This window comes from Lepidochelys olivacea (assembly GCF_965140295.1).
Source record: "Lepidochelys olivacea isolate rLepOli2 genome assembly, chromosome: 19".
Classification (NCBI taxonomy): domain Eukaryota; kingdom Metazoa; phylum Chordata; order Testudines; family Cheloniidae; genus Lepidochelys; species Lepidochelys olivacea.
The window spans coordinates 5491584-5543091 of NC_140429.1; the positions used below are offsets into that span (position 1 = coordinate 5491584).

Genomic DNA, 51508 nt, shown 5'->3' on the forward strand with positions numbered 1-51508 from the left:
TTGACACACTGAATTTGCAAAATTTGTCTTATATTTTTGCTGGTAAGTCATTGTAGATTCGTGGATAATGCATGTACTCCTATTGTGGCAAAATGTTCCAGAGCAAGGACCTCTTGTAGGAAAACATCCTGCACTAATATTTTTAATAAACTTGTAGATGGCAGGGTGTCAAATTCTCTGCACCGAGGAAGTGGCAGGTGGAGAATGTGATGTGAAATCATCCACTTTGGTCAGCAGTTGCTGCTTCTGTATTTAGTCAACTGCACATATATACAGTAGAAATGAAGAATAGCCTAAATTTCAGGGTGTTTCTACAAGGCTGGTGCAGGGGCTGGTGCAGAGCCTGTTGTGCTGATGGCATAAGGTTTGTGGAAAATGAGAAACAGCATCAGAAAACACACAATGTAGTGAAGGCAAACTCTTGAAACTTCCTTTATCCTGTAGTACAAGAACCAAAGGGTCACCTAACCTAAACGATGACACAGATATGAAAGGAAATACTTTTCTGGGACTGGATAATAAAGGCAAATACCTTGGTAGGAATATGCAGTTATTCTAGATGAGAACTTGAGTGCTTTCAGTTCTCATGCCTTAGGGTGCTACCTGAACAATGGCTGGGTGAGGAAGAAATCTACCTCACTGTACAGTGTTCAGTCACTTGCATATGGTTCTTTTTCCCAATCCACTAAAGTATTCTCTGCCATCACTGTTGGGAGGTGAATGGTATACCACATCCAGCATTGCATTGCATTTCCTTTTCCTCTGAACTGTGGCCATTAAGTTTGTGCATCAAACAATAGTGACCATTTCAAAAACAGCAGAAGTAAATCCATACTCTGGTATCAAGAGTCTTCCAGAATTCAGCTCACTTTTGAATCTAGCAAACAGCCTCAAACATGTAGTTGGAAGTCAAAGGTTAAGGGAGTTTCCTATATGAAAGGTTCTGCAGCCCAAATGTAGGTGAAGCAAACAGTTTTCAAACTGGCTTTAATCATCTTTACTTGCTGCCCAAATACTGTACATGCAGGTACAAGCCAATGAAGAATATGAACATTTCATTTTTGTTTCTTCTTGGCAAATTGGCTAAGAATATTTTACAAAATAACGTGCACCCTCAAATCCATCAGTCCTGCTGCATATAAACCACAAAAATACAAGAGTTTTACATTAGGAAAGACCACACACATATAAAACATTACATAGCACAGGTATAAAATTGCCATTTGCTTTTTTTAATCTATTACCTTTCTTGAGGGCCCATCCCCTTGTCTTAAACAATGGAATTGGGGTTAAAATCAGTAATTCACCCCCTACTGTGAATTTATTTCAATACAAAGTTGCTGTTAGTTATGAATCTGTCATTAAGACACAGCTTATTTCAAAACTATAAAACCAATAAGAGACCGATTAATTTAGTAAGGAATCCCCAAACCTGATGCCAATTTATCTGATTTTAGCAAATTAGTTCTTCCCTGTTAAAATAAAACTATCCCAGCACTGAAGAGGGGCAGTAGGTTCTGTTACAGACTGCATACCTGTTCTGACTTTCAGATGAAAAATAGGGGTTTGCTAAATATGGTGTATGTCCTTTGTGCCATCTGCCACTTAATCAAGATGCCTGTAGATTTTAAAAAGCTTCTGTACAGTTCTTAAATCATGGTTAATAGGCATTTGAGGCATGCATAACCTTTTAAACCATGGAGTGCCAATTGCAAGTGGACCACTAACTCCTATTACTGTACTGAGTTCAGGAGACGGTGTTTGGGCTTTCCGTACATAATGCTCATATTGGTGTGCGTGATCCAAACCATCTGTTACAACTGGTGCAGTACAGGTTTAGATAATCTGAATGTAAGGTGGTACTGATTCACCCTATACCTCTCTAAACCAACTAATAATGCTGCACTTACCTAAACAACAAAAGCTTGTTTTCTTTTCAACTTTCTAAAGCAATGACTAGCTGTACAGGCAGGGCTCTTGGGCATTAGGAAGGGCTCTAAAATACCACCTGGTCTGCTTAAGAGAGTGTTTAATTTTGGACCCCCTCAATGAAAACTCTCTCCTTGTTGCCAGTGTGTGCTACTGGCCCTTTGAATCTCTATCCTATGCTTGCTTTTTAAATTAAGAGCCCAGCCCAGATTTAAATGGATGGCCTATATGGCTACAAGTTGAAAACATTGTAGGAGCTGAAAGTGAACATCGGCTTTTCCAAAAGACCTTGGCAACTTAGAAATATAAATTCCGTTGACTTTTGAGGGGATTGGCGCTCCTATGTGAAGTAGGCCCCAATCCTCAAAAGTACCTATGTGCCTAATGCCCATTAACTTCAATAGGAGCTAGATGCCTGAATACCTTTTGGGGGATCTGGGCCTTGGGTCCTTCTGAAAACTCCACCCTCTTTCGTAATTGCTGTAGCTTTAAAATAGCCAAATGTCAAAGACTGACTTTAATTCTGCACCAGGGCTGCTCGAGCAATTCTTCCCCCCCCCGGAGGCAGGTTTTTATAGTCAAGCTATAAACTCTGGCCATTAATGACAGACTCAGTGGGTGCTGGACACTGCTGTAGTGCTTGTTAGAGTCAATATTTTGTTTGAAGTGGGGAGTGGGACAACACGATGGGGGAAATTTATTTAGCTTTAACTGCATGAAAAGATCAAGCCCTTTTCTAAGAAAAACAAGGCCACCAACATCAAAGTGCTAACGTCCGAGAGGCATTCGATGCCAGAACACCTGGCCGGTCGGTTACAGATGAGGGTAGTGCAGCTACAACCCGAGGAAAATAAGATGCCATCTCTGGCATCAGAAAACATTGCATCAAGTTCCTTGCAATAAACATAAGACAAAAATCCACCTTTCTCACAAGTGCTAGGAAGTCTTGTCAATATCCAGTAATCGACAATAATCCCTTTAGAAACAACCAAGTCATTTACTAACACACGCTCTTCAGATCTCAATAAAACCCCTTTTTGCATGGTTCTGAGGCATCCTTCTTCCATCTGAACTAAATGCAAATGCTGCAGTGAGGGAGCAAGATCCCAACAAAACCCTCACTTCTCAATGGCTACTTAAGTGCCTTCATTTTCACATCTGAGACATACTGACTTCACGGCTGGCTTTTTTTATTTTAAAAAAAAGGGGGGTGGACCTCATTAGGCAGGGAAGCAGTATTCCTCTAACATCATTGTGTGCCAAGTTAAGTAGCAGCCTTCTGGATAAGATGCAGGGTTAGCTACACCTTTTAGAGATGCCCGGGTAGATGAAAGGAAGAGAAATTAAAACCAGCTTTGCAGTGATGGTGTACTACCTAGCTGAATTCTAACAGTCCCGAAAACCTTCCTGCTTCTTGCATCATTTCCCATTTAGCTCAGCAATCACTAGTTTGATAATCAAAGCAAGGACCAGACCTACTACAAGCAAGCATTTGGCGCCGATGTGTTAATGACTGCCCTTCGTCACCAACATTTAAAATAAAAAACCCATCCAGAATACAAGACTGTGTGCTAAACTCTGATTATAAAAACATGAGGTATACCAATGATCTGAGTTCTGAAAGGGTAGAGAGAGCCTGCACCAGTCATTGGGTCTTGTGCTTGCAGCCAAACTGTGAGTTGCTTTTCTGGGGGGTGGTCTACGCTGGCAGCTTACATCGGCATAGACGCATCTCTTGGATGTGAAAAATCCACACTCCTGAGAGATGTAGCTATGCCAACCTAACTCCTGGTGTAGACGGTGCCAGATTGACGGAGGAAGTCCTCTGTTGACCTAGCTACCCACCTCTTAGGGAAGTGGATTGACTGCAGCAATGGGAGAACCCCTCCCATCGGCATAGATAGTGTACATACTGAAGATCTACAGCTTTGTGATGCTACTGTGTTACCTTCCAGGATCCAGGGAAATACACGAGACAAGATCTAGGATTTTTTTTTCTTTTTTTTTTTTTAAAGACACGACCGCTTTACTCTAACAGTGAGACAAGCATTTACAAAACTTTTCCTCAGTTCTCAGATCTCGCCTTAAGAACCTGCTTTTCCAAGTCTTCGGCCCAGGCTGATGCTGATTGGTGTAATCGATTTCACAGAGAACAGTTGTTATAGGTGTGACCGCCTAAGATTCTATTTTACATAATTTTCTTTCTACACTGTGGTGGTGAAGGTTCTAGTTTCAGGTCTTTACCACACCTGTTTCATTTCCTAGCTGCCACACACGCTTCCAAATTACATGTAAAGCAGATTCCCACCCCCCCTCCCCTCTGGGCAGGCTTTTCTACAATCTGTCAAACTTTCCTAGCACACCATGACCCTCTAACAACTGGTTTAGCCCCTGCTGCTGCTTCCTATGCTCGCCCTTGTGAACCCTGCTTTTACGAAAGCCTTTGGAAGGCAGGGGATGTCTTTCTGCCCTCTGGGATGCAGAAGGAGTCCTTCCTGTGCTTCCAATGCAACCACCAAGCACCATGGTGGCTGAAAGCTCTTGTTTAACCCTTCAAATGCTGGTATGTTCTAGCACAGTTAAACACATTCCTCAGAGGAAGCATACGGGTGCGTATGCCACAAACTGCCCCACCGATCCGAAAAAGTTTTACGCGGGGTTTGTAAGAGTCGAGCGGAGGTGGATTATTTAAGCCTGAAACAGTAAAGCCAGTGCTGTTTGTATAGATGGCTTTGTACCGTTCAAGGCCCTCCTCTGCTCCAGGCTATGCCAACACCCTTTTCAGTAATACAAAGGTATTTATAAGTGCATTAGAAAAACACACATGCTGTGGCTTTCAGTCATGTCAACTCAATGTTTACAAGTTTCCAAGACACTCAACAGAACAGGATTCCTCGTATCAGCAAAGGTAACCCAGACCCAACTCCTTTGACCAAAGGCTTCGTTCCAGGCTTTGAAAACCAATCAGCTTCATCTATAGAAGTGGGCCCCGGGTGACACATTTGTTTCTGATGTCAGAGAGGGGGGCTGAGAGCTGGGGTAGATACCTGTACAGGAAGCACTTATTCTAATCTCAGCTGCCCATGGCTTTTTCTGGTACAGCTTCACGGACTTAGAAACCCAGCTGCAGAACAGCTGGATGCCCCTCCCCCCCCCACACACCCCCAATTCTTCATTCCCTTTCAACATACCATGAAGCTGACAGAACAGTGATGGTTGTCAGGCCATTCCTCCCTGTTTGCTACTGCCTTACGTACCAGCTATGTGGGACAGAAATCATCTGCTACACTGGCCCATGCACTGAGTATATGTTTTTGGACATACCAGTGTTTTAAAGAATCTTCACAGCATCTTCCAGCAGCAGTGGGGTGAGTCAGTGCTTGTCGTCACATCTGGGCATGCTTTCTTTCTCACGGTTACAGGTGCCTTCAGAGCCATAGCACGGGCTCTTGCCTTTTCAGTGTAATAATGCCCTCGGCTCGCAAGAAGGCCACATGAAAAATGTGCAACAAAAGCTGAAGCTGCATGAAAAGATTCATGTTTTATTACAAGCTTGGAGCAAGTCTCAGCAATTGTGGGAATGCTTCAGGCTAAGCTGGGGCTAATTTCCAGATGAGAAGAGCCTGAGCCAGTTTCCTGGACTCTGGGAAAGTTTCGGTCCCTATCTAAATTTGCTAGATCAGGCCTGTCTCTAGCTTCCAGCAATTTAGTTATACATAGAGATGATGCAGTGCTCCCGCCATGTTACATGGCTATAACTGGTTTTGCTTGGACTTCATTGCAGGTTTTTAGCACCGGACCTCAAGGGGAAACACTCTGGGCCACGCTCATCCTTTTAACTCCACCAGGATGCCTGGGGTTGGATTCTGATCTCACTTGCACTAATGTAACCCTGCTGACTTCTGCCAACTCATTCCTGGTGTACGTGAGCTCAGAAATAAGCCCTAAGTATTTATTATCCTCACATCTGGCTTCCCTTTTTGGGGGGGGGCATGGGCACTGGTTAGGTCCAGACTAAAACAGACAGTCTGCAAATGCCCTCATCAGCAGTGCCCCTGGGCAGTAGAGGCATGCGGGTGGGTTTGAGGTTCCTTTCCTGACCAAAGAAATGATGGGGAGAGGGCGCAATGAGTAACTGATGAGTAATGCTCGCAGCCAGCCATCACAAACCACGTAACAGACAAGAAATGCCCTTTTGCAATAGAACATTTCCTCCTGCCCCCCTCAGCTGAAGCCTTGTTCTCCATTAGGTCTGTGGGGACTTTCATGTAGCATGTAGAAAAGCAGCTCGGACTGAGGGTTTTTTTGTCTGAGTGAGGGAAATGTCTGACACTGGATCTCATGCATAAGAAAATAAAAAGGAGCTGACGTCACAGTGTAAACACGATACTTGAGTATTGTCTTTTTTTTTTTGCAACCCAAAATAAAACTTGCCCTGTCCCCCTACAAGTCCCCCAATGTGAATGGGGTCAAGTGGGCTGGGCTGGCCAGGCAGCGCTGAGAGTGAAGCAACAAAAGCTTTGATGAGGCTACAGTTTGTGTAGAGGACGACGGCAGCCATCTGAAGTCCTCAGCGTGGTGGCTTTGCCATGCCAACCCGTCTTGGGGAGCAGAAAGAATCACTCCCTCGAATCCATGTGCTTTGCTTTTCGGAGTTACTGCCTAGCAGCAAGACTCCAGTTTATACTGAAAAGGAATCCGGGGTGGAATTTGTTCTGATTCTAGTTACATTGTTATTCTCCAAAGCATAGAATGTTTATTAATAATAATAGTAATAATAATAATAATAAAAAAAAACCCAAACACTCAGGAGTGTCCAGGTTGTTCCCTGGAGAATCTGAGCATGTCCTTCAGATTACAGTTCTTTTGTTCTGGCACTGGATTTTCCACACATCAACATGAGTAGATTTTTCCAGCTACTGCTCACATGAGAGCGGCGGACCGTATTGGAAACCATAGGATTTGTACGTGGTTGTGGATATACAACCCCAATTGTCTTTGTTCTAGGTGGCCTTAGAGTGCTATCCTTGAAAAAGTCTCTGCAGATGTCCCCACTTTATCTTCAGCAAAGTATTATGCTAAGAGTTGGTTGGGGTTGAAGTTGCCATATCCCTTCCATTGGTTCTGAAAATAATGGGTTGTTTGTTTGTTTGTAAAGCTACGGTACTAACTCAGATATTTAGAGACCGCATGATGTGTGTTGGAGGAAAGGGAAAGAACCTGCTTACTTCAGTCCAAGTTAATGAGAAAGACATCTACCAAACTTTCATACTTTGTCCAAGCTGGCCTCTCAGGGCTCAGCTCAACTTCCAACTCAAATCAGACCTGCTAATTTGTCCAGCAAAGTAAGGCTGGGTTGTCCTTTTCTTTCCTTCTAAAACTTGAGTGGCCAAAGCAAAAGCAGAGATGATGTTCATCTGAAGGAGAAGATCACTCCCTTGAAAGCTTGTCCTCTTCAGACACCTGCCCTCCTATATATTCAAAAATCCAGCACTCAGGAGCAAAGAAACCAAGTCCAGCCAGCCAAGGTGGACATCAGGTAACAGGATCATGCTCTGGAAGGAACCTAAATTCATGTCATCACCTTCTTCCAGTTCCAATAAGCCGGGCACAAAATGGGCTTCCTCAGATAACCCACTCTGGCTCTAAGGTAAAACCGTACAGTGGACCAGCAGGGCCACCGTTAAGTCTGAACTTGGAAATCAGTGTATATTGCTTGTACTGAACAGTCACTCCTCCACCATAGCAGACCAGGCTCTGGTTCCTTGGAAGAAAAACATGAGATCCTGGGGACTGGGGAGCAAACAGACCTATCTCCATCTGTAGTCAGCAGAATCCAGTCTGGTCCCCACTCAGCGATCCCAAGATATTTTGGTTTGGTGAAGTTGCAAATTCAATGTACATTTATAGCAGCTGAAATTCCTTGACACAAAGTTGCTGAAATCTTGATGGTGGTTGTGTGTCATAAGACCGCCACCAAAGAGTAAGTACATTGCCGACTGGCAGTTTCCATTTTGTGGAGGGGATGGTTTCATAGCAAAGTTCTTACCCTTCAGGTTTACTTTTTTGTTTCTTTGCGGCAATAAGTTCTTGTTGGCTCATCCTTGCTAGCAATGCAGGAGGAACCATAGGATGTTCCTTGTGCTCTGTGCATTGTGAAATTCTCTTTTTGCCAATCAATACTAATAAAAACAAACCCTCAACCTTGATTTTGGTTAGTTGGTATTAAAGACTGAAGGTCAGAGATATCTGCTAGGTAGAAATACCCCATTAATCTCATGTCCTTTTCCAGTCTGACCACTCTTGGTTTTGGAAACTGATCCTTCAGGACAGTCGTGTAATTTTTATTTATTTTTAATGAAGAAACCGCAGTTTCTAGTGGTGTCTCCCCTGAGTATTTTCAGCAAATTTCATTAGGCACCTTCATAAAAAGCTTCCATAATTCTCGGTTTTGCTACAAGAACTGGTCCTCTTTGGGAACCAGAATGCTGCTTTAAAAACAGAACAAAACAAAAAAAACACTCATCATAATAAATTCAAAACATCTAGTTTGTTTTGTGTAACCTATCCGTCACCCTTACGCCAGATCCACAGTGAGTACAACTGAGATGTTTCCCTGCAGCATACCAATGAATCGAGGGTTGGAAAAAGGTGCATTCAGCCCTTCTTTCTGATTAAGGGCGGTATATGTTCTGACAAACCCTCTGTTTGCTCCCTGAAATGCAGTAATGGAGCATGGAAACCTTTCAGCTACAAGTTGGACCTCGCCTGGGGGTGAATGAGCAAAGGTGAGACTGACTAGGAGTTCAATTCAACCATCATTGCAATCTTCCCATTGCATCACCTCCTCCTAGTTGGAACTGTTGTATGAGGCATGGTGTCCATTACATTTTGGGGGTGGAACATCAAGTCAGAACCATAATACACTTAAATAACAGTCAGGTCAAATGCACCTCTTTCTTCCCCTACTGCTTTGGCAGAGTCACTTGTCACAGGCTACATGCTACCAAGAAAAAAAGTGATCCACAGATTGCTTGCTCAACCTTGCAAGATTTGTGTTAGGAATCTACCAAAACAGCAAGTGACTGGCGGATGGTTCCTGTTGGTAGGGAGAGTGTCCCTCCTAGATATTGCAGAGAGAGAGAATGTGTTTTAAATTAGCGCACGGCAGGCTACATAATATCATAAGATGCTACATTCCGTTACAAAAAGTAGCAGTGCTAAATATATTCATTTTTCTTTGTTTTAAAAAAAGCTATTTTTCCCTCAATGATCAGGAAAACAGAACGGAGGCAAAACAAAATAGAGTTAACATGCTACTTGCAGTGGGATTGAATGAATCGGATCCAAGACGCTCCCGCCAGCTGTTCAGATGAGAAATATGGTCCACAGTTTGACTGCTTTCCGAATATGACTCGATGAGATGCGGTAACAGTCTTGGGATCAGTTGTCAGTCAGTCACGTCCCTTGTTCTGTGTCACAAGTTTGTTCTTGTTTCTCCTTCCTGCCCCCTTCCCCTCTCCTTTAAAGTCCCCTGCCTGCGCGGTGGAACATTGCAGCTGGCGAGGAACATGTCGAGAGCAGCTTGTTTCAGGGAGGGAAAAAACCAAAACAAAACCAGACACAGAATATTTACAGCCGTGCCACCAAACGTTTTGGTAGGCCAGCTTGTTTCCTTCCCTCCCTCCCACCCCCGCCCTGAGCCCTGCCCCTTAGGGGCAAGAAGGACTAGTGGAGCTCTCTAGAGAGGACTGGGAGAGGCGACGCGTCAGAGGGCCGATGGTGGAGTCCGCCAACGAGGAAGTGGGGAAGAGTTTGTACCAGCCTGTGACCATGTTGGAGAGATCCAGTTCTTCCAGGACAATCTGTGCCATTCCCATGAAGCACTTGTGGTCCATGCGGCCATAATCTCCCCAGACGATCACCTACAGGGAAGAACCCTCATTAGCTAAACTGAACCTGTCCCAGACGGGGCTCCGTGCATCATATAAACCTTGGGACTCTTCTCCCGTCCCCCAGCACTTACCTGGGGGAAGCCAGGTGTGTCACACCAGAAATAAGGCATCTTGTCTTATTCTGAGGGGGGATCTGAGCTAAGGGCATGAGCAATGAATTTCAAAATCAAGACAATGGGGGTGCTATATTCCCATCTCTGACACTGATTCCTTGTATTGTGCAGCCATGACCAAGTCTCTCAGCCTCTCTCTGCCTCAAGTTACCGAACTGCAAAATGGGGCATTATAGCCTTAATGTCACAGGGATGTTGTGAAGATGTTACCCCACTGAGAAATGATTGTAAAATGATATGAGATCTTGGCTGCAAGGTGCTGCCTGCCATTTCTAAGCGAGGAACATCTCTTAGTGTCTGTATGGCGCCCGGTCTGTACAGGTCCTGCCCTTGGATGAGGCACTACCATAATATGAACATATACAGTTCAAGACCTGCCTCTCTGAAGCACTGGATAGCTGCAATTCCAATGGGACCCACAGGATCTCAGCATCTTCAACATTTGAGCTCTCCCTCACTCAGCCTAATGGTCACCCAGTTGGATGCTGATGTCGCACCTCAGCGCACAGCCATCCTGGCCACCCATAAGGTGTGGGCACTAAGGTAAATGATGCCATGTGTGTACCCATGAGCAACTTGATCGAGGGAAAGGTCAAAAGTCCCTTCCATCCCAGGATCTTAAAGCACTTTACAAACCTCTATGAATGAGCATATGAGAGATGACCATGCCCCTGCATGATACGGCAGGAACTATTGCCCCTTGGTGCCAAGGAGTGACACAGAAAGGTGAAGGGACTTCCCATGGTCAGGGAGGAAGTGAGGGGCAGAGTTGGGATGGAACCCAGGAATCTAGACTCCCAGTTCCCTCCCCTTTCCCTCAAATGAAGCGTTCATGGATCTGCTCCCCCAGTCAAAGACCAGATGTTTGACTGGGTCTTTTTACAGCCAATGAATAGGGGGGATCTGGCACCTGCTGCTGGGGGCATTTCCTCAAAGATGTCCAACTTTCTCTTTAAGAAGTGGTCTTTGCCCACCTCCCCTTGAAAAAGGATTACTTCACCTGCAAAACTCTGCCCTGTGGGCCCTCGTCAAAGAGCAGCGCCTGCTGGTAGAATGGGTCCCAGGTCTTCTTGGCCATCTTGGTCTTCTTCTTGGCCAGGCAGGTCCCATTCTCCAGCAGATAAACTTTTACATAAGTCGCTGCAGTGAAAAAGAGAGAGAAGCACAGATGCAAACCGGCTGTGATGATCCTCAGCAGAACCACCTAGGCACTGGGCCTCATCTGCAGCGGGAGAAACCAAGGCAAGCACTGCCAGGAACACACCTCAACCAGAGCTCTGCCTCCCGCAAGGATGCTGGCCTGCCGAGACCCCCTCCCCAAGCCCTGTGTGTGTGTTTTGTAGTTTCCCAGAGCTATGCAGAAGGGATGGGTGAGGGACGTCTGGTCTGTTTGGTGGGGCAGGGGGGAATGGGCACCAGGAATTTCGGGAAGGGGTGCTGAATTATTGACATCCTGCTGTATTGTGATGCATTCTCATGGAAGAGAGGGGCTGTGCTGTGCTGGTAGCTTTGATTTTTCACTTCCTTGTCGGATAGGTTTTGTGTTAGGCGTGTGGGTTGTCAAACAACCTTAACTGCCCCCGGTCATGGGGGTTATTTGTGTTAATGCCTGGCTCTGCAGTGGTGAAACGCCGGTGCACTCAGCCAGTCAGACCCGCTGCTGCCCACTCCAGGCAGAGCCAGACCCAAGGAACTAACCATAACATGACTGGAGGGGGAGCCCCAAGGGATGGGGGGGGGCATCTGCCTGTTATTGGGGTGTATCATAAAGCAACACTATCAAGAGCAAAATAGAGGCATGAACTCCTTTCCATACCACCCCACCCTCACCGCACACCTTCCCAAAGCTTCTGGATTCCACTGGCTCTTCCTTAAGGCTTGTTGGCACAGATACCTACCAGGGATGGACTTGGAACCCAGCTTTGGGGTGAGGCCCCTAGCCTGGATCACCTCCGCCTCCAGCTGCCCGCTCCTATCGATCATCCCAATGTGGACATCACCTAGGACAGAAGGGGAGAGGTGAGACTCAGGGGTCCCATCCTGTGTCGGGGACAAATGGCCGCCCTCCCAGTTAGCATCCGTGCCGTTCCCTTACTCGCCTGCGTACTGGCCTGGGGCTTCCACTGTCCTCTGCTCCCTTGCTCTGAGGACCCTGTTCTAAAGCACCAGGTGCACTGCAGAGCAAGTCCCAGAGCACCCAGTATCTTGAAACGGCTGCAACAGGGGGTGGCGGGGACAGCAAAATGAAAGCAACAAGAACGTGGAGCTGACAAGACGACAGGACATCACAGGAGAGCCATCTAATCCCTTCCTCAAGGGAGCTTTGATGGGAACATGTCTAGGACCCGGAACTCGATTCTGGGCATCTTGTTACCAGAACAACGTAGAAACAGGGGATATAATTCAGAGAAGAGCGACATGCAATGGGCTTCATGCACCTGAGTGCCAGTCTGAGCATGCTGTCAGGGTACCGGGACAACTTCGTGAGACATCAATGGCTGGCTCTGCGGAATTTCGAAGCGTCCACAACTTCAGGTGAGTTGTACCCTCTGGAAATCCAGCTGTAGCATTTTAAAAATGAGGCTCCCCTGGTTTGAGAGAGAGCCTGTTCCTCCTGCTTTTCCAACAACTCAATTAGTTGTCCATGTACTTTTGTATCCGTCAGGCCATTTTGAGATACGCCCTCTCTGAACCCAGAATCAGCCCTTTGGGAGCTTTCCCCTTGCCAGAGGGTGAATATGCTAAGATTAACCAGAGCCATGCCTTGGGAAGGGGAGTTCCTCGGCATGGCATGTACGTTCTGGGGCTGCCCCAAGAAGTTGAGGAGGTGGAGAGAGCATGGGTCTCATCTCCATTCTACCTTCAGTACACTGCATGTCCTTGTGGGCCCAAGCCTGGCTGAGTACCCAGCAACTAGTTCCCTTCAGATGTGGGGTGGGCAATTTCCCTGCCTATAATGCAGTTCCTCCAGCCCTTTTTGAGTCCCATGAAAGCAACCCTAGAGATGGTCCGTGTCCTTTTGGGCCGGGTTCAAAGGTATTTCTGACGGGCCCTTGGCATGCCCCCGATTCCATGTCATACACTTTACAGTAGCATCTCCAGGGATAGCCCCAGACCCCTGTTTACAAACCCTGAATCTTCCCTCTGTCAGTAAGTGAGTTAGTAAGTTCTCCACCCAGATACCTCTCCCCCACCCTCTTCTAAAATGCTGGCCAGCAGAGGGCAGCTGAGGAAAGCATGTTCTCAAGCATTAGGCGCCAAAGGAGAAAAATGAAATACCATGACAGTGGATGCAGGGGGGAACAGGTGGGTTTGTTAAAGAAAAAGGGAAAGCAAAGACGATGCGATTTCTCAGCTTGGTGGTGTGAGGATGTGGCAACTCGGCTGGCAAAGCCCAGAACGACATGAACAACAGAAACCACCATGGAGAAAGAAAGAAAGAAACCAGAAGGAAAACAAAAGAAAATGAACTTTTTTTTGTTGTTTTAAGCTCACGACACGGATTCGGTCTCCCACTTACGACGTCCGCAGCAGCCCCAGCAGGTACAGCCCTTGGGATGTGCACGGAGGTGGGTCCCCGTCGCTCCACCCGTGTGTGACAGGCCTACGGCCTGCACCCGTCGCACCGGTGCGGCCCAGGGGAGGGAGCGGGGGGCGGCGCAAGGGGACGGGGGGGCTGTTGGTGTCACGCCAGAGTTTAAGAGAAACAAGATGAACTTGGAAATTCTCAGACACACTTTGCATTTCAGAAACGCGTCGGACTCGGAGCAGGGGACACCATAAGGAATGGGATGATGAGGACAGAGAATGAGCTGAGAGCCAGGCAGGGTCTCACCTCTTGAAAAATCCCAGGGTGGAGAGGAAGTTATGGTTTGGGGGTGTCACCTATCCCAGTGTTTCTCAACCTCTTCGATACCAGGGTCCAGCTTGCTGCCTTCCTAAACTGTGTCAGGGAGATCTTAGGGACCTGCACGGGTCCACGCAGTGGTCATTGAGAAACACCGACCTAGCCCACATGAATGGCCTTAAGGAAAAGAAAAATGCCTCCTTTCTCCCTCCGGCCCCAAACTTGCTATAGAAAAACCAGGAAAATACTTTAAACGCAGCCGGTCTGATTCGGATCTCCCTCCCACCAGTGACACTCAATTGACTTTAAAGGGGTTACTTCTGATTTACACCAGGCTCAGCGAAAGCAGAATCAGGGTCAGGGTCAATTTGTTCATGGTGGTTTTTTTACCAGGGAGAGGAGGGTTTCATCTTCCAAACATTAGGCATGAAACACCTCTTCCTCCCCACCCCACCTGGCTCAGCTCGACCCTTCATCCTGCTGAGGTGGAAAACAGGCACCATGCCAACTACTGGTCTTTAGAACATTTCCACCAGCTGCATTTTGAACATGCAAAATCTGGGGCAAAAATCTTGAATGGAAATTTTGAATTTTGATTTAAAAGAAAACGGGTAGGGGGAGTGAAAATGTGAAATTCCACACACACACACCCCGCCTACCCTTGTTCTTTCCAATTAAATCAAAGGCCTGTCTGTTCTGTGCGTACATAAAAGATCTGCTGAACCTGGGGAAGGAGTTTTGTTCTACTGCCCTTCCTCAAAAATCACCCCACCACTGTTCTGAAGAATGTTTTCTGCCCTCTTTGCCCTCCCCCGCAGAGGTGGCCGCATTGCGGGGCTGCTGCATATAGGCTGTGGGATCCTTAGGACTCAAAGGCAGTATGGAACTTAAGCCAGGGGCTTACAGAAAAAAGGACCTGCTTCACTCAAGGTGAAAGGATCATTTTCTTTTATACAGAATAAGGCCGGTATTCACCTCATTTGCAGTTGCAATCGTTGTCCTAGCACGGTGCTCCTCCCAGCTTAACATCTCAAGAGAAATCCCAGCTATGGAACACTTCACTGGGGTAAGACAGGTCCCTCTGCAGTATCTGGGCATTGCCACATGTATGCCCAAAATCGGCACTCTCTTCCCCTCTTCCAAAGGGGCCACCTGTCTGCTCCTATGGCACCTGTGTTCTAGTCCAGACACCTCGCTGCCCTTCCTGCACCGCTGCTGGTTTGTCAGTGACCCTGGCAATGGCTGATCTCGAGGCAGATTATAAAACTGGGATTTTGGTTCCTAGCCCCCTTCGGTCCCTTTCAAATCCCAGCCTGACCCAGGGAAAGAAACGAACCCCATCGGGCCTCCCCGTCTGTTGTTTTGGGCTGGGTCCCTCCTTCGGGCTGGGGCACAGCTGTGACATTAAAATGGTCTCGCTTCAGGCCCTGGAGAGCAATCCCTGCTTATTTTCATGTGCTCACTCGCCTCTTCACTGAGAAAGCATGCGTCAGGCCCCCGACTCCAGCCCAACTCCCACCAGGCAGGTCACAGACACCCACTTCCCTTAACCCCGTGGGAGGCAGGGTCAGGGCCTGATCCTGACCTTGGTGCCAGTCACCGGCAGTCCTACAGTGAGATCTGGCTGTTCAACTCCATCCGCGAGGAGACACGGGCCAGGCATAGGGCTTGGAGCCTAATCCAGTGTAACAACTTCCCCTCTTCCCTTGGGCTGGGCCACCCGCTCCAGCTGTGAGCACTCACCCATCGGAGGCGTCGCCAGTGTCTGCCGGCCAACTATCTGCGCCGGCCCGAGCCCGTCTAAAAAGTCACTGAACTGGCTCTCGGCTCCCAGCCGGGTCATGGGGAAAATGAATCTGAGATAAAGGTTGGGGGGGGGGAGAGAGGGGATGGGACAGTATGGGTGAGACAAGCCCCCGGGTAGCACTGGATTTCCCAGCTGATAGTTCTTTGCGCAGAGATAATGTGCCTTGCATGAGGATCTCAAAGCACGGAGCGAACATGAATTAACCAAACCTCCCTTACCGTTTGCTGACAGTGGCATCAGCTGCGGAACGGACCCTCCCAGGGCACTGGTAGGATACCCACCGCGTATGGATTAGAAACGCGGCTGGACAAAGCACAGAAGACTCTACAGGGAACAACCCTGCCCTGGAGGAGACAGCCCCCAATGGACCATCACTACCTCCGATTTCTACAGGACCCTGTGAACTCAGCACGAGGAACCCCCAGACTGATCTGACACTCTGTGCCCAGGGATCTGGGGTGCTTGAAAGCTGGGCAATCATCACCCCAGGGGGTCGTGAGGCTCTGTAGGAGAGCATTGGCTTGATGCTGATAGGCACAGATGACAGCCGGGACCGAGAGCTCTGGCTCTGCACGCCGCCTGGGGGCCCAGGGGCTTGGTCTGATTTGGGGCACCAGAAGAGCTGACGTTAGCCCTGCTCTGAAGCTGTGCCCTGTGGGAGAACAGCAGAGCCGCCAGCATCCTCCCCCTCTGTGAGGAGAGCAGCCTCGGGGCAGCACATGCTTCCTCCAACCCACTGGGACAGCCTGAGTGCCGCCTCCGAAAGGAGAACTGGAGCAGGGCTTCTGTGCCTCGCTGGATCAGTCTGGGTGCTCGGATGGCGCCCTGCTCCCCGCCCCTCCGGTCCCATGCAGTACAGGGCCGGTCACCCCGCACCCTGGGCCTTACGTGCCGTCGGAGCTGTTACTGTTGGTGCTGCCGTCGGTCGATTCCCGGCTGCCCTGCCGGGTAACCCTGTTCCTCATCTCCACCGCGATGCCGGTTTCCGTGCTCCGCCGGATGGTACTGCGCAGTTTCTTTGGGCCGCCATCTGGAAGCAAACATGCAGATAAGCCGGGCTGGGGAATCGTGGGCTGGGAACTAAAGAAACTCCCCCTCCCGGACAGCAAGATGTCAGAGAGCAATCAGCACAATGCTCCCTGCACCCCCATCCTCGTCCTTCAGGGGTTGATGGTACATGGGCATGCAACATGACACCACCCTACTGGGACAGGCACCCCAGGTGGCATCTTGAGGGATGTTGTGTCTAGTGGTTAGAGCAGGAGCACAGCAAGACAGAATTCCTGGGTTCTAGCTGCAGCTCTCTCATCGACCTCGAGCAAGTCACTACCCCCTTGGTTTCCTCATCTCTAAAGTGAGGAGGACCATAGCCCCCTCTGAGGTGAGGTTTAGGGTTAGCTGATTGCCAAGTACTTTGAGCTCTGATACAAAAAGAGGCAGATGGCTCTTTGCAGCAGGGATGGCGTTTGTACAGCGCCTAGGCCCCTGTCCCTGGCTGGGGCCTGGAGGTGCGACTGTGATGCAGCTCTGCTCTGCCAGTCCAAGGGAACTGCATGGCAAAATGGTAACACTCATTTTTGCAGGAGACCAAACTTCCTCGGGGGCTCCTCCCGGACTGGAAGGCACTCCCCCAGCAACCAGGAACCACCTCAGATCTCGCCACCTTCTGCTCCTAGTGCAACCTGCCTTTGCTCCTCCCAGCAAACAAATAACAATTGTCATTTTAAAAAAAAACCAACTAAACCCACATGCAATTTCCCCCTAGGAAGGAAGCAACGAACAAATCAACCACACACAGCAGATGCTCGTCCCCTCTCTCGCTGCACTGCAGAGCCTAGGGCACTCAGATGCCATGGAGATGAGCACAGTGTAAAAACTCAAACAGAGTCAAATAACTGAGGACCAGGGGCTCAGCAGGATTAAACAAAAGGACGGGTGTTTCCATGGCTAGTGAGAGTATCCACAGGTACATTTGAGGGGTAAAAGCAAGTTGTTTGGAAGGGATGTGAACATCCTGCTTGGGGACATGGGCCAATCTCTGCCTGATGGGCCTTGGAAAGGAGCTTCTCCTCGGGGCAGATTAGCACGGAATTATCCACTCGAGGCTTCTTGTGCCTTGTATTAGGAGTCGTGTGGTAAGCAAGATGCGAGAAGTAATTCTTCCACTCTCCTCAGCACTGCAAAGGCCTCGGCCAGCAGCACTGGGCCCCACACTTTGGGAATGATGGGGACAAACTGGAGAAAATCCAGAGGAGAGCAACAAAAATGATGAAAGGTCTAGAAAACATGACCTGTGAGGAAAGATTGGGTCTTTTAGTCCGGAGAAGAGAAGACAGGGTGGGGAGGAGGAGACACACATGATAATAGTCTTCAAGTAGGGAAAAGGTTGCTCTAAAGAGAAAGGTGATAAATTGTCCTCCTTAACCTCTGAGGATAGGACCAGAAGCAATAGGTTTAAATTGCAGCCAGGGCGGTTTAGGTTGGACATTAGGAAAAACTTCCCAACTGTCACAGTAGTTAAGAGCTGGAACAAATTCCCTAGGGAGGTTGTGGAATCTCCCTCTCTGGAGGTTTTTAAGAACAGGTTAGACAAGCACCTGTCAGAGGTGGGCGAGATAATACTCAGTCCTGCCTCAGCGCAGGGGGCTTGAGTAGATGACTTCTCAGGGTCTGTTCCAGACCTACGTTTCTTTGATTCCTCTAAAGCAGCTGGTACTGGGCAATCAGAGCCATGGGGCCCAGGTCTGATGCAGCCTGGCACTGCCCGGGTTCCTAAATAGCAAGCAGCAGATGGAATTCACTCCCAGGAGCACCCAGTCACTTGGCTGGCTGGTGGAACACAGCAGGTAATGTTGCCAAGGAGTGAGATGGGCAAAGGCTGGCTCCCACCTGCCTGTCCCTTCCCCAGCAGGGGAGCTGTAGATCTCTGAAAGTTACATGATGGATAATGCTCCCCTGAAATATCACGCTCAAGCTGAGATGCTTCAGATCTGCTGTTTACCTGCCCTTTACAACTGACCTTTTCCTTCTCTGGAGGGGAGAGGGAGTGGGGGTGGCTGCTCTGTCCAATGGGAAATGCTCTCTGCCCTAGAGACCCCAAGGGAGGGGGGCACTTTATAGCAGATAAAAGAATCAAAGCAGTCCACACGGCGAGAACTCCACCACAAGATTCTGATGCCCATCTCCCAGCCCGCTGCTCTTGGGCCTTTGATAAATTATTCACTGGGATTTATGCAACCTTTGCCCAAAAAAAAAAAAAAAAAAAAAAAAGCCATCCAGGCTGATTTTCATGTGCTCACTCGCCTCTTCACTGAGAAAGGGGTCGCTGTGTGAGCAAACGTGAGCCCAGCACCTGGTTTTCTGCATATAAAAGCCAGGGCCAGCATTCGGGGTTAGCCAGCAGGGCAATTGTCCAAGGCCCCATGGCTGCTGGGTTGAACCCACTTACAGTCGAGGGCTTTTCCCAACCACCTGGAGTTTTATGCGGACCTTCTAAAAGTCCCCAATTTGGTTCAGATGCTGCACTAAACTCCCAGGAACTTTGGCGTTGGGCAAAAGCTGAGCTGGATCCAAACCAAATTGCTGGAGCTGGAGGGGTGTCTGAAATCCTGTCCAAAATCCAGGTCTAAACTTTGCAAATGGTAAGTATATAGGGCTGAACTGAAAGCCCTGATCCAAACTGCTCCAGTCTAGCACCTGAACCCCAAGCATGCAGAAGAGCAAAGACACCAAAACACGGGGGAACATTTCCCAGTCTCAGCAAAGGTTCAGATCCAGCTCGTAAATAAACAGACACAGACATAGGTTCCAGAGCCTGATACCTTGCAAAATTCTACTTGCCCGGGGCTAGTAACTCCTTTTGATGGGCAAGTCAAACACCATTCAATTTTCCACTGTCACCAAGGCAAAGGGTAGGTGAAGAGATTTTTATACCTGGGCTGGCCAGCTGTCAGAGCAATTTTGCAAGGCTGGAGAAGGGGACTGTTATCAAACCTGGGTCCCCTGCCAGCTCTGAATATGGGGGAATCTTGTTCCCTGGATGACAGTTTTATTTTATTTTGAGATGAAGCAAATGTAGAGCCAGTTCTCCCCGGTAAACTCTTAAAGGAGGAGGGGCGTGCAAGCCAGTGCCTGCAGCGGGGCCCGAGAGGGAGATGGGAGAGGACACCCCAAACAAGCCTGGAGTTGATTTCATCTCCCCCCACCCCCTTCCCTTTCAGCTTGACTCTGCCTCTGTGCAGCATCTTCCTGGCGAGTGTTGCCATGGTAATTTTGTCTGCAATGCAGTGGGACCCCCTACAGCCAGCCCCAGAGTCTCCTCCCTGCTGGGATGGACTCGGGTTCAAGAGAGGCAGGAACACGGATCGATTGGAGACGCAAGAGAGAGGAGGAGCAACTGAGAAAACTCATTGATGCAGCAGGGCCGGGAGCGCTGGCTCTGCAAGTGGTGGCATCCCTCATTTGGACTTGGATATGGCTGGATCCTTATCCAGCTCCGAGAGGCCGTCAGGCCGACATGGGAGCAGCCACCCAGGGGCTGCTTGCTGTGCTCTGCTTTTGCGGGCTGGATGGCTCGGGGGGGGGTCACAGGTGCTGGCAGGGAGGCGGGGTCTGGAAAGGCTGGGCCCTGCATTTATGCCACAGCTCTTTTGACTTTGACTGGGGGCAGGGGGTGCTCTTATCCTTTCATCGGGGGTGAAATTCACCCCAGCGCAGGGGGCGGGTGCCAAGCCTTTACCACTGGCGTAGACAACCAGTGCATCCTTGCTTTGGTCCGCCGAGCTCAGCTGAGGCTCTTGATTCGTATTGTTTGCCAGAGCCAGAGGGTGCCAGGGGAGAACACGCATGCAGGCACACAGGACGATGGCCTGCGTCATTCCTCCTGGCTCCCACACCCCTGCCCTCTGCATGGGCAAGGCGGCATCATACACACCCAGTGAGGTGTCCCGGGGTGGTGAGGCTTTTGCTGTTGTAGCAGCTGCCGGGCTGGGCTAGGCATACAGCTGGCATAGCCCTCTGCATGCTGGGATCCCTCTGTTATACTGTCCTGTTCACTGCCGCTGTCGCAAGGCTTCTCACTCCTCCACGCCCTTGGGAACTCAAGGAGTCCTAGAGAGCCGCCTCCCTGTGCCCAGCTCACATGCGTAGCCCTCCTGCAGCTCAACAGCCATAAGCAATCAGCAGCCTGATGGGGCCACGTACCCTGAACGCGAGATGGAAGGAAGCAGGGTGTAGCAAAGCAGGCAGCTGGGAATCCTGGGTCCGTCCACTGACTCGGCACATGATCTGGGGTAAGTCACTGCACCACCCCGTGACTCAGTTTCCCCATCTATCTCATGGGGGTGGTTGTCTTTTCCTACCACACCGGGAGCTAGTGAGAGCTGAAGTCAATCCGGGTCTCGAAAGAGTGCTGAACTCCTTGGGTGGAAAAGACTAGAGGGGAGCGAAGAGTCTGATTCACCCTCCCTTACTCGCAGGGAACAGCCCCGTTCCGACCAATGGATTATTCACATGCTTCAGGGCGTTTGAGAGGCAGGGTAGGAACAACACAAAGCAAAACGACCTCCGAGGAACGGTTGGAACCTCAGGGAGAAAACGACGCTTCGTCTCATCGTGATGTGCACATCCGCGGCTCTTCTGCCACGACCCGTGACCTATCGGGCAGCCCTGCACCCGGACAGCCGAGCTGGTTGGGGTGGGATGCCCCTACTGGGCGACGGAGGAGAGTCAGGGCTTTGTTAACGGGAAGCGTAGCGAGCTGGCTGAAGGTCCGGGAAGACTCTGGTTTTACTGCAGTGGGGTTACGAGGCCTTCGCGGCGAGGAGTAGGGGAACGCGACGGTGGGCGGGAGGATCCGTGGCCGGAAGGTGTCATAAGGCTGCAGAATTGTAAGCTAGAGAGAGGAACGCCAGGGTTTGCCCCTGCGGGAGCCACCTGAGCTCAGACCCAGAGGGTGGGGCGGGGCAGGGCGGGGCGGGGGGCTTGAGCTCCTGAGCTGCACCCAAGCCGCGACCTCCACGCTGCCGTTTTTCGGCTCGCTAGCCTGCGCCGAGTTAGCACGAGTCTGGCTGCCCATGCCGGGAGGCTCGCTGCCAGCTGCGGGCAAAGCCTCAGACTCCCAGGCCCCATATTCTGTGGGTGCAAATGGGGTTACATTGGCAGGGGATTTGACCTCCGGCCTCTCCAGCTGCGGGGACTCCCCGCTGCCCAAGCCTCAGCAGAAGGGGCAGGAAAGGGGTGGAGGGGTTGGGGCTCAGTTTTCCCTTAGCCACTGCAGCCTGAGGCAGAGGGGAGGGGAAGAGAGAGAGAGCGAGCCCCCCGCAAAAGGTGGCCAGGTGGGGCTAATCAGGCAAGCCAGGTGAAGCTGCGGTGGCAGAAAGCCAGGCCAGGCGGCCGGTGCGCCGTTCCCCACGGGCACTCCCGCGGCCCCTCATGCTCCCAGATTATTTCTGACCAGCATTTTACATGAGCTTCCCCTCCACCACTTTCATGGTCCAGTCACAGGTTACCATGGCAACCCTTCCCCTCTCTCCCCAACCCCCCCTCTTCGCCTCCCCCCCCCCCCCCCCCGCGAGCTGGTTCATGCCCTGCCTTCCCCGCGTTGATGCTAATTCGCTTTGGCGTCTCTCAGCCACCCGCAGGGTGGGCCAGTGATTCATCAGGCACCTGGGGGGTTTAGGGGGGTCTGCGAAGCCTCCTCTTCGGCAAGGAAAGGAGGCCCCCTTCCCGGGGGCACGAGGCCATGGCTATGTGGCCACCCAAGGGGTGCAAGGTGGCCAGCTGTACTGCAGCCTCAGTGGGGCTGAATTTGCCCCTGACCTCAGTGAAACCAATGGGTGCATGGGGGGGGGGGCAGGGCGTGACCCTTAGCCAGTTCTGCGCTGGGCTCCAGTTACTCAGAGCCAGTGGGAGAGACCCAGGCCCAAGGACACATGGACAGTTCCATGTACTGAGCAAATGAAAACCAACATGCCCTCCTCCAGCTCCCTGCCCAACGGCTGAGCCCCCCCGCCCGCCATCGGTCTGTCTGTCTGTCCCCACAAGACACACAGCCCCACTCCCCACCCCATTAATTCGATGCACCTTTCAGCCGAGTCTCAAAGCTCTTCATAAACAGGCGCAAACTGAGCCTCACAATCTCTCTGAGAAATAGATTGGTACCACCATCCCCCTTTTACAGATGGGGAAACTGAGGCACTGAATGGGATGTGCTTTGCCCAAGGTCACCCTGTGAGTCAGTAGCAGAGCCTGGAAGAGAACCTGTAGCATCCTCGGTAGCAGAGAGGAGACAGGCTGTGGTTGTAATGATTATAGGGGCCTCTCAGCAGAGGCTGCTGGACACAGACAGACCAGTGGTGTTTTCTGGTCTTCTACTTCGCAGACTGACATGCTCAGCCTGAGCTGACTGGAACCACCACGCAGGGTCTCCTACACCTGGTCACAGCAGAACCCTGGCTCCTGCTCTGCTCTTTAGACCATGCACCCTTCCATATTTTGAACCATTACTATTTGTATCGACACAAGTAAAGATAACGAGCGGGCCAAACCAGTTTCATGCTTCAGGGCCTATAATGATTGCTGCCAGGGTCAGGAAGGAACCTGCCCTCCCCCTCCCATATACTGCATTGCACCACTAGCCAGATGCATTATGGGACTAGGAGTGGAAAGAGATTGTTTCCCTTTTTTGTTTTCCTCTAAAGCGCAAGGCGTTGGCCGATGTCAGAGGCAGGAAACTAGACGAGACACTGGGCTGATCTGATATGACAGTACCTGTATGCCGATAATTCATGATTCAGCTCCCTTGACTAGACAATAAACCTGGGCCTGTGTCCACATGCCACCTGCCCACAAACAATCTGCATCACCCACTCACTGGGAAAGTGCCAGCCACTGTCCTGGGGGGAGCACAGGCTCACAGGGGGCCAGCCCCACACCGGGCCCAACTGCCCACCTCAAACCCTGCAGGGTATGAAAGGAGAGGCCTCTGGCTGGGATTTAAAAAGCATAGCAGCTTCTCTTGACTTGCCCTAGTGGATTGGGCACTAGCATGGATGTCAGGAGACCCGAGTTCTCCACCTCCCCCCCAGCAGCACAATGGGGCCCTGATCTTGAGGGAGGCTTCTAGGCATGACTGAAATACAAATAATACCCAGCAGGAAGCCTGGAAGAGCAGCTGGGTCCTGTTATCCTAACAGAGGGGGCCTCCCCTCAGCTGGACAAAGACAGATGGGGTTCCCTGGCCATCTCTCTCCTGCAAGCTGAGGCGGACCTGGATTTGACAAGTCCATTTGGTGGGGATGAACTCAGCCTGTACCTGGGGCTTTTGGTTCATTTTCTTTGTCTGGAGTGAGACGGGCACCTTGATAAATCACTTTCTACGCTTTCTCCAGCCCCCTTATTATAGTGTATGAGCACCTCACTCTCTCTAATGGATTGAGGCTCACCACACTCCTGTGGGGTACGATAATGATATTCTCTCCAGTCACTGATTGGGAACGGAGTCTAGGGTCCCGCAGGAAGTCTGGCAGAATAAGCAACTGACACTAGTCCCAGTCCAACACTTGAACCACTAGCCCATCCTTCCTTTCTAAATAAATGGCCCCCAAGCCGGGGCCTTTGTTAGGAACCAGGCCCCATGTGTCTGGTCTTTCTTAGAAGTACAGCTTGGTGACATTTTTCAACTCACACATTCTTCTGATCATTTTAAAAAGGGCTTTATATATATATATATATATATATATATATATATACAGTATAAGGGGGATGGGATGAAATCTTTGTGAAAAAAATATTTTCCTTTGAAATATTCTGATTTTTTACCCCCAAAATTCAGTTTTTCCATTAAAAAGATGGAAAAATTTTTATAAAAAAAAACCCCTGGAAAAACAGGGAAAATCTTTCATTTAAAAAGTTGTCTCTGGAAATACTCACTCTCCATGGACTGGCTCTAATATGAAGTGAGGCCAACTTTCTGTTTTAACTTGGTTACCCAATGTTAGGCTCCTAACTCCAAATGTAGGCACCTAAATAAAAGTGAACTGACTTTCAGAGGTGCCGATCACCCACAAATCCCACGGACATCAATAGGAAGCTAGAGGTTCCTACCTAAAATGAGTAGGGCATTGAGAAATGGGGTATGCTTGCCCTTTAAGGCAAAATGGGGACGTCTCGGGGCCAGGTTACCGTGTTTCAGGCATTCTGGGGCAAGCAGAGGCCGAGGGAACAACAGAGGCAGATGCTGGGAGAGAGAAAATCATCCAGGGATAACAGTTGGCGTCTGGGGGGAAAATGAGGCAACTGTTCCTTTTAGGGTCCAGGACTACGAGCCTTTTAGTGTGGAGTGGGGCAAGGCTTCTCTCTCTCTCTCTCTCTGTCAATCAGGGCAAACGCTGGGAAGCAGAGCAGTATATAATCTGCCTGTCCTCCTTATGGTGGGGTGGGAATTGCTGGCTAGTCCCTTCTGAGCCAGGAGAATGGAGACAGAGTCCAGACCAACTTGGGCTCCAGCCACGGAGGAACCCTGGAAAGCTGCAGCCCTGCTGAGGTACCCGGGGAAGAAAAGAACCCTTTGTTATGAAGGTTTTTGTTTCAAGTTTTCTTTATTTGAAAGACTTTGCTCCCAGATCAGGCAGAACTGGGCAGAAGTAACCTAATGAGCCAGCTGAGTTGCAGCCTGCTAGTCCTTGCTGCAAGCAGGCAGGTTCACAATCGTTAGCCTTGGTTTTATTGTTGTGGTCTGAACCCCCTGCCACCCCTGAAATTAGTTGGGAAGGAGGCAGTGGGATGGGTAAAGCTGTGGAAGGGGACTTGGAGATTATGGGGGTTTCGTTTAGTTGAATTAGAGCTTCTATGAGCAAACAAACGCAGGAGGACAATCTCTTTCCCAGGCCACCTGTTGCTATTCTGGCATTTGAAACATTTCCAGCCCGGACTGGTAAATTTCATTACCCATAATTATCTCCCTTGAAGTATAGCGGAGGGTTGGTGCCTGTGATGCAAAGATATATATATATATATATATATATATATATATATATACACTCAGGGATGTGACACTTATTGATCGGCTAAATCTCCCTTTATCCACCCAATTACATCCTGGCTAGAGCCTAGTGTCAAAAGGGTCAGAACGCATTGGCAGGAGGATGCAGGCAGTGGGATGGATGGCAGGGAATAGAATGGATGAGAAAGGCAGCCAGGAACTGCCATTCCCGACAACTTGATTTCTGTCTAGTGTGTGTTTGGAGATGCACCATGGCTTCTGCCTGGAATGGATCACATTTGTCCTACTAACTTAGGGCCAGGTTTTGCAACCCTTACTCCTATGGGTTTGTACTTATACATGGCGCCCTTGATTCCTGTGGGAATGCACCCATGAGCGAGTGCTAGTCACTATGAGCAATGGGATGCAGGAACTCCTCTATATTCTTTGAGGGCCTATTTCATTTTGTTTTAATCTAAGCAGTTTTTAAGCAGAATTGGGCTAAGAAATGGGCAAAACAGACTAAAAGGCTTCGGCCTGAGTTGTGTTGAAGTTTCATAGATTTGTACAGCTCTCAGGGATCATTTATGATCATCTAGTTGGCCCTTCCGCACCACCCAGCCCAGAGAATTTCCCCCCAGTAAATAGGGGAAGAGGAAATCCCTCAATTTCAGCTCAGCGGCTCATCAGGAGGGACTTGAGCTACCCATACTGCCCATATTCAAAACTGGACTTGAGATTTGGACTCTCAAACCCCTGTGGTCAGGGGGCTAGTTTAGGAGCCTGGCTGAGCTGGGGAATTACGAATAAGAGAGAACTCTTTCTCACTCAGGTTGCAAGATCAAACCCAGCCCAGGCTGGGAGAGTAAAAGTTGTGGCTGTCAGACCCTCCCTCTCATCTGAAATGAGTTGCTAGGATCTCAGTCTAGCTCCAAGTATTCCTGTTGCAAAACTCCAGTGGGTCCCTTTCGTGGCAATCTCAGCAGAGGAGGAAAGGATTCAAGAGCTTTGTTTCCTCTCTCAGCCGTAAACAGCCCCAATTTTTTTTTCAGCCTCCTCCTAGGCAAGTCTTGCCCATTCATGATGCCCAACCGGAATCGTCCTCTGTTTCTGCCATAGCATTTCTGAGAGAGCGATCGGTGCAGAACACAGGTTCTCCAGCTGTGTGCATCCTGCCAAGCCTGTTTTCCCCTAGCCCCATTACTAGATTTGAGATTTGCCCTGTCAAACAAGCAGAAGGAGGATGGCCCAATGGTTAGAGAACTAGCCTAGGAGTTGGGAGACCTGGGTTTAAGGTCATCCTCTGACAACAGACTCCCTCTACGTAATCTTGGCCAAGTCTCTCAGATAATAGCCTTTCTCTACTGCACAGAGGTGCTGTGGGGATATCTGCATTAAGATTTGTGACATGCTCAGAAAGATTAAAGTTTTTTATTATCAACAGAGCCAGTTATACTATCAGGATGCCAGTAAAGGCATCCACAGCCCTCCCCCCCCGCCAATTTCTTGCACCCTCGGGGTTTAAAGGAACAACCCCAGCAGCAGGGTGTGGTGTAGAGAACTCGTAGTGCTGGTGAAAGGTGCTGAATCAACACCCCTGGATAGCGACGTCTTCTCTCCAGCCCAGAGCAGGTAAAGCCCAGGCAGCTGGAGTGAAACTGCTCCACAGCCCTCCCCTGCCCAGGAGGTCAGGCCATTCTCCATGGCCCTTGGCTCCTCTGAAGCTGCCAATCAGGGGGCTCAAGATAGAGCCAGGTGTGGCGTGGCTTTCTGATGTGGGTGCTGGACTAAGCCCAAACAGTGGTAGTTTCTAATAGACAGCTCCCTGGATATTAGGGGAGAAAACCACGACAACTGAGCTCCTCTTAATCACACTCAGTCCTGTGACTTTTAGGTTTTCTTGTAAAGGAATTTCGGGCCAGGTTCTCCGCAAAGAGATTTCCCTGCTGGAAGGGCTAGAAGCAAGAGTTTGTAGGGGTGAGGAAGGGAGTGGGGTCTGCCAGGCAGGCAGAGAGATCTATTGCCCCATAGAGATTGTGTGCATGCATGGGAAAGACAGGCCAGGTGCCAACCCAAATCACCTCCACAGTATGATCCTGCTGCCTAGGTTGGTTGTGAGCCTCCCACTGGTGACCTCCTCAGCACGTGGGCCCCACCAACCCAACCCTACAGACACTCTTCCTAGGGAGCAGGGCCTGGCTCCATCAGCCTAAATACCTGTACTGACCTGGACCTAGGTCTCCAGCAGCCCTCCCGGAAGCTCTCTCTATGGTAGAGCCTGCAAACACCTCCGCCTGCCGAACTTGCTGAGCCCTGTGTCACTGAGTCTTGTCCATGGTGCTGAAAGCGACAGTGTGCTCATGGACAACTCGCAGGCCCCTCTGAACTCTCACACCCCGCTCCTGCAGCGGGCAGGCCTATTCTGGACCAGTAGAAACCGGTCCTTTTGAAGGAGCAGGCCTATTGGAAAAGGGCTGGCTCTCTCGGCGCACACCCATGCCCCAGCCTGTTTCCTGACTTTCACCGTCAATTGTGGCTTTTTTCCCACCTTGCAGAGTCCATCTGTGAAGTGGCAGCTGCTATTCAGGAAGGGTGGGGTATGTGCATATCACCAGTTCAGATCTACCCATTTGGAAGGCTCCGTGGTTCAGCGGGCCTTGAGAATTGTCTGCCAAAGTTGCCAGCGCATCCATTCTGCATTCAAGAGACCCATATTTAGGCACACAAAGCCGGTGACTGTGGATGGAATTCACCCCCGAATGAGGGGCCCGCACAAGGTCTCTGCGCCATTTCAGTCCCCCCTCAAAATAGGGCTTGTGGGGGGGGGGAGGCAGGAGTTTAAGTGGTGCTGATGCTGCATGTTGGCTCTTTGCTCTGTGGGTGGAGCACAGATGCACTGACAAATTTTTCAGTTTAGAACATTGGTGAAAAATTGAGCTCCTATTTGTTTTGGGAATGGGGGCTGCCTTTAGAGTCAGTTGCTTCCAGACCATTTGTTTTGTTGCATGGATTAGACTGTCTCTCACTCAGTCCTAGGGGACCTGAGAAGGTATGGAGTCTGTTGTCTCTGGGTGGAGTTTTGCCCAGCTTTGTTTTTTGGATGCTCTTTGCTTAGCTTTCTAGGGTAATGATAACCCTTCAGAAACATCTCAGAAGTGCAAGTCTTGCCGGCTCAAAATTAACTCCTTCTCCCTATATAACACACTTTACTGAACCATGAAATGCCAACAAGACCAAAATTAAAAAGCAATAACTCAGAGAAAATGCCGGGGCTAAGATGGGCTCACCAGCTTCTTTTAAAGATCTATGTCAAGCACTTAAAAATTCCCATAGCCACAATATTTGACTAGTTCTTTCTCTGAATTAGCATCTTCCTCCCACTAGCACCTTTTATATGAAGGTTTCATGGAGAAACAACTACAACTAGATGCAGAGAGCCAGATCCCGAGCAATTTACTGCTTATGCTGGCAATGCTCCCACTGACTTCTACAGGGTTGTCCCACCCTCAGAGGGCAAAAATCTCAGGATTTGGCCCAAAATTTATCTGAGTCGTTTGGTCAAGGGGTTCCAATCTGCAGCATAAACTCTACCCCAGCTCCTAATGCTCCATAGCAATTTCATAGGCAATTTGCCTCTGCACGGGAATTTTAGAGCCCTTTGCAGAAAAGCCACCTTTCAACAGAAATGCAGTTTTAATTATGGGGCACAAAACTCTTCAGAACTAACGTGAGTAGAGCTCTTTGGACTAGGAGTTGTCTTTTACTCTGTCTGTACAGTGCCTAGACCAGTAGTTCTCAAGCAGGGGTACACGTACCCCTGGGGTTACACAGAGGTCTTCCATGGGCTACGTCGACTCCTCTAGATATTTGCCAAGTTTTACATCAGGCTACATTAAAAAGCACTAGTGAAGTCACCACAAACTAGAATTTCATACAGACCATGACTTGTTTATACTGCTCTACACACGATACACTGACATGCAAGTACAATATTTACATTCCAATTGATATATTTTATAATTATACCGTAAAAATGAGACCTGTTTCAGTAATAGTGCAGCTGTGACTCTTTTGTATTTTTATGTCTGATTTTCATAGAATACCAGGGTTGGAAGGGACCTCAGGAGGTCATCTAGTCCAACCCCCTGCTCAAAGCAGGACCGATCCCCAATTAAATCATCCCAGCCAGGGCTTGGTCAAGCCTGACCTTAAAAACTTCTAAGGAAGGAGATTCTACCACCTCCCTAGGTAACGCATTCCAGAGCTTCACCACCCTCCTAGTGAAAAAGTTTTTCCTAATATCCAACCTAAATCTCCCCCACTGCAACTTGCGACCATTAGTCCTTGTCCTGTCATCCGCTACCATTGAGAATAGTCTAGATCCATCCTCTTTGAAACCACCTTTCAGGTAGTTGAAAGCAGCTATCAAATCTCCCCTCATTCTTCTCTTTTGTAAGCAAGTAGTTTTTAAGTGAGGTGAAACTTGAGGGTACACAAGACAAATCAGACTCCCGAAACGGGTACAGTCATCTGGAAAGGTTGAGAGCCATTGGCCAAGAGCATTGGAGCCCTGATCCCATTTAGATGACATAACCTGGTCTGCACCTTCCCTGGCCCTTTACCAAAATGGCTAGATCAATGCCACGACTAGTGTGGATACAATGTGCTGTTATAAAGATGCCTTATACTGGTACGTTTAGGGGAATAGCCTATACCAGTAGAAGGCGCCTCTATGCCCACACAGCTATGTTCATACTGCAGGGAGCTACTGCTTTAGCTATGCCAAGATAGTTAAAGTGGTACAACTTGTGTGTAACCATAACCCTAAGCCTCCAACAATCCCCAGCTTGGTTTTAATACCAAGAAAGGTCAGAGTTCCAGACTTTCCTGACACTGGATCTGTCTACATTACCATGTGGTTTAAAAACCAGTGACCTGCATGTAGTCTCCATCCAGCGTCCCACAGCTGGAAGGAGAGGTGGTTTGGGCAGATTTATCATGATCTTTAATGCGAGTGGGAAGTTTCATTTCTTTCCCAGTGTAGGTTCTGGAAGGGTTTGAGGGAAATGCCCCTAGCTTCTTCCATCCAATCCATTCTTCTTCCCTTTCATTTCAAGCTCACTTGCAAAAGACCAAGGAGACAGAGCTACTAATGATGATGCTGAGGGGGTGTCAAACTTTCAAAAGAGCCTAATGGTCTGATTTCTCAAAGGTGTTTAGGCACCTAAATTGTTCTCCATAGGAGTTGGGTGCCTAAATACCTTGGAGGATTGGGACCATAGGTCCCATTTTCAAAAGTGACTTTGGCATTCAGGAACTTAAATTTCTGTGAAAGTCAATGTAATGTAGGCTCCTAAATCACTTTGGGGAAGGCTTTTCAATGACACAAAGGGCAGTTAGACACCTCATGCTACCGAAAATCAATGGGAGTTTCGTGCCCCACCTCCTTCTGTGACCAGGGACATCTTCCCCTTAGACACGCTCTTTGAAAATTTTACCCACAGTCTCATGCAATGGGATTAGAGCAGAAGGGACGAGGGGCCTGATCCAAAATACCCTGAAGTACATGGAAAGATTTCCATTTGTTTCAACGGGGTTTAGATCACACTCTAAGATGCTGGACCTAGAACGTATCCAGAACCCTCAGTTCCCATCATGCATCTCTCAGCCCTTTGCAAGGACAGGTGTGAAAGCCACAGCTGTTTGGGCCAGCGGTAACCAAGAGGAAATGGTGAGTTGGGTCCATTCTCCTGCATCACCCCCATGGATACAGTGATCGAGGTCAGAGGGGACAGAACCGAGCAGGTTCTGCAGTTGAGCACTATTCTGGCAGAGGGAGGGAAGGGCAGGTGGCTTGGGCATGTGCCAGCCATAATGACAGCTTAGTTTGCATGCCCTGTGCCAGCAGCTGATCCCGAGCTGGGTGTGAGCGACGGGACTGTGCCCAGTGCAGCGTTGCAGCCAAGGATACACAGGGCGCTGGGCAGGAAGCGAGGGATCTCCCGACGCATCCCCTCCAGCGAGCACAAATATCCCGCTCTTACCAGGCTGGTTGAGTTGCAGGGTGCTCTTGCTCCACTGGGACAGCCCCACAATAGCCACCATCTTGGCCCCGAGGCTAGAGCGCCTCTTCTTGTTGGAGGTGATGCTGGCCGAGTCCGGGTTGCCCCTGTTGCTCTTCTCGACGTTGTACATCTCGCCGCTGATGCTGGAGCTGCGGACCACATTTTTAGCCGAGGAGGAACTAGTCTCCCCGTTAAACATGGTCAGCTAGTCGCTCTCTGTCTTGGGGGGGCTGCTGGGCGGGGTCAGCTGCAGGGAGAGGAAAAGGAGACAAAGGGGAAAGTCTGTTATGCGCTCTCCACTCACGCAGCAGCCTGGTCCTTCCGAGTACTGGGGAAGGGAGGCTGCAGCCCGGGGGCATCCCCCTGCCCCCGATCTGTTTGGCGGAAAGACACCTGACTGTGCAAAGGAAAACCAGGGGCGTCCGCTCCGATCCGATTCAGAGAGTGACATCAGCATGACACAGCTCGGAAGGGAGCGGGATGTGCAAAAAATCTACCTGGTGCAGCCCCATTTCACAGGAAACTCTTCCGGGGCCTTGTGGCACAGAACTTGCAACAGGCATCGCCGCGGTGCTATTTTAGGGTTCCAGCCAAGACCAGGCCCCACCGTAGTGCCTCTGAGAGACAGTCCCTGCCCCAGAGAGCTCGGTCTGAACAGACAAGTAACGGGGATGGCTTTCCCTGGCCCACAGCTGCAGAGCTGAGGCACAGAGATGAAGTGACTGGCCCGTGGCCACACAGTGTGTCTGTGGCAGAGCAGGGAATTGAACCCAGGTCTGAGCCCCAGCCCTGAGCCTTCACCACATGACCAGCCTTCCTCTCTGGGAAAGTCAGGCTCCCAAACGCCAAGTGTCCCAGGCCAATTATCTTGTGACGCTGGGTCTAGGTCAGAGTAGCCCATGTCAAGGCCTCCAGAGCAGCCATGCAGGGGCGGCAAGAGTCCAGTGGGTAGCGTGGAAAGGGAAGCGTTATGGCCTCCCAGCACATCCTAGCCCTGGGAGCAGGAACCGCCGCAAACACAAGGGTGGCGCCCCTGCAGCCTTTGCCCCCAGCACAGGGGCTGCAGCTGCTAGTCCAGCTCATAGGCTCAAGAAACAGAGCTGGAGGTGAGGTGTGGCCCAGCATTTTGGGCAGCGGGGGAAGTGGGCCAGGATTTGGGATTTTTTTGCCTCTTAACTTCCCTACAGCTGCCTCCCAACAGGCCCTGGCTTCGGTTTAAGGGCACAGTGTGAATCCGTCCCCCCCCAACTTCTCCAGCTCAGGGCATTATGTTGCCATCACCTTCAGTGTCGCGGATGTGGGGAGGGAAGCCTGGTACTGGCTGGAGGAGCCTGCACGGGGCTAGCGGGGATGAGCAAGGGACTGTGTGCGTGTGAGAGCTTGTTCAGACGCAGCGGCTTTGCAACAGAAATTGTCAGGGGAGAATGAAAACCTGCAATATGGGGAAGTGGCTTTCGCAGGCGCTTTCTGCAACTTCAGTGAGAACAGCCAGCCCCACGCCAAAAACACCTTGGCTTGTTACCAGGCTGGGCCCCCGCACGCCAGGGGGATGAAGCTGGGGCACAGGCCAAGGTTCAGGGTGGCTGTAAACAAGAAATCCCCAGGCTCAGAGAATTTACCTCCGTGCAGCCTCTATATTTATGTCTTTTGAGCAAGAAGCAAAACCAAGGCCCTGACAACTAGCCATCACTAATGGTCTCTTGTAATCCTCCTGACCCCACAGATTCTGCTGTTAACCCAGTGTCCTGGCCAAATTGCATCCTGCTTCATGTCCGCAACACCTCCCCCGCCAAAAAAAAAAGGGGGGGTACAGTTACTGTGCACTGATAAACCAGTCGCCTTGTTCCACATCAGAATGAAAAAACGAGGAGCAATGGTCTCAAGTTGCAGAGGGGGAGGTCTAGGTTGGGTATTAGGAAAAAGTTTTTCACTAGGAGGGTGGTGAAGCACTGGAATGGGTTCCCTAGGGAGGTGGTAGAATCTCCCTTCCTTAGAGGTTTTTAAGGCCAGTGTTGACAAAGCCCTGGCTGGGATGATTTAGTTGGGGATTGGCCCTGCTTTGAGCAGGGGCTTGGACTAGATGACCTCCTGAGGTCCCTTCCAGCCCTGATAGTCTATGGTAAGTAGCTACATTTCAGTAGGACAGGAGGCAACTCGTGTGTGTGCATTTGTGGAAAGCATGTTGGTTTTGCTAACAGGTTTTTTAGGGAGGTGGGGAGTTCTGGTCTGACAACGGTATTTACAGGGAGCCACGACTGACTGAAGTGTGCTGTGAAGCCTTGTGCACAAGTCCCCACCCCTGGGTCTTTGCTCCTGGCTTAACACAAATGGGCAAAGGCAGGTGTGACCTGCTGCTGCTGTGTGTTCATGGAGAGCTGATGGGGAAACACCACTTCCTTTCCCCTTAACCTCTGCTGCCCAGGGCGCACTGATCACAGCAACCCATCCGGGCTGCACCAGCTTCCTTTGTGCACTTCTATAGCAGGCCGCATCTCACAGCCTGGAAGTTCCAGACCCGTCTTTCTGAGCCCTCTTCAGGGCCGTGTAGGCGGACAGAATTCAGTAATCAGGGAGGCTCATGAGGCAGGGTGGCTTAGAAATGTGAGCCTTTCAACTCTGGAGACTTGGGCACCACTCCACTGCCTTGCATCACAGGGGAAACGAGCGCTGTTGTCTTGGTCTAGCCCCTGGAGGGCTGCCCAAAGCACACAACTGCAGGAATTAATACTTGGGGGCGGTCCGGGGGCTGGAATAGCAAAAAGTGCCCCAGCAGAGTGAGGGGCATGGCCGGGGAGGAGCCCAGTACTGGAAGAGCAGATGGGCTACAAGTCAGGCATGAGGTGCGTGGGGGGGGCGGGGGGAGCTGGAACAGCAGGGAGCTATAGGTCAGGACGTCAGTGGACCTTGAGGGGGTGGGGGAGAGGAAGGTACCACAGACCTTCCTGGATAACTGCTGCCTTTAGCCAATTCCTCACCTTCATAAGTACCACCATTCTCCAAATTCGCCCCCAAAGGTCAGAGAAGAAGGAGGTAGGCAATGGCAGAAGCTGGCTGTAATTATCAAGACCAGACCAGCACACACAAAATAATGACCGCCCCAACCCTCCTAATACATAAAGAAACACCAATTACTGCTTGAAAATGCAATCATCTCACTTGACTAAAAATCCCCTCTGCGTGTACTGCTCTGTGCTTTAATATTTCTGTGACCAATGCCATCTACCAGACACCGTTAAATTTAATCCACGCTGGGCTGATGAGCTAAGCCAGCCCTAGTGTTCAAACCAGCTAACAGCTTTCAGTGGCTGAGCTAGGCAAAGTCATGGGGGGCGGGGGGAGCAGAATAATATGAGTATATGTGCATGACAGCTTTAACGGAGGCCCTGATCCTGCAGTTGGATCCCCACAAGCAGATCCTGCAGGGTCCCAGTGAAATCACCAGGAATAACATGAGTTCAGGAGCCAGCCTGTGCAGATCCGATTGCAGGATTGGGGCCCAGGGTTTTGGTGCAGTTTGTGTTAGGACCCACCGGTATCAGCGGCTCATAACTTTCTGAGAATTAAAAATTACTCTCCGGGCTGTAACTTTCCATGTTGGAACTTAGCCCAAAAGGGAATCTTATTGAAGTTTGAGGAAAATCCTTCTGGCCATTTCTGAGCTGTCCCTGGGGTGTATGATGATGGAGGGGGACTGGATTACAGTTATCCAAAGACTCTCTTCGCTTCATGGAAGACAGGAAGGATGGTTTTGTGCTTAAGGCACTAGACTGGAACTCAGGAGACCTGAGTTAAACTGCTGGCTCTGCCACAGATTCCCTGTGTGACCACGGGTGAGTCATTTAATCTCTTTGGGTCCCGTTTTCCCCATCTGTACATCAGAGACAATAAGTAAAATTTTCAAAAGCACCTAAGTGACTTGGGAGTCTAAATGCCATAGACTTTAACTAAAACTTTGGCTCCTAAATCACTTTTGAAAGTGGAACTTAGGCAGAATTATTGGGTAAAGCTTTCAAAAGCACCTTTCTCCCATCACTTGTCTGTCTGGTCTGCATGGACTGTAAGCTCTTTGGGGCTTTGTGTGTACTGTGCCTAGCACAGGGGAGCTTTGGTCTCAGGTGGGGCTTCAGGCTGCTACTGTGACATATTCATGACTCATGAATTGCTCAAATCCTAGGTTTCAGAGTAGCAGCCGTGTTAGTCTGTATTCGCAAAAAGAAAAGGAGGACTTGTGGCACCTTAGAGACTAACCAATTTATTTGAGCATGAGCTTTCGTGAGCTACAGCTCTCTTCATCCGATGAAGTCTCTAAGGTGCCACAAGTACTCCTTTTCTTTTTGCTCAAATCCTAATAACTTGAAATGTTGCATACAGCCAGACTTCAAAGAAAAAACCTAATTACACAGTGGTAATTGATTAAATGGGTCTTTGCACAGGTGCAGTGAACATCTTTGCTGTTTTAATTAACTTTTGGAGCTGCAATCGCAAAGATGCGCACGCATACACAAGGAGAATGGCATATTTTGGGCCAAATGCTGCTGTTCTTTACACTGGAGAAATGACGCCTTCCCTAGAGTGACCCTTCCTCCCCCCGATTGTAAAAGGATCAGGATCTTGGCCACGGTGTTTCTAGAAAATCACTAACTTAATGCTGAGCTGAGAACACTTAGGGGATACGGTGTTGCTAATGCAGCAAACTAAGAGAGGACGGCAGGGTTGGTCCCTGAGCTTGGAGCTTTGCATTGCACGCCGGCACAGGTCTTGTCACCTCCCTCTGAGTGGTCTCAGATGTCTTCAGTCTTGCAGCCCAGTTTCCCATTGGAGGAGAAATCAGTGCATCTGGGTGTATTTGTAGTGAAACTTGTTTATTCACCCTATATGCACCAGTCCTTGGACAGAGATGGTCACAAACTGCATGCAGGCAACTCCTTCACCCACCAGTCTCAGCCCAATACCAATATCTAGTTCCCAGGGAACAACTCTGCCCCAAAGACTCAACTCCAGTGAGACAGATAAGGGCAGAGAGCAAACTCCTGCCTTGCTGCTTGCAAGTGCTCCCCCAAAGAGAAAATCCATCAAAAAACTAACCACATAGCATGTCTGCCAAGACTGAGCAGTGCTCACACCTCTGCAAACAGAACTTGTAAGACAATGCTACAGTGCCACCTGGGGATTCCCGCCACAATATTTGAAGGGAGCGAGTGAGAGGTCAAGAATCCACAAAGTGGTGCTACTTAGGAATGTGACGTTCTGGTTGCAAGCCCAGGCCCAAACCTGTCCCGTTCACACCCATGGACCTACGCCTTGAGTTGGAGCAGACAGATCAGGTTGGTGGTTATTTGAGTTCATGTGGCAGATACTTAATTTCTCTCTTGAGGGTGAAATTCACCCCCGCGCAGAGGACTAGGCACTTGGCCCCAGCACCTATTCTGAGCCCTTAAAATAGACTTATATGGTGCGTAGGCCTTGTTCTTGCCCTTCTGCACACAGGTGCATTTCACCCCAAACTCACTTTCCCATTGGTGAAAGGCGCCACACAAACAGCCCTGGAGCCTAATGTCCTCGTTCTCTCCAGAACGTGCATGACATGGGCAGCTACCTCCCCTTCCCAGCCCACACATTGTCTACTATTTTGGAAGATTTGCCCCTAAGGGGCAAAGAGGAGCTCCTTGTTTCTAAAGCTCACTCCTTCCTGGGCCTCTCTGCTAACCCTACCCGGGGTGGAGGGGTGGTTTTTGTGGTGAGATCTCATTTCCCATAGATTCGTCCACATTAGGAGGTTGTGGAATTTGGTCACCCCCAATAGGATGGGGGACTCTATCTTGGGAAGCAGTGACTCTGGAAAAAAGACTTCGAGATCGTAGTGGATAATCAGCTGAACGTGAGTTCCTGCGGTAACCTTGTACCCAAAAGGGCTAATCCAATCCTTGCATGTATAAACAGGAATACTAAGTAGGAGTAGAGAGGTTCTATTACCTCTCTTTTTGGCACTGGTGCGATGGCTACTGGAGTACTGTGTTCAGAGCTGGTGTCCCTACTTCAAGAAGGATGTTGAAAAGTTGGAGAAAGTCCAGAAAAGAGTCACAAGAATAATTACAGGATGGGAAGACTTGACTTCTCGTGAGAGATTCAAGGCGCTCCATCTATTTAGTTTATCAAAGAGAAAGTTAAGGCATGACTTGGATCATAGTGTACCGGTACGTCTATGGAGAACCAACATTTGTTGCGGGTTGGGTGGGTGGGTGGGGGGAGGGGGTGTCTTTAATCTGGCAGCCAAAGGTATAACAAGATCTAACGGCTGCAAGTTGAAGCCAAATTAGGTGCACATTTTTGACACAGGTAGTTAACTACTAGGACAATTTACCATGAGCTGTGTTGGGTTCTCAATCACTGGCCATTTTTACATCCACATCAGACGTATTTCTAAAATCTGCTTTAGTTCAAACAGGAGTTAATCCTACGGTCTGTGCTATACAGGAGGTCAGATGAGATTATCACAGTGGTCCCCCTTCTGGCTTAATACTCCTATGAATCTCATCTGAAATAGCTCCTTATCTTACAGTTTACTAATCCCTTAAACCATCCAGCCTCCCTCAGAGGCTTAGAAAGGTGGGGTCAGTATCTTACAGATAAGGAAACTGAGGCACAGATTGGGGCAGTGATATGACCACAATGATGCAGTGAAGATGGTGGCAGAACTGGGAAGAAAACCCAGGTCCCCTAATTCCCAGCTCAACACCCTATCCCCAATGCCATGCTGCCTTCAGCCCATTCCTAGCCTGGCTTTCCATTCACAGAGCTGTGGGGTTTGAGGAAGGTATGAAATGGCGGCCAGATATCCTAATGGATATTTCTCTTCCGCCCCATGAATATTTAAACTCCGAGGGGATGGAAGCATCCATCTTCCAGGGAAAGGTAAATTATTAACTCCCTGCCAAGTGAAGCCACTTTATAATAATAGAGAGAGGCAGCGTCTGGAAAAATGTTTCTCTTTCAAGAGAAGCAGCTGCAAATAGGATAGGATGAAAGCAACTGGGCATGCCGGCGAGCGGAGACATACAGGTGCCCCCAGTACCCAGTCATGCTCTGTCCCAGTTCCACAGACCTACCCAGAGCAGCTGTATTTGTTGTAAGCTGCAGTTTCAGCCACAGTGAGCTGATTTAGTGCCGCCTGCCAGCATTTGATTTTCTCAGCAACTTTATGTTCCTTTGAGGAGCTGATGCTGTCTTTTGCCGAGGAGCAGAACAATGGCTTGGCTTGGCTGGGGCAGTGGTGAACCACTCGGGAATGATGGGAAGTGGGTGTAATGGACCCTACGGACTGATTCACTAGTGCCCTGCACCTTGTGTTGGCATTTACATCCGTGGGGGTAAAATGCTACCAAAGCAGCATGCCTGGGTCTTAGACCTGCTTTGTGCTGGTGTGAGTGATGAGACCAGGTGCAGGGCAATGGCGAATCAGCAGTCAGTGAGTTAAGTTGTAATTTCTGTGCCTGGGGCAGGGAAAGGTGTAAATTTAAAGTAACAATCTTGCTTCGACTTACACCCTCTAATTGCTTTATCTCCTACACACTGGGGACCTGCTATTACTCCCAGTTACATGGTCCGTGAATAATATGGACCAGACCCTCAGCAGACCTGTATTGTGGTTGGATTAGATGTTTACTTTTCAGGACAAACTCGGAAGCAAACAAACTACCCTGGACCCCCATCCTCAAGATCCAGGTTCCAAATTATCCAAATTTATTCCAAATTATCCAGGCTCAGAGACTGGGTAAATGGTTCTGTTTTGCACCATCACACCTCCCCATCTCTGCTACATAACTGAGCATTGCAAGTGAGTTTGCCAAAATGATGCCCACAACCCTCAGTTCGTGTCAGTTGGCCTTGTGCCATTGAAGTAAACTGGCATGGCTGGATTGAAACCAGCGGAGGATCTCGCCCATAATTTCTCACTGTTAGTTACACATCTGGAAGTGCATTGTTTGCAGTGAAGTATATGCTACATCTGGGGTAAAATCCCATATTTAATAGAAGGGAGATACCCAGGGGTCTCTTGGCCATTAGAGTCTGCACTCCAGATCCTCATTTGCAAGGGGATATGCAGCAATACAAGCTGATGGCCCTTTGGGCTGCGCATGTGAAAAGGCAAAATCCCAGCAGAGGGAACTCCGCAGCCCCCTGCATTTGACATAGGCACGGCTGCACCTACTGGGTCCCGGGTACCTCCTTGAGCAAGAGACTGACAAACTGGAGGTAATTCACACAGGCAGAGATTTTCAAAGCTGCATGAAAGCACTTGGACATCATTTGCCATTACAATTAATGGGAACAGAGCATCCAGATCCCCTAGTGCCTTAGCAATCTCCGTCTCAGCCATCAATGACAACTGACTGCACCAGTTTACACCCTCGATAATGGGCCTGTGTGTTTTATAGCTGACTGATGTGGCAGCACGGTGCAGGGCTGAGGACCGCAGAGTGAAGATAGGATTTCAGTGCCCAGCCCTGCCACTGATCTGCTGGGTGGCCCAAGACATATCATTTCCCTTCTCTGTGCCTCAGTTCCCTTCTCACCCCACAGCTGTCCAGCCTGTATAGTTCGAGCTGTTTGGGGCAGGAAAAGTCTCTCGTGATCCATGTGTGCCCACCACAATGGGCTCCCAATCTCATTTGGGGCCTGTAAGTTCTACTGCAATAGAGACAGGATGGCCCAGGGGTTAGAGCACAAGCCTAAGACATGGGGATACCTTAGTTCAAGTCCCAGCTCTGCCACAGACTTGGCCAAGTCACTTAGCCATTCTGTGCCTCAGTTTCCCCATCTGCACTATTATTGCTTCCCTTCTCCAGAGGGGTAGGGTGAAGATAAATCCAATGAAGAGGGTGAGGTACCCAGATACTATAAGGATGGAAGCCAGATAAATATTTTAGATCAGCATTTCTCAACCTTTCAATACCAGAGAGCAGCTTGCTGCCTTCCTAAACTGTGTCAGGGCGATCTCAGGGATTGGCGCCTGTCCACGGACCAGTTGTTCAGAAATGCTGCTTCAGAGAGATGCTTGGGTCTGGATCCACTTAGGTGCCTAAGTCCAAGATTCGGGTGCCATTGGGATCCACAAAGCTTCCGCGCAACTGGTGCCTAAACTCATTCAGCGCTTACATTTCTGCTGTCAAAGTTCCCCCTCGGTACCGAAGTTTCCGCCTCCACGTGTGGGCACTGCTGCCTCAGGCTTCTCTCCCGCCTCAGCCCCAGCGTGATCCTCAAAGCCCTGGAGGCAGACAGTCCCCGGCCTCCCTCACCTGCAGGGCCCGATCCGGCAGGCAAGCTTTGAGTAAGTGCAGCTCCGCACACAACGCCTAAATCCCTCCCCGGCTCTGCGCCATTGCGCCTTCCCTCGCGGCCGCCTGGCTCGTTAGCGGCATAGGTGCTGCAAGGATATAGGTTGCCATCCCGGCCAATAAAACTGCTTCCACACCTGCCTGCCTGGCTCCTCCCCGTGCAGAGCCTGAAGTGCGTGGGTGGCAGTTGAGAGGGGCGACCCTGCAGGTGCTCTCTGCGTCTGCCTGCCGGGCTAATGAGACGTTACGGGGGGCTGGGCTGGGCTGTCACACCGCTCTGCATGAACTCACACATTTATCAGTTATAAAGGGATGTAAATAGGTTCGCAGACAAGCTGGGCAATTAGTCATAATATCGTTAATTAGAGCCTGCTCCTGGAGCATGGCAGCATTTCAATATTTACCTTCTGGCTGCTATTTCCCACCCCCCAGCCTGCTGCCCTTCCAGTAGGCACGGGAAGGAGATTAAAGGGTTTGCTTGGGAAGGGGTGCCGGCCGCATGCCTGAAACACAGGCGGAAGAGGAACACAGTCATGTAAACGGCCTCTCTCCCCCAGCCACTGACTCAGTGTCACAGGATCTCCAAGCTCTGTGCTGAAGAGATTTCACACAGAGTGGGGGTGTGGGGGGGGGGGAGCTTCCCTGTTAATGCTTTCTCTGCTAGTCCCTCACCGCACCTGCCTGCTGCCACCTTCCCAGAATGATTTGGATCGCAACAGCCCATAGGAGCCTCAGTCATGGCCCAGGACCCCATTGTGCTGGGCGCTGGTCAGAGTCAGACACAGAACAAAGCCCGTTCCTGCCCCATGGCGCTTTCAGCGAGTAATAAAAGGCTCTTCCCGAGGGGACTTTACGTGACGGCTTGAAGATTCAAGCATGGGAGCAGGGGGAGGGAAAGTAGATGGGTTACTCCTGCAGGGGACAGACAGCTGGCTCATAGGGGTAACAGCATTCTTCTGGCTGCATCCATGTCAGCCGAAGTCATTGTGTTGACCTCCAGGCTCCGTTGTGGGAGTTTAGCCAACCCAAGTTCAGTTGTCCCCTGCACAGGCCCCGCTCTGCCCTCCGTTAGCCCTATGCGACCGCACTGAAGTCAGTAGGGCTGTCAGAGGACATGTCTTCATGGAAGAGGCTTGTGGTTAAGGCACGGGGGAGGGCTGGGTGCTGCTCCCAGCTTTGCCACTGACTCTTTGCATGACCTTGGGCGAGTCACTTAATCCCAGTCTCCTTTCGGGTGCCCAAATTTAGAGGCCCAGGCCCTGATTTTTCACAAGAGTTGAGCCCCCATTGACTTCAGCTGCATAGTTTCTTATCACCTGCTCGTCACCATGGTATCCAAGTACCTGCGTGTCCTCGGTCCTTACTACAAACTAAGGACCTCCCTTGTGTCAACGGGACGCTAGAGCTAGCGATGGCATTTAGAAATGTGAATTCCAAGCCAACAAATATATTAAGGTAAAAAAAATAGTCAAACCTAGTTAGAATGACCCAGAATTAGCCATTCTATTTTATGCCTAAAGGAGGTGCTGCATCTCTCCTTTGGGGGCGTATAGCAGAGGCAGGCTTGGTCAAGACATGGGTGAGAGATTTCTCATGGTCTCTACCCTGCCCAGCTGTTGCAGGAAGCAAGGCTGGTGTTTCATTCGGTAGCTCTAAGCAAGTACGGACTGTATGCCTGCTTGGGGCCCTCTGGGATTGCTCTGCTGCTTGGAATGCTGTACCAGTGGAGAGACGGGAGACTAAGGTACTGCCCAGCTGTGGTTAGTAACGTCAAAGCAATTTCATTTCATTTTTTATTTTTTGCAAGATACTATAGGGATTTTAGACTGGGCACCAGATTCTGCTCTTGGTCACACCACCAGTGTAAACACCACTGGGATAAATCGGAAGTAACTGAGACTGGACCCTAGCCCTGGGTGTCTGGCTATTCTGCCAACAGGATATACAACTTGCACAGCAAATGTCAAGTGCATTATTTCATTGGAACTATGGCCTGTTTGTTGGGGCAGGGGCCTACTCTTCTTATTGTACCTATTTGAACAGCAGGGCCCACTGTGTAGACATGTAGTAAGAGGCAATGCCTGCCCCAAGAACATGGAACCTAAAGACAAAGGGTGGGAAGGGAAACAGAAGCACAGAGAGGGCCAGTGACTTGTCCATGGACATACAGCATATCAGTGGCAGAGCTAGGATGTGCTTTTGACTCCAATTGTTCTTTATTAGCCCTCTGATAGGCAAATTCCATTTGAGAATCTCTATGGTGTTTCAAATCCATTGGTCAGCTCATCCTCACCCCACCCGGTGAGATAAGGATTTGTGTGTGTATGGGGGTGGGGGGGATGTGAGAAAACCTGGATTTGTGCAGGAAATAGCCCAACTTGATTGTCATGCACATTGTGTAAAGAGTTGTCACTTTGGATGGGCTATCACCAGCAGGAGAGTGAATTTGTGTGGGGGGGTGGAGGGTGAGAAAACCTGGATTTGTGCTAGAAATGGCCCACCTGATGATCACTTTAGATAAGCTATTACCAGCAGGACAGTGGGGTGGGAGTAGGTATTGTTTCATATTCTCTGTGTATATATAAAGCCTGCTGCAGTTTCCACGATATGCATCTGAGGAAGTGAGCTGTAGCTCACGAAAGCTTATGCTCTAATAAATTGGTTAGTCTCTAAGGTGCCACAAGTACTCCTTTTCTTTTTGCTTCATTTTCCTGTTTGGGGAAACTGAGGCACATGAAGGGTAAGGTCATCCATATCCGAGGTGGGACTAGAGCCTGTGGGTTCTGACTCAGCATGCTCCTTTGCTGGGGTACCTCCTCTCTGCTAGACTTGTGGTGAGGCACTTTCTAAACACAGGCTTTGTAGAGACGTTTCATGTAGGGTTTAAACAAATGCAAATGCCACTAAAAAAGGGACACGCTCAGCTCCAAGACTCAGCCAACCCCAGAGAAATTTGGATAAGTATACCATTCCTGATTCCCTTTTTTTTTAAAGGAGCCCTGAGCTAACAACTAGCAGATTTGGCAGTGAATCAGACTATTAACCCACCATTAGACGCACACAAAAAACAGGTTAGCAAGTCGTTTTTCCTCCCCTTCTCTACAGATGTGCATGGCAGGGGTGCTGTTTGCTAAGCAGACCATAATTGCCAAAGCAATACTTAGCACCAGGGTAAAATTGAAGGAGAACATAATGCACAAAATGAGGTCTTTCAAACAAAAATGTCAGTTTTACAAGTGCCCTGTAATATGACTTTTACATCTTCTGACCTTACAAATGAAGGGCAGGCCAGAGCCCACTGAAATTGGCGGACGTCTTTCCGGTGACTTCAATGGGCTTTGGATCAGGTCTGTAGCTAGTAAATAGTGGAGGATATGGGCTCCCAACTTCAACCTCCCTTTCTTTATAACTAGCTGGGAGAGTGATCCTGAAACTCTAGTTCATCGTAACAAAGGATCATGGGATGAGAAAAGCTGAGAATTGCTGCACTAGGGAATCATATAGGGTGCAGATTCTGGGGGCCACCACGGGTCATCACAAACGAGAGGTCCCTTTTTATTGGAGGTACCTCAGCTGGCACAAAATGAGCAAGTGCGTTCAGGCTCATCTCCTGGCCTTCCCACCCCTCCATCCTACCCAAAAGGCCTCTACAAAGATCCTCTGCCCAGCCTGTCCTCTGCCGCAGTGGAATCCCGGCACTGGAGCCCCATCTCCTCCCATGGATGGATGGAGTTACTCCACCTCCTTTTCAAGGCCCTGCGTAAGCTCCCTCCTGCGTGCCCCGCTGCTGCTGGTTCTGCCTTTTGCACTTTCTGATCCCCTCCATCTCCTTCTCCCACGTTCAGCTTCAGTCCCGCCCTTTTATTTAGGGCCAGCTCCCAGGTTACTCGACCCTCTGCACCTCAGAGCCCTGAGACTCAACAATGAGCTACCTAACCATGAGGTTTATTGCTCCAGGGCCAGATTCTCCCTCTCCTTTATGCCAAGGCGCTCCCATTACTTTTAGTTCCTAGACAAGCTGCAAGATGAACTCCAGGTAAAGCTATGGACAGCACCACATGCAGGCCCATGACCTGGGCATCATCCTTGACTCAACCCTGTCTCTGGACCCCCCCATATCCAAGCTGCCTCAGTCTAGGACAGTCTCTGCAGTTGGTGAGTCGTTTCGTGCAAAGTTGAAACCTTTCATTTTGAAATGATTTTTCATTTCGAAACAGCATTTCATTTAGAAATTTAGCCAGCTAAAAAGAGGGATGAATCAGCTGAAAGTGACTGCAAATGAGAAATTCATTTTGTGGCTCATAAAATGGTTCAGTTGACCCAAAATGATTTTTTTATTTTTCAATGGGGGGGGAGGGGACATAGAAAAATCAGTTTCGGTTCAAACCAAAGCATTTTTCCCCCAGATTTTTATAGCTTGACCCCGAATCAATTATTCATTCGGGTCGAGCAACAACTCTATATGCAAATGTTATTAAGACACTTCCCATCCTGATTCCATGAGCAGAAGGTTTGCAAAGTGCTTTGAGATCCTCAGAAGACAGCTGCTCTATCATTGCAAGGGGTTACTATCAATAAGCCTTCAGACATGACAAAAAGAGGACAACTCTGAAATGACCATGCTCAAGACCCTTGAAAAACAAGCTGCCGCTTATAAGCTTCTCACCTGCAATTTCTCTGTCAAAAATCCCTTCAAACTTACAGGCAATACCCCCTATGGAAACAGAGAAGGCAGCACAGCCACTGGCCAGAGCAAAGGGCTGGGCTCCATCCCCAACTCTGCCACTGACCCACCATGTGATCTGGAGCAAGTCACTTTACCTCTCTGTGCCTCTGTTTCCCCCTCTGTAAATTAGTGGTGCTCCTTTGCAAAGCTCTTTAAGATAAGATGGATAAAAGGTACTTGGTGTGTGCGAACTAGAGGGCCAAAGTCCTCCCTACTACACAGGTGTAACTTGCGGGTAAATCTACTGGTGTAAGCAAGAGCAGAATTCAACCCAGGGGCGCTACTTATTTCAGAACTGACTTGATTGGGAGACTGCCCAGACCGCAGAACTCCAGACCGGGTTTGTCTCTTCTCTGCGCGTTAATTCAGCAGATGGGGGAGCCCTTTACCTGTCTGGCGCCAGCAGAGACTTCATCAGCTCAGCTTTCTCCTTTGCAGAGTGGCAGGTAAACCTTGGACTGGGTTTCTGGGTCCAACACACAGAGAGATTCTGGCTGCCATGCAGCCTGGAATGACCACAGCCTTGAAAGCCTTTAGAGGGTTCTGCCTTACAGCTTCCCATTCCTTTGAAACCTACATGGCCAGGACCTGATCTGACACCTGGTCGCAGCTTTTTAAAAAGGGGGCTCGCTGCCCCTGTGCCTGTGTCCTGACACCTCCCCAGCTGGGGTTCTGTGGGGGAGGGGGCAATAGCTGCTGGCAGGGAAGGAAATTCTACAATTCAGGACTTCAGGAAGCTTCAAGACTGTCAGGTGCTCCTGCTGAGTCATTAGCTTCCCCTCTGGGGAGCAGTAACTGCTTTGCAGATGGCCTTTTTTCCTGGCAATGCTGAAGGAGCACAATGGATCGTGCCTGCAGTCGGGTGGTATCACCCACGTTAAAGAGGATATTGGGATGGCTAGATCCTGATGGGCTCCCCTTGCCCTGTTCTGGGGGTTTACAAACCCTTCATTTTACTGGAGCATAGAAATCAGAGATGGAAGAGACCTAGGTGGCCAAGCTAGCCCATTCCCCAGGGGGCCAGTGCAGGATTGTTGCCTGCTGGCTTATTTCCCAGGGATTTAAATGCCTTGAGCAGAGCTCGTTGAATTCTTTGTGAAGCCCCAATCCAGCACAGCACTTAACTGTGGGCTTCGTTTTTGACATGGGGAGTTGCTCCAATGCGGTCATTGGGGTGCATCCTGTGCTTAGAGTTAAGCACACACTTAAGTATTTTGATGAGTCAGGCACAATGAATATATGTTATTCATTTACCCCCTCCCCTCCCCCCTTGTTCCTTAGTGAACTGATGCTGATCTTCTTCAGACTGTTCATTTGTCACTATGTAATTTGTATCAAGAATTTTCAATCTGGAGACTGTTCACGAACTATTCTCTTCAGTCATCTGGTAGTGGATAGGCCAGATGTGTGAGTGTCTACTGCAATCACACGGCACTATTATTAATTATCTGTATTATCGTAGCACCTACGAGCCCTAGTCCTGGACCACCAGGACCCCACTGTGCTAGGTCCCATACAAACACCGAATGGCATTGTTTCTCTGTCCGTACCAGGATGGCAGACATTTTTCCATAGGAAAACAGGACATTTCAGGTGAGCGATCATTCATGCTAAACTATGTAAAATGTTGGGGATCCGCAGATATTTTCACTCAAACCTTGGATGTCCAAATACTCACCAGTTATCTAATACAGCTCCACCAATCACGGAGACGGAGGTCAGCTGTTATTTACCAGCGAGGGGGCTTCAACCATTGCTCTGGGAGAATCACCCTAAGCTCTCTGGGGCAGGCACAGTCCTTTCGTTGTGTGTTTGTACAGCATCACAGGGTCCTGGACTAGGCCTGGGGCTCCTAGGGGCTACAGCAATCCAAATAATTCTCACTAATGTTCCTAGAACAGGGAAGCACTTCAGTTGTGTGGTTAAAGCACTAGGAGGCCAGTGCTCTGATCCCATTGTCAACACTGGCTCCCTCTGTTGCCTTTGGCATGTTGCTTCCCCTTTGTGTGCCTTGATTTCCCCATCTGTAAAACTGGAACAATAATATACAACAGAAGTGATGCCATGTAGTAGGTTGGAAGAGCTTGATTTTTTCTGAAACTGAGACTGTTCTCTCTCAGCACTCAACAGAAACAAACTCCTGAATTATAAATCTTGTGTATATAAATCTCATGATCGCAAATTCCTATAAAATATGGATCATTTTACCTACCACTGAAATGCAACTGCTTCTGGTGTGGAGCACAATAGCTGTTTAACAGCACCCAGGAGCAACATGACAAAAACCAGGCCCCGATCCTGCAAAGACTTCAATGGGGACTACTCATGTAGTTCAAGTTAAGCATACGTGTGAGCCTTTGCTGGATTGGGACCACAGTTAGGACAGGAAGTAAACAATACAGTATTCAACTGATACTGCAGCGGAAAATTTGGGAAGGCAGAATGCAATCACCCAACTGGAATTTAACAAGGGCAACACCCTAGCTTTTTCACGTGCACACGTACACGTGTACACACACACACACACACACACAGTGTCATCATTTTTAATGTCATTTGAGAGGGGTACCCCTGGCAACACAGTGCCCCATAGCAACATGCTGGGGCATTGGCTCAAAACTGATAAGAAGATAAACGAGGGGGTTCTAAGGTTCCCTTTTACCTCCATTTCATCATTCCTAAGAGAACTACAGCTGAAAAGCTAAGTATCCTTAGTAGTTATAAAGCCAGAAAAAACACAAGATCCTGCTGCTGTTTTCCCTATGCTGTTCTTCCTCCACCACTGAGAATTGCTAAGCTCCGGTAGTAACAAATTAGATCATTACAGCTAATGGGATCACTTGCAATACAGCACACAAAGAATAAGCTGTGCCAAAGGACAAGGAAAGCATGCTCTTGTATTGCTGAGCGTAGAGGACGGGTATTTGTTACCCTGCTCTTAATTTTACCTCCATCCATTCTCCCCATCTTCTTATGGCTCCCTCGGAGAACGAGTAGTCAGGGGTGGGAACTGGAAGGACGTGCTGTCTGCTGTACCAAGACAAGCTTGGTTACAGAACATATCCTAAGTAGCTGGGGAGCATACACAGAAGCCATAGGCTCTGACTGGTACCAACCTGGCAAATGTAACATATTACCACAAGAATATCCTTGGTCCAAAATCCGCAGCACTTGGGGGGTTTGTGCCCCCTCTCTCTCACACACTCGCCTTAACCAAGCGGGGGGTTGCAAGGCAATTTCCAATTCCCTTTCTCTCTCCTATTTTTATTTATTTTATTGCAAAATCCTAACCGTTCTCAGAGTAAATTACTGCAATGCTCAATCAGTGATTGGATTACATTAAAGCTTCCTTCCTTCTCTACCATGAATCGCTGCTCTAAGATAGTGGAGGGTGGGGAGAAGAAAAGAGAGGAGATGGAAACCAAGCTTGTAGAACCTAATCTGGTTGCTTATCAATGACCTTCACCATTCTTACAGTTGAAAAAAATAAAATAAAGCATTTTGAGAAGTTCTCCAGTAAACGAGCTCCATGTCTCTACACAGACTGGAATCCGTGCTAGGGCTTTCGTGGGCAAAATCGCTTCAGGACGTATGGAATAGTAGGAAATCAAATAAGGGCAATCAAAATGAAAGAAACATATCATGTTAGTAGCATTTCTCCTGCTGATCTGTCACTTTAATAGAAACATACACAGACCCACAGGGAGACGGAAAGAAATCTCCCTGTTTGTGCTTTAGCAGATGTATAACACGCAACGGTACAAATTGTCTAGAAAAATTAATTCCCTGTTGCATTTGATTAAATATTCACCTCTGCAAATGCTCCTGAAAAGAGAAACGGGGCTATTACTCCCTACTCTCCTTCCTCCCACGCACACACCTTTAAGGAAAAGGGGTAATAAGAAAAAATGATGCATCTTACCAAATAGAGGAGTCCGACAATGCTGTCCAGGTATAACAGGAATAAAAGACACCCCTGCTTCTTCTCCAAAACACACACACACACCCCACCTCTTCTTTCCCCCTCCCCAAAAAAAGAAATCTGCCCCAAATGCTTCAAACCCAAAATCCCATCCCTGGTGTGAGGAGACGACAATCTAGTTAATCTTTAAAGGTTTCTGGAGAGAGACAGGAGCGGAGCTGTAGACTCTTTGCTTAAGCATCTCCATGGTTACCTCCCTGACCCAATTCTCCTCACAGCCAAAAGCAGGGGTAGGCAAGAAATTCAGAAGTGAGATGCAAGGCATGTGGGGACCAGTCATCACCGTTATTTGGCAAGCACTTTTTTTTTTTGAGTGGGTGGGGAGGATGGTTCTTTACTAGGTCGTCTCTTCCCTCCCTCTCCCCCTTATTCCTCATAATCCATGGTTTGGGGTCCCACTTCTCTCCCTCACTCCCGTCAGGATGCAAAGACATTGTTTGGGGTCTGTAATAGCGTAACACTGTAACTAGGCATGGGGCTCAAAGCCAAATACTCCCAGTCTTTGGCGAGCCTGGATTCTGACCCCCACATCCAGCTCTTAGCCCTTTATAATGGGGGGCACGTGAAAGCACTAGAGCCAGTTCCCAAAAACTTGGGACAATCTGGAACCTGAGCTGAATATTGCTGCTCAGGGCCTCCGTTTTTGATGGGCTACGTTGGAGCTGGAGTGCCTGGTTCAGGGTAAGAAGAAAGCAAAGCTGAACCAAAGGTGGTGGATGGTGAGCCTAGAAGAAGCACCATCATAGAAATGTGGGGCTGGAAGGGACCTCAAGAGGTCACAGAGTCCAGCCCCCTGCGCTGAGGCAGGGCCACGTAAACCTAGACCATTCCTGACAGGTTTTTTTCCAACCTGTTCTTAAAAACCTCCAGTGAGGGGGATTCCACCACCTCTCTTGGAAGCCTGTTTCAGAGATTAACTACCCTTAGGTTTGAAAGTTGTTTTTTTCCCCTAAATCTTCCTTGCTGCAGAATAAGCCCATCACTACTTGGGATGGGTGGGCAGTAAGAAAGCTCTGATCATTTGCTTTAGACCTCCTGGCTGTCTTATTAATAGTAATTATCTGTATTCCAGCAGCGCCTACCAGCTCCAGCTGAGATCGGGGCCCATGGCGCTAGGTGCTGTACGTACACATAACAGATTCTTGGCCCCAAAGGTCTTCTAAACCTAAATAGACAAGACAGACATAGGAAGTATTATTAACCCCATTTTATAGATGGAAATTGAGGGACAGAGAGACTACAGCCAGATCCACAAAAGGACTTAGGTGCCTAAGCCCCAGACTTAGATGTCTATGTCCCAGTTTTGTCTCCACTGCAATCCACAGAACTCCCGCCGACCCCTGGGGGCACCTAAACTCCTGCAGCAGCTAAGTATTTGTTCCCTTGGCGTCTTTGTTCCTGCCTCTGGGCAAGTGCGCTGCAGCCTCCCTCTAGGTGTCTGGGCACCTATCTCCCCACTGAGCCCCACAGCAATTCATGAACTAGGGGAAGATCGGTAGACAAATGCCTAAGTTGCTTGTGGGGCCTGATCCAGGTAGCGTGCCCAAGGGCCACCGAGTGGATCGGGTCCTATTCAAAATCCAGCAGGAGGAAAAGGCCACCGTATAACTTTTAGCTCAGGGGTAAGCGTGCCCACCTGGGATGTGGGCGAGCCAGGTTCTATTCCCCCATCAGGCAGAGAGGGGAGAAAAAGTTTGAACAGAAGTCTACGACCTCTCAGGAGGCTGAGGTAACCACCGAGCTATGGGATGTTCTGATGCAGGGATC

General features: G+C 49.5%; 1 protein-coding gene across 1 annotated transcript; it reads right to left on the reverse strand.

Moving 5' to 3' along the window:
• Positions 1–9641: 9641 nt before the first annotated feature.
• On the reverse strand, positions 9642–49825 carry RIMS3 (regulating synaptic membrane exocytosis 3; the record flags this gene model as incomplete). The annotated part of the gene is made up of 7 exons (XM_084652217.1): positions 49682–49825; positions 31678–31945; positions 16540–16681; positions 15588–15700; positions 11896–11997; positions 10998–11137; positions 9642–9854 (listed from the first exon to the last, which is right to left on the reverse strand). Exons 2-7 carry the CDS (start codon positions 31895–31897, stop codon positions 9642–9644), a joined length of 930 nt encoding a protein of 309 aa, XP_084508343.1. The 5' UTR covers positions 31898–31945; positions 49682–49825.
• Between the last annotated feature and the right edge of the window lie 1683 nt (positions 49826–51508).